Raw genomic sequence first — 70927 nt, 5'->3', positions numbered from 1 at the left:
CTCTCAGCCCCTCATTGATGCAGTGAGTTGCTGTAAGTTGATGCGTGGTGGCCCTGGGGACAACATCAGGAGCCATGACCAGGAGCTCAGAGCAGCCCAGCCAAACCCTGCAACATCTTGGAGGGCAAGTGATATGTCAATCACTGAGGCCATGGGACAGGCAAACTGCATCTCTCAAAAGCAAAAATCACATTTTCCCAGCCTGTGGGGAAACCATGCATGATCTGACTTAAAGCTCAAACCCAAAACCAATCTCAATGAGAAAAAAATTGGGTTTTTCCTCCAGTCCATCTTCATAAGAGGTACACAAGGACTTCAGGCAACAGCATCAAGATGCATTGCTTCCCCTTGAGAAACTTAGGGTCCAGCCCCACCACTGCATGTCCTGCAGCCAGGAGAGGCTGCGAGCAGAGGTGCAAGTCCCAGATCCACACATGGTTGCATTACAGCACCCTAAAATCAGCTGCAGGCACCTGGACAGGAGTCCTCACCCTGCTCAGGGTGCTCCACATGGGAAGGGATGCATGAAGCACTCTGCAACCATCAGGGGCTCATTAGCTCCCCAGTAACCCCATAATTCCTACCACATACAAAACCCTCCAGCTTTAACCCATGATTCGGGCTTTATCCAATAGGATATTTAGTCCCTTTAATAATTTGTGGTCTGCAATATTCCCCCCCACCCCATGCAAGAGAAGATACAGGCTCTTCGGCCAGGCAGAAGACAACTCCACATGCCCCAGGTCCCATCGCAAGGCAGATGTACCGTCATAATAAAATTGCACATCATCAGGCAGCGGTTCATAGAGGGGGGCGAAGTAGGGGCCTCGGTGCTCCAGCTGTGTCCACTTTACCCCGTCTTCTTTCTTCTCCTCTTCCCACCTGGGACAGATACACAGGGGCCCATGAGAGCATCCCCCAGGACTGGGACCTTCTCCCAGGGTTACACTAGAGGATGCTCTGTGAGCAGCAAGGGTTACCATAAAACTCAGGTGAAATCCTGTTGTCTCTGCTACTGCCTCAGTTTCCCCATGCTTTTAAACAAGGAAGACTGCAATGCAACCCAGGGAAAGGTGTCTTGGGGAAGGGGACATGCTCGGTTCAGTGACATGGAGGAACATAGGGGCAAAGCAAAAGGATGGATGGGTCAGCCAAATCCACAGGGACAGGGACAGAGACCCCCATCACTGAGCCACAAAGGTTGCTCAGTTCTCAAAGAGGCTGCAAGGGCTAAAACATTCCCCACTTCCCTCCCCAGACCTCATCGCTTTTTTTTTTTTTAAAAAGCACACAAAAAAGGCTCATGTGCATAATCCAGAGGGGCTCACACCGTACCATGTTTATGGCTAGGAGACCACCACCCCATACTACTTATACCTATGACCTTAAGGTAAATAAAACCTTAAAGCACCTCTCCCCCCTGCAGACCAAACAGGATTTTTAAAGTCCCTGCAAGCCTTCACTGTGAAATGATGATTTAAAAAAATAAAATAAATAAATAAAATAAATAATCAAAACACCCACCCTTAAGAGCAGAGGAATAACATTAAAAGAGATAACCCAGATCAGGGGCAGAAGCAGCCTGTTGGATGACAGTGCATGGGACAGGCAGAGGATCTGCACCCTGCAGCTCAGCACCATCCAGGCACCTGCACATTAACCCCAACATCTCTGGGAAAACAAGGATTGCTGGGAAAACACAGCAAGATTTCACGCCAGGGAAGAATAAACCCCATGCTTCTTGCTTAGCGGCGCCCCGGAAGTATTTCCGACCTTTCTCCTCCCCACGGGAAGCGGGGTGGAATAAATCAATCACATCAAACAGTGCATTGTGCCAGGAAAACACAGGAAAAAAAAGATATTAAAGAAAAATCAGCAAGCTACAGAAAACTTGGCTGAAAACATCTCAGAGGCAGGCAGCTGCAAGGCTGATTAGTGGGGTGCTGCAAGGGCTCTGTCTCTCCTCCCCAACCCATGTGAGCCCCCATCCCGGCAAAGCATCGCCCGCACTCACCTGCTGCAGCCCCCCGAGCCTGGCCGGAGGCAAATGGGGGTGAGCCGGGGTTGACAGACCCTGCGGCCAAGCAGCGAGGAGGCAAGACCCCGGTACATGCCACTGACCACCCACAGAGACAGCGAGGCTGGTGGATGCCCAGGTCACCCCGAGCATCCTGCCCTGGCACCCCACTACCCACCGGGGCATGGTGGTGATGGCGCCCGAGGCATCGCCATGAGAAGCCACCGCTGTGTCCAAGCAGTCCCGGTTGTGGCACTCCCCACGTGCCAAGGCAGTGCAGCCTTATGGGAAATGTAGTCCCGCACGTGTTTTGGGGCAAAACCGCTGCAAATCTAGCTGATGCGACGACGTATCGGCCTCTCGCCTCCGTCCCACTTTTTATGCCACCCTGTGCCCCACAAGAGCTGTCCCAAACATCCAGGCACCCATGGGCATCCCTGTCTGGGATAACACCCTAGCAGCTCCCCAGGTTTGCAACAGACTCCAAAGCATCCAGCCCCCTAAACACTCCTTCTCTGCCCCAGATATTGGGGTGCTCCGGGAGAGAGTGACACCAAGTGGCTAAAGCCACCACTCCCTGGCACCTCAAAAAAATACAGCATCCACCAGCCTCAATCATACACCCTTTCCCAATGCTCTGCTGCTAAAAAGCTTGCCTAGGTCATCCAAAAACTGCTGTGAAAGGGCAAAATGCAGCCCCTTTGTATCCTCTACAACTCCCTGATATGGGTCCTGCTGTCCTGGGAGCTGTTTTATTACAGGGGATTGTGCAAATCACCTCCTTCCACCAGCCACGAGCAGCTCCCTTCCCTGGCTGGGCATCAAAGCCATTTCAGAAGGAATACATATTGTATATACTGTTAAAAGAATTAAAACTGTTATACAAATACTATTTTATATTCAGGACCTCCCATTATCTCTCAGCCCCTTCCTCCTGCCAGGAGTGCAGAGTTCAAGGCTTAAGAAAATACAGCAGAGCAGCTAAAAATAGTAGTAAAGAATTTTCCACAGTTTTACCCCAAGAAATAAAATTAAAACCGCAGTTGCATTAGTGTTAAACCTGCACACAGGCCAAAGGCACACAGGGCACCTACCATTTCCACTTGTTCTCTGCCTCTTCCTTCTTTTCTTCCTCTTTCTCCTCCTTTTTAGCCTTTTTGTTGTTCTTTTCTTCTCCTTCTTCCTTAGATTTCCTTTTCCGGGTTTTCCCCAGGGTCTCCTCCCCTTCACTCTTCTCTTTGCCCTTCTTCCCCTTCTCTTTTGTTTCCTCCTTTGGCTTTTTCTCCTTGATTTTCCGCTTTTTCTCTTTCCCTGGCACATCTCCCTTCCCTGCCTCATCCTCCTCCTGCCCAATCTCTGCACTCTGGATCTCCCTCCTTCCTTCATCCCCCTCCTCTTCCTCCTCCTTTACCCCTTTTCCATCTTCACTTTCCTTTCCCACCCCATCTCTCTCCAGTCCCTCTCCCACTCCTTTCTCTCCTTCCTCATCTGTCTTCTCCAGCACTTGCTCCTCTTCCAATATTTTTTCCTTCTTTATTTTCTTCTTCCCCATCTTCTCCACCCCCTCTGTTTTCACCTTCTTGCGCTTCTCTGCTTTCCCCTTCTGCTTTTGCCTCCCATCACCCCATCCATGGGTGCTGCTGCTCCCTCCCTTGGCTCTACCTTCTCCCACTGCCTGATTTCTGCCCCCATCAGCACCCTCCTCCTCCTCCATGCCCTCCATCACATCCCCAGGACTTTCCTCAAATTCATCCTTCTTGCTCCCTCCTTTTCTCAGCAATCCCTTTTCCTGCTGCTTCCTGTACTCTTGCTTCTTCTCTCTCTCTTCTTTCCTTTTTGGGTATCGGGCATCCCCTCGCTGCTGTAGGACAGGGGGGTCCAGCTTCTTCTCCTCACCCTCCCTCATAGTGGTGATCCCCACATCCATCTCCAAAGCCCCAGGCTCTCCAGAAAGGGATGCAGCCCCACCAGCAACACCATCACTTGGCTTTGGGACCTGTGGGAAACAGCCAGAAGGGAAGAAAAGTTGAAGCTGGGCAAGGAGTGCGATTATACCAAAGCCCAGGCACCTGGAGAAGGTGCTAAGGGATGTGCCCCATGTAGGATTGGGTCCAGGGGTTGACAGTCCCCCCTGGGTTTCCTACCCCAACTCCAGCTTTGGTTGCTGAGAGCCACCGTCCTGCCATGGGTCCTGCTCTCCAAGGTTTGCTCTGCAACCTACAAGAAAAGGCAAGCCACTTCTCACCACATTGGTGAGCAGCAGCCTCCGCCTCTTCCATGCAAAATTAGGGGATTGCTCCTAAAACAATCCCCTTGTTTCCCTTCGAGCATGGCAGCACCCTGGGTGCTGCTGCAAACGGAGATATCCCAAAGCAGCAGTTACCAGCCCCCAGGAACAGGATGGCCCCAGGTTGCAGCTTATGGGATGAGGAAGCTCAAATGGAGCAGGACTACAAGGTCTCCAGATGAAATGAGGGAAACCCCAAGGAAATGTCCCCAGAGACAACTCTGCCCACAGAAGGGGACAAGTTTGCAAAGTTTGGCAGCACCAACAGAAAGCAGGACAGAGATGGCAGCAGGCTGAGCATCGTGGACACGTTGGAAGATGCGACCTTGTGATGGGACACATCTCCTGGGACTGTGGGGACAGTTCCCCCGCTCTTCTCTCTAAAGGAGAGAGCCTGAGCATTGGCACAATGGTGAAGGACACAGCCTCATCATCACAACAAGCTGCAGGACCAGAAGCGTCCAGATCTGTGACTTCCACCGTCAGGAATATGGGTGGGGAACACAGGAATGTTTCCTTGGTCAGCAAAGAGGTTGGGGAGCTCTGTAGGATATGCAAATGTTATAAAGTACCAACCTCCTATAAAATACTTTCTCCCAAGGCTTCTCCAAGCCAGGCAGGGAGTTGGGAACATCTTCAAGTTACTCATGTTCCAAAAAAGCAAAGCAAGAGATGAATGAGGGAGTAGCAAGCACAGCCTAAACCAAGCCCTACATCTTGTAGGTTGAGCCTACATCTCAACAGGGTTGAAGTGATGGTGTCCCTTTGCCCACAGGGAAAATTGGGGCTGTTCCTGCTTGGTCATTGCCACCTCCCAACTGAGTGAGATGCCCACCAGGCCACAGAGCATCACATTCCCAGCTTGTGATCAGCACCACCACCAAAAAACCCAACTTATCCGGGCCAGCAGGTGAAAAGCAACCAGAGCTACATTCCTCCAAGACCATGCCAGGCAAGCTTGGAGCTGAGCTCAGGCCCTCACAGTAGCCCATGGGTCAGACCCATTGCCTGCCTTTCCCCCCATCCTGACACCCCTCAGCAGGACCAGTTTGAAAGCATGACCAGCTGCCCTGATGCCACCCAGGAAGGAGCTGGGAAGCCAGGTTTCTCCTCCCAATGAGGATGGTGATGGCTCTCCTGCACATCCACATAAGCACAGAGAAGAGCTGCAATTTCTGCTTTTAGCCAAAACATCCCACAGACATGGTTTCTGCAAGGGAAAGTGAGATTTTTGGCCCCTTTCTAAAAGTTCATTTAGGCTGATGCTACATGACCAGGCTGTGGGACATCAGAGTGACCCAGGGCTCCGGAAAGCCTTTGAGCCTGCTTGGGATGGAGACAAGAAGTTCCCCAAAAAAAAAAATTAGGGACTGGATGCTTTTTCCACACAGCCAGAACACATGTTACACAATCTCCACTAAACTCATTAGGGCAAACGGCCCGGCAAAACACGCTTAGCCCCTCCAATCTCATTAGCAGTCAAGCAGATTCATGACTCAGAAGGCAAAGTCCTGCCACTTTTTGGGATCGGCTCCTTTCCCAGAAGGTCTTATTAGAGGCCTCTCACCGGACATGAAAGCCCCTGCCTCTAAGAGACAGAGCAGATTAGCCTGCTAAGGGCCAGCTTTATGAATTCAGCTTCCTATCTCTGCCCAGATCTAGTATGGGGTGAAGAAAAGAAACACCCTTTTCCCAGGCTTTGCGAGGCTGGTTGTCCCCACTAGCATTTCCCCACCGCCTACCTCCGTATTTATGTAGGTATGTGCATCTGAGCAATTGTGCCCTGCTGACTCAAGCATCCTTGGGGAGGTTGGATGGAGCCAGGAGCCTCCCTCGCCACCCTCAAATCCCAGGATGAGGCCTCAAATTCCACTTGTGATGGTTTTGGCAAGCTTTAAGGTCACTGAAGACACCAGGAAATGGCCAAGCTGCCCAGTGAAGGCATCAGCAGCAGGGTTTTCTCAGTGATACAGGAGGCAAAACCAGGGCTGTGCAACGCCATGGCAAGAAGAGAAAGGACAGATTTCCAGTTATCAGGGCAAAAAGCATTCAGAAAGTGGGCCAACTTACCTTGAGGAGTCTTTCAGCCCTACTGATGGCCCTTGGTGGAGGATTGATTCAGGCTCCTCCTGAAAGATATTAACAGTGTTGGTCTGGGAGAGGTTAGCTGACATGGGTACCCCAACAGCAGCATCACCCCCAAGCAATCACCCAATCCCTGCAATGGCAGCCAGCCAGGCTACAGTACCCCTGTCCCACTGACATCACCTTCCCCTTCCTCAGCCACCTTGGCTAGAAACCAGGAGCCCAAAACAGCAGGCTTTTCCAAGCATGAGAACTTTGAGGTTTTATGAGGTTAGGAAATCCCTGTCTTAGTTCCAACAACACTGAAAAGGTATTTTATAAAACAAATACATGAAAACGATCACCCCTTCCTCAACCACCTGTTCATTAGATGTGTCCAACAGTCCAGAACAGCAGGAGGGATGGGAGGGCTCCAAAACAAAGCTGCATCAAATGACAGCTTGCGTGCATCCACGCCAGCTTGGGCCTTAGAAGATTAAATGACCCTTGTAGCAGATGGCAAAAGGGAAAGAAAGGTGGGGGGCAAAGCAGCAGGGTGGAAAATACAACATGGGTGAACAGAGGGCAAGGAAGAGAAGGGCAAGCAGAAGGAAAAAGCAAAACAGGGAAAATGGGGACAGGACCTATAACAAAGTGATCTCAGAGGGGTCTCAAACAGAGCCCTAAGAGCTGACCCATGGAGGCCACCAGAGATATTATCACACTGTTTGCACACTTGTTTTTAAAGCTGAAGCCAGGTTCTGCTGCTCCTGGGCATGCAAGGCTACGTCTAACCATGCAGAACCCTGAAACCCATCCCAGCTTCACCTGACGCTTGCCAAGCATCAAGGCTCTTGTTATAAATTCTGACTTCCCCAAGTTTCTCGTTTGAAGGCTTTCAAGGGAGGCCAAAACCACACAGGGATTTTTCTTGAAAGCTGCTGCTGAAAAGCTGCTAGGTTAACTCATTAAGGGGGAAAAAAAACCCTGAGTTAATTATAGGTTGGTTATGACAATATACGCTTTCGTTCCCTGGGAATACGCCTGCTCTCAAATTCACAATCCTTCAGCTGCTGTCAGAAATCAGGTTGGTAAATTCAGGAGCAGACAGCCACCACCTTTCAAAGAAAGTCCTGCATGCAAATGCCTGGCACTTGCATCAGGAATGGCAGCAACACCAGGACACCGACCGCAGGCACCCTTGGGGGTTTTCCAAGGCTGCAGCTTCACTTGCATCCACCTAAGAGTTTGCTGACATTTCAGATCCTGTTTGCAAGAGGGATGGAGACTCACCATGGGGAAGAGAAAAAGAACCTCTTCTGGTTTTACATGCCAAGAGGACAACGACAATGTGTTAATGTGGGCAAAGCAAAACGTGGGGGGGGAACTCGGCCAGGATCTATGCTCTCCAGCATCATCCAAGTAGAGCAGTGAAGACTGAAAGCCTCAGAACGGGATGTTGTCAGGATGAGACCACCCCCAACCTCATGCTTGGGAAGTGATGGAGTCACCCATGTCCTGGTGCTCCCCATTAGTGCCAGTTCACGCTCTTGGTTCAACACCAAAATGTGACTGGTTCAACCCCAATGCCACATGCATCTGAGCTTCAGGCTAGTCACTCTAATTTAATTCCAGATGCTCAAAGGATCCCTTTTAGGGGCTTGCACACAACCACAAGTTGTAGAGCACCATCCTCACAGCTCTCTTGAGAGCAAACCACACGAGCGCTCCTTAATTCTTCGGCCCAGAGACCACCACATACCAACGCAGACACATCTCCTTCCTCTCCTTGGATCCCATCCCGCAGGCTCGAGCGGAGACCTTGCCTTTCTGCAGCCTCTTGCTTTAGAGAGCTTCTCGGCCAAAAAGGAGACAGAGAAGGAACACAAGTTTTTCCTGATTAAAAAAACCTTTTTGATAATTAAAGCAGCCCAAAGAGAGCAGAGTTGGACATGGCGATCCCATGCACGACTGGGGTGAACCCTGATGCCATCTCCTCCCTAGCTGCCACCATCAGCCCCTCCATCCAGCTGAGGAGTTACCTGCTGATGATGTTTTCCTGCAGTGGTTTTGCCTTGTCCTTGGGTGATTTCTTCTTCTTCCCTTTTACCACAGGGGGCTGCACATCAGGACAGAGCAAGGTAAGAGAGAAGGAAGTTCATGCAGTGGGTTTGATGCCCACAAACCACTGGGGACAGTTACAGGGGTCACCCCAATACCCAGGCATGGAGAGGGCTGGCTGGTACCTGCACCGTGCATGGCGTTTCCTCCAGCTCCTTCTTCATAGCCTTTCCCCTGGGTGCCTTTGGCTTCTCCTGCCCCTTCCCCGACTCACTCTTTCGCTTCCTGAGGACAAGAGCAAATTCATCCCATCAAGGCCAAGCAGGCAATGCCTGCAGCAAACCCCTTGGTGGTAGAAATAAGCCATAGCATGATGTCACACTGCCTAAACCTTCTGTCCAGCAGCACCAAAAAAGGCCTCCCTAAAGGAAATTTGGAGGAATTTCCCTGCTGACCATTTCAGGGCTGAGCTGCCCTACAGAGCCAGCCACAGCAAGCGTGATAATGTAATGCTGGAGGCCCCCCAAAATCCCCTGCCACACCCCATGGTACCCACCGGCTGCTGCTGGTCTTTGCCCCATCAGCCCTTGAGACCCCCATGGCTCAGCCATCCACCAGCTCTTCGAGATGCGATACGGGGTTAAGGCAGCGTCCCTGAGGATGGTTACTGCAACAAGATGGAGACAATGCACGGCTGGTAGCACCCCAGTTTTTGCTGTCAGAGGAAACCCCAATAGATGCTTGCTCCACAGCTCAACCCTGAAGTTTGCAGATACCCACAGGATTAAGCTCAGCTTTAACAAAGACCCAAGTAGAGCATCAAACGGAAGAGTCTTGAGCTCAGTTGGGGGTGGTAAAAATAAAGTTGCTGCTAAAATAAAAGGAAAGCCCCCCAAATAACATAGGAATTCACAGGTCCATATAGGTAGATAGGGGTTGTGTGCTGGGTTGGATTCACACCCTTAGCGCAGCCCAGGGAATGCAGCACACACTGTCTGGGTCCTAATTACACCCAGAAAGCCACCCCAATGGAAAATAATAAAACACAGCAAAGAGACAAGAGCAAAATTGAGATATTGACTCCCCTCACCAAAGCAGGCACCTGGGCCACCGTCACCCAGCTATCACCTCTCCTCATGGCCCAAGCAGCCAGATCCCCCGCAAATCACTGCTCCCCCTGGAACCATAAGGCCTCAGAGGATGCAAGGAATAAAGATCAAATTCAAACAACACCAAGGTGGTCCCCACCCATGAGGGGGGGACCCCCTCACTATTCCCCATTCACTATTGAGGAAAAGAGGGGACTGTTCAAGGAGACAAGACAAGCTACAAAGCACCACGAGACATCTTGCAAATTTTTCAAGGAGTAGAAAAGACATTGAAAACCTCCGTGTTTTACCAGCCTTTGCCAAGCCGTGAGCACTTGCAGCTGCCGGTGGGACCACGCTCGCTCAGCCCAGGGTGAACATGCTCCCTCAAAGCCACCCAGGCTGGAGAAGACCTCACCCTTTACCCAGCTGCCTCCCTAAGGACAATGCCCCCCTGCAGCCAGCTTATTTAAAGACTCCCTCAGCCCTGATTGGAGGCTCCCAGCCCAAGATGCACCCTGGGAAATGAAGTTTTAGCCTAAAAACTGAATTTGAGGAGAACCCCTAGCCAACATCTCCTTGGCAAGGGGGACATTCTAGGGGGAAAGCACTTTGCATCACTCAGGTGGGGGACAAACACATTGCTTTAAAAACAGCTTAGGGGAATCTTCCTTCCAGGAAATATCCCCTCTGCAATTAGATTATTAATTTAGTCCCAAAACTTAGTCATTCTCAGCTGCTTCTTACCCATCAGAGCCCCACAGTTGGATTTAGAGAGGTCTTTGCGTCCAGACGCTGGGCACAGAAGCCAGATCCTGCAAGGTGCTGCATGCTGTGGCCCACAACCCTCATCGTGAAGCACTTGCCCACCCCACTCCTCCCCAGCCCTATTCATGCAGGTGAGTCTATTGCTTTCACCTGCCCACATTGTCATCAAGAACCTCAACGCAGCTGAGCCTCAAAACGGTTCTCAATCATCCTCAACCTGCTGCAAGCAGCGCTGCTGGGAAGGGGCCGGTGCAAAGGGGCCACGGGGGCTTTACACAGCGTGAGGAAACACGAGCTTTCCTCAAAAATTCTGAGTTTGGGGGAAAAAAAAGGCATTGCCCCACACCGAGATCCCTGGCCGGGGCAAATAGCGGAGCCACGCATTCCCCTGGGAAGGTGCCGCCTGGTTCGCGGCCGGGAGCGGAAACCCTCGGAGGCAGGGCTGGCTCCGGGAAAGCCTCTTTGATCCCCGTTGCGCCACCCAGGGAAAAGGCATCCAAGCCACCTTTCTTGCTGGATGAGTAAAAGTTGTCAAGGGATGGGAGCCGGCCCCGGGGAAGGGAGCAGGAGAGGATGACTTCATGCCGTGGCTTGTTTGCTCTCGGCCGCCTTCTGCCAAGCCAGGGACCGGCGTATGTTTGATTTTCTTCCACTTTCACCCTGGGTCCAGTACAGATTTATTCAGTGCTGATGCTTGGTGAAGGTTTCTCTCAAGCTCTCCACACCAGCTGGGATGTCCATGCTGGGAAACGATGGGGTTTGCAGGGAGGGTGAGCTGGGAGAAACCTCTCCCTAGCCTAGACCAGCTCCAGTTTACTTATGCATCCTACCCGAGCACGACCTGGCTTAAACCTCTTAATAATAAGATAGGTTTTATATATTTTTATATATTCTCCCTTTGCAGATGCTCTTCTCCATGGGGGAGATGGGAGCAGCATGGCTCCATCCAGGGCTCTGCAGTAGGGAAACATGGACCACAAAGAGGGTCTGGCTCATCCTCGGGGAAAGCCAGACTGCAAATGGAATGGGGTCCCTGCACGGTTTGGTGACACCGTGGATTAAATAGTAATTTTGCTTTTCTAGGCCAGCGGCTCTTTTCAAATTGGGAAATCCAAGAGGGAGAGAAAAGTCCTAACATACTCCCTTCCCCGGGATCACATGCAATTCTCGAAGCCCCAACAAGGAAAAATAGGCTAGGAAAGGTGGAAATGTTTTAATATATTCAGGCACTTATAAAATAAATTCATGCACTGTAAAAGGTTTAATGTATGCCGGGCTAATTTTTTTCCCCTCATTAAACAGCTGCATCTGCACGATGTTCCCTGTGCCCTATTGACATGAACAGGATTCATCATGCACAAGCAGGCAGTCTCATTAACTTCATTCTAGAAACGAAGCCAGGGCCCAGTAAAGACTAAGGGACATTTTCGTGATGACACACGCCGGTGACAACCCAGCTCAGCATCCCCATGCATGTTCGTGTTCCATGTGCATCTTGTGAATTGGATTTTTCCAACCCCTGGACACTTTTCCATAAAATTTTGCTGGCTTTGACGCTGTTGCCTGGTCCGGCTCTGATTTTATGAGTGTCCTTGAGAGTAAAACCCCACTATGGCTTAACAAGACAGCTCAGAGTGGGGAAAGTGGGGCAGGATTTGCCTGTATCTGACTGGAAAAAGTAAGAAAGTGGGGTTTATTTTATTTCTTTCTTTATTTTTCTATTTCATTTTGTATTATTTTGCATTTTGTACAGGGCTGTAGAGGAGCAGCATCTAATGGCTATAGAAGGGGAAGGGCACGGCAGACCCAGGTGTTGCAGAATTGCTCCGGCAGCTGTGCGAGATGCAGTGTCACCATCCAGATGTTGGGGTGGTTTTTTTTGGGGGGGGATATGATGCGGCCAAGAGGGGATACAGAGGGGCGCGCCTGGGGTGCAGCATTGGAGCAGAAGGCAGCTGGAGCTGGCTGAGCAGGGGCTGCACGGTGGGTGCTGCCTTATTGCACCCACCACCACCACCACAGCAGCCCAGATGTTGCCGGGGGGGGGGAGTGGAGGGTTGTAGGGGCTGAAGGGGGGGGGGGCGCCCAGATGTGGCTGGAAAGGGGGAGGGGGGCGCCTGGCTGGAGCTGGGGTGGTCCAGATGTGGCTGGGGGCGGAGCGGACGCGCACCCAGATGTGGTACGGGGGGGGCACGCGCAGTTGTGGCCGTGAAAGGGGCGGGGCCTCGCCGGGACCCCGCCCCGCCCGTGACGTCCTCGGCGTTCTAATTCCCACCGTTGCCACGGGCGACAGCTCCCCCCGCCCCTCCCCTCCCCGAGCCGCTCCGTTCCTCTCCCCCCGCCTCTTCCTGTCCCGCGCCCCCATTGGGCAGCGCCGCCGCCGATCCGCGCCGTTCCTCTTTCCCATTGGACGCAGCCGCCCTCCGCCCCGCCCTACCACCCTGCTTATGCCCCGCGCCGCGACGGGGCCGGCGCTGCGTTCGCTCCTGGTCGGCAGCGCCCGGCGGCGGGGCCGTGCGGGGGCACCGAGGGGTGAGCGGGGGGGGCCCCGGGGCTTCATTCGTCTGGGGTTTGCCCTGGCCGGGGTGGGAGTAGGTTTGTAGGGCCGTGGGGTTTGCCCCGACCCCCCCCTCAGCTGGGGTAGCTCTGCAAGGGGGGGCCTGGGGGGGCTTTCCCCCCATTTGGGGTGGTTCTGCAAGGGGGTCTGAGGGGGTTTGCACCCCCTCAGCTGGGGTAGCTCTTGTGAGGGGGTCTGGGGGGGTTCTCCCCCCTCCCTCTGGCTGGGGTAGCCCCTCAAAGGGGATTTGGGGGGGGTTGCACCCCCTCAGCTGGGGTAGTTCTTGTAGGGGGGTCTGAGGGGGTTCTCCTCCCCCTTCTGACTGGGGTAGCCCCTCAAAGGGGATTTGGGGGGGGTTGCACCCCCTCAGCTGGGGTAGTTCTTGTAGGGGGGTCTGAGGGGGTTCTCCTCCCCCTTCTGACTGGGGTAGCCCCTCGAAGGGGATTTGGGGGGGGTTGCACCCCCTCAGCTGGGGTAGCTCCTGTGGGGGGGTTCTCCCCCCCTCCCTCTGACTGGGGTAGCCCCTCAAAGGGGATTTAGGGGGGTTGCACCCCCTCAGCTGGGGTAGCTCTTGAGGGGGGGTTCTCCCCCCCTCCCTCTAGCTAGGGTAGCCCCTCAAAGGGGATTTGGGGGGGGTTGCACCCCCTCATCCAGGGTAGCTCTTGCAAGGGGGTCTGGGGGGGTTTGCCCCCCGGCTGGGGTAGCTGTGCAAGGTGGGGGGGGGCAGGCTGTGGGCTTGCATCTAGCCAGATGTTAGGTGCCTGGGGGTCTGCAGCATCAGAGAGCAGGGGCTAGCAGGGGTTTAAGCCCCCAGCCAGGACAGGGCTGGGCTCTGACCCCCCCCCCGGGGGCTAGCAGGGTGTGGGGCTAGGCCAGGAGGACCAGAGCAGCCCAAGGAGGGGACACTGAGCCCCAGAGCAACCCCGTGGGGTCAAGCGGGAGCCCCTGGCTGCGGGCCCACCTCCCCGTCAGCCCGTGGATGATGCCCCCCGAGGAGGAGAGCCCGGTGGGGGACGGGGACAGTGGCCACGTCCTCCTGCAAGCCCTGAAGAGTGGCAGCACCCGGAAGGTGAGGCACAGCGGTGGGGTGTCGTGGGTGGGAGCGGGATGGCAAAGCACCCAGCTGATGCTCTGTGGGGCTGGGTATCCCTGTTCGGTCCATGGGGATGGTGGTCTGCATGGGTGGGGGTGCGGGTCCGTCCTGGCCATCAAACCATGCTGGGGGTGTCAGGGCATGGCAGGGGGCTGGGTAGGGACGGTCTTGGTGTGTCATGTGGGGTAGAAATGGGTCCGGTCGCATCCATAGGCAGCCCTACACGACTGGCTCATAGTTCTCTTAAACTCTGCTCCTCTATCACGTCTTCCTCCGCTGGCTCCATGTGCAAGCTTCCGAGTGACTTCTTTTAACCAAATTCTCCTATATTTTGGCTCTTTCTCCTTCCTGCCCGTAGGAAGATCATTCAGCCAAGTGCTCCCTGTCCCTCCCGCCTTGCCATCAGAGGTACCGGGCAGAGCATTGCTTGCTGGCACGCTTCTCCCCCGGGAGATGCCCACAAGGAAAGTCGGTGCACTGGCAGCCTGGCTATGCGTGCAAGATGGGGCCGATAGCTCCGCTGGCGTCACTTGTTTAATTAATAACAGCGGGGTGAAACCAACGGGGATTGTCCTCGGGCTGCCACCACCAACCCCGTGGCTCGACTTTCCCCGCCGTCCCTTGGGTGTCAATGCATGCTTCTGGGGCCGGGGAGGCTTTAAAGAGTGCCTCTCGGTGTGAGAAAAGATGGGTAAACATTAGTTTTTGGGGCTGTTGAAGTGCGTCTCCGTTAGGTCTGTCCCCTGGGAGCCAGCTTTCTAAACCTGCAGTGAATTCACCCTGTAATCTGATCTCTTCTTGCAAGTATATAATTTTCAAAACTTGTTCTTCAGCAGAGAGCTGCATTTTTGCAGCCCTTTGGCAAAAAAACCCCACACACCTAAAAACCAGAAAAAAACCCCAACCAACAACCAAAACCCAGCCAGGCTCTAAAGTTGGTTGTTTTTTTTCTGAGCGAGGTTTGAGATTGCAGCCTCGGCTGAACAAGGATCAGTCTGATCTTGAGTTACTTGAGCCTGGCCTCTCTGACTGCAGCTAAAGAGGCTGCAACCTTAAACCAGGTTGGAGTTTACCCAGGGCCGTGTCTAAATAGCAGGTGCTGCTTGTACGGGAAGATTAGCAGGAGAGTTTTTTTTCCCCACTTTATTCTGCATATGGATGCATCATTTCCCTTGCACGAGCTGTTTGGGTCTGTCGGACGGTAGCACAGAAGAGAATAACATAGGAAAATATTGCGAAGCTTTGGGGGAAAACTGGCAGGGGATATGTAGCATCTGTCATAACATGATTAGTTTTTTTAATTAAAAAACCAAAACACCTGATTAGATTTCCTATTAATGAGATCAGGTTTTTATTTAAAAAAACCTGTCAATATAGCATCTTCTGGGTGTTTTTTTTTTCACCCTGACAGCATCGGGGCTGCCGCATGTTTGCTCCCTTGCTGGGGATCCTGAACGCAGCTGCGATGGTAACTTTTTTTTTGCCAGGGTTCACGTACCGGGGCTGAAGACTTAATACATCTGTTTCCTGCTGGCGCCGTGCCCCGGCTCTTATGATGCCCTATGCCTCCCCCAGCTCCCTGGAGCAGTTTCACACTCCTAAAATTCAAGTTCTGGATGCAGGTTTTGCTGTCTAAAAACCCCAATCCCCCATATTTTTATTCCCACACACACACTATTTTTTTTTCTTACTGAGTGCATTAGCCAACAGTGAGGGCACTTCTTTGGTAAATTTAAAACCTTAATCCTCCACTCATTTGTTAAAAAGCTGTGTGATGTAACTATATTCTCAATAAAAGGTTTTAAAGGTTTTAGCTGGTAATGTCTCCCACAGAAAAACAGCTTTCAGCTGGAGTGCTTCATGAGATTAGTTTCATGATAGGGACTTTTTCTATAAAAATAGATGTTCAGGGAGCAAAAACATTTGTTGTGACCTACTGGTTGTCTTCTAGTAACAGTCCATGTTACTTTCTGAAATGCCCTTGGCCGGGAGGAGAGGGGAATTATCAATAATCTTTTGAAAAAGAGATTTTTAAAGCCCGCTTTTATGTGCGGAGTGGTTCTCGGGCTTTTGTTTTGCTCTCTATCCCATAGGCTAACGCGGCTAAACCAGGGTCACTTGGCCACTTGTCCTGTGCTGGCCTGCCTGCCTCAAACTCTGGGTTACGAAGAGGAATAATACCAGCTGACAGCTCTGACTCTATCAAAATAGCTTTTAGACCAGCACGGTTGTGGAAATAAAACAGGTGCTGAGAGCTTGATGCTCCAGTTACTCTATTTCTACAACAAGTTTTCCAGCTGCTGGATCGTCTGTGCACTTGGAAACATCCCTTTTTTTGGGGACAAAACTCTGTGTTAGAAAATATTATTGCTCCTGAGAGTGGATGAAAATAAGTACCTGCCTTTTTTTTTAGTGGGAGATGTTGTAAGCATTTACTGGGTAAAACCGGCAGGGCTGAGGTTGTCCCTAGAGACCGTGTGCTCAACGCAAAGGGTTGGGGTCATGGATCAAGGGTACCTCTGTTAATGGCAGTGGTAGCTTTTGTGTCAGTCCTTTCTAGAGCTGTGGAAATCGTTGTCATCTTTGGCCGTTCCTTGTCTCTGCGCAGGTATTTTGCTCTAGCTCTTAGTACAGAGCAAATGTTCATATTCTGAAGTGTGCCTTGATGCAAGCTGGGTGAATCACAGAGCAAATGCAGTTTGGACTTGACCGATTCTCATGGAGTTGCCCACCTCTACCTGAATTAAGCTTGGTGGTTGGCGCTTGACCCTCCCAAGCACTGATTTTTCGGCTCTTCGTTCACCATCCCTGCTGGGGTTGAAGGCTTCCTGGGCACAAGCCATCTGGTTTCCTTGTGCTTTAGCACCTTGTGCTTCGTGTGCCGTTTTCTTTGATTGCATCGTGAGGGCAGACTGGTAGTGCTGGAAAGGTTGGTTGGTCACTTATGTGGTGGTGGAGGTGAATGCTGTAGGAGCTCACCACCTGGGACTCACTAAGCAGACAGCTCTGAAGACTAGGGACCTTTAGGGTTAGCAACAAACCCAATCCAGCACTGGCACAGCTTTGGCATTGCCCATGAATCCCGGTCCTACCTAAAGAAATTCCCCCTCTGGATGAGAGGACAGTTTTCAGATGGGATGACTCATGATGTCCAAAGGTTGCTGTGGCTCTGTCTGGAACGTGGCCTTCATGGTTATCAGGTGTCAAACCGAGATATCTCAGGCTTGGTTTGTAGCCTTGCTTGGCTTTGCCTTTGGCTCCAAAGGTTTTTTATATTATTTATTTTATTCTGACTGCCAGTTCTCTGTGTGTGTGTATGTGTAGAAGGGGGACCTGGGGTGGCTTTTGTGGGAACTGCTGGGGTAGGAGGAGATGAGGTGGAGGCGAGTCACAGGGAGCCAGGCTCCAGCAGAGCTCCTGACGTTTTGTCTGAGGGGTGTATATATGCCCTGAGCAACTAACCTCAGCAACTGGCTGGTGTGAGGAGGGAACAAGGCTGCACTGGAGAGGTCAAGTGAGTGAAATCCCAACGGGTTGTCCAACAGAAGAGATGAAAGATGTCGTCTTCCTTCCCTGGGGAAGGGTTCATAGTAACACTCTTGATGCCTTTTGACTCCCTCGCTTAAAAAAACAAGCAATAAGCTGTGTATTCTCTGGGAGGGATAAATTATAAAATTAAAACAAAATAATCCTTAAGGCTTTAAGGAACATATGCAGCAGTCTGGGATAATGGAAATGTTGAAGGCAGTTGAGGCTTCAGGGGATGTAGCAGATGAGCATCGTTGGTCCCTTTGCTAAATGTGCTGGGCTAAGCTTAACATATTCATGGTATCCACCATCTCCTGACTTGGTCTGAGCAGTGGAAGCTGAGATGGGCCTAATCCTGCTGTTAGTTCTCAGCTATGTCCCTGAGCTCTGGTTGTCCGATATCACCCACATCGCTCTGTGTTGTCTAACACGGGGTACCAGGACTGCGGTGCAGATGTGCTGCTGCCCATTTGTAGTACATGACCTTAACAACAAATTTTAGGGCAGATAATTTGTTTTCCATGATACCAGGTGATTCCCTCATTGGAAAAAAGAGAGAATTGTGGGTAAAAATGCCTGACTTCTCTGAAGTAGCAGCTCATCCCTTATAGATTGCATTGCCTGGCACCAAGGGTCTCTGTATGTTTGTATACCCACATGGCAGTGATACAGGGCTGGCTGGTGCCCTGCTCCCCTTGCAGCTTTCTCCTTGAACTTCCCTGTCCTCGGGACTGTGAAGGTTGTCCTCTCAGTGGCAGGGCTGGCTCTATAGCCTAGGTCAGCACCAGATGACAACTCATCTCATCACTGCTGTATTATGGATGTCTCCAGTCTATGTGCAAATTAAACTCCTTTAGTTTCTCCTGCTATTCTGTGGGCACTCTCCAGCTGCTCTAATTGGCAGTAATCCTGGTGGTGACTGTTCCGTGGCGAAAGCCGGTCTTGGATATGGCACGGCTTGGTCCATGTTTTAGCAGGCAGGCTGTGGAGCACCTCCTGCTACCCAGCCAAGCTCTGCAGGTAGCTGGGAGCTTTTGCTGTGATACCTGTTGGGGCTATAACTTAACTCCCAGTTGCAGACCCCTTCCTCATGTCTCTGAAGAGATTCATGCCTGACTTTTACCAGCACGCTCCTGATCTGTGCCTGTTCCTCTGGACAGGGGATACAGAAGCCTCTTAAGCAACTGGATCTGCATCTCCGTTTCTCGATTGCTTATAACTTTAACAGCACATCCTAGGATCGTGTTTTTCCCTTATCACAGGTGTCACGGTAACAGCTCACAATTGTTCTTTGATCGCTTCGTATGCTTAAGTTTTGCTTTTGCTCAGTTGCCAGAAGCAACTGAGCTCCTGTTCTTCTAACAGAAACGAAACAGCAGAAAATAGTCCCTTTGTATGTGGCTTTGCCCTTTGGACTTGGTGGCATCTATGTCCTCCTACAGGTGATTAGTTTTTATGTCATTAGTGCTGGGAAATCTGGGAGGTGGTGGCCTTGTTTTGGCACCAGGGTCACAAATAATGTTCTAGGTGTGCCTCATCACCCAAGACATCTCCTTGTGTTTACTGGAGATGTGAGGTGCAAAGTACAATTGGTGATCACTTCTAAACAAACATTCCCTAAGGACTTGCTTATGCAAGGAAACCTAACCACCTAATTGCCCTATTTAACATCCCAGATGGGTGCTCTTGAACTGGAAGAGGTGTTGGGGAGTTAACACCACCATTACATCATTGTATATGTTCCCTTCAAAGATAGGGTTTGAGTTGGCAGAAACCTTGACGTCCCTCAAAGGGGATGTGTTTGTCTTGGCTTCCTCTGGAAGGGGTCTTCTGGCCTATTCCCTTTTCTCCCTTATGTGGAGGCATTGGCTGAGTGCTTTCTGTAATGCTGTCATCTTTCCACGCTGAGGGTTGAATGCAATGTTATTTGGCAGAGGTCTTCTGAGCATAAAATTGAGCCTTGCTACAATAATGTGGGCTCTAATCCTGCTTTGTCAGAGGCAATAAACTTCAGAGCTGGACACAACTCGTGTTAACTTAATGACCCACACCTCATTCATTTTCATGGCTTTCTTAACATATGCTGTACTCTGTGTACATACAAGCCGTGCTGTTCATTGGCTGCTACATGATTTATGGCCTCTTCCAGTAAGAGTTATGTGCTGACTTCTCCTTTGTAAAAGCTTTAGACTAGAAAGGCTATGAAATCTCGTGTTCAACCTGGCCACTTCTTAAGCACCAAACTTTACTGTTCTATTGATGTCCCTAGGTGCACCCCAAAGCCCAAGAAGCTGGTTGAAATAACATATCTTTCTTACTGACCTTAAAGGAGGGTTGACCTCAAGAGCTTGTACAAAGAAGAATTAAGCAAGGAAAATCCCTTTTATAACCTAACAGTGGGTTCAGGTGGTTTTTTTTTTCCCTATGCACCCCTTATGTAAGGCATGCTTAAATACCTCACCTCTTACTTTAGAAACTCTGTGCTGTAGTTTTTAGCTTTTGGTTGAGACTTGGAGAGTATGCACACAGGTGAAGCATTGGCTTCCTTTGAATGCAAGCTGTTGGAGGATGGGCGTGCTCTGATCTTGATTCTCATCTCCTCTATTTACATTTAGATTTAAATATGGCCTTTTTTGCTTGTGATGATGTTTCCTTTCATATGTAAGTTAACCTGATCTAAGCATCTTATTGTGGAGCTAAATTTCCTTCTTGCTCCAATACTTGTGAAACAATGTCATTTCTGCAGTGCTCCAGGAGCAGCTGCAGACTAGGCTTGGTCACTCCCCATGGTGGCCTTGGCATAATGCTTATACTGGTCCATGCCAGCCATGGATGATGCTTTGGGAACAACAGCAGGTCCTCTCGAGGCAAGATGTGCTGCAATCCCATGGGTTACTGCAGTTACCCAACCTCATAAAGGGTGAGGTGGAAAGCAAGGTGCAAGGAGATCACACGAAGTCCCTAAGGGCAGCAAGTCTCAAGATCCTAACTTGACATCCTCACAAGGCTTTGGTATTACATCAAGTGCTCCAATACCTGACTTTCCGGTACCTTTTTGCTGTTGGCTTAGGAACCTGGATGGTAATTGATAACTATCTCATTAAATCCGACTGAGAAGACATCCCCGTGTTCAGAAGGGGGATAAAACCTCACAGCTCTACAAATGGCTTAGTGTCTCTTGGAGGGAGAAGTCTAGGCAAATCCAAATGCCATGATGGCCTGGTTGTTGTTGAACTGTGTCTGGTCCCCAGCTGCATCACGGCTTGCAAGTGTTCCTGGAGGGCAGCTCGTTTGTGCCCTTGTGGAAAGGTGAAGAAGTGATTAACGATTATCAGTGCTGCTCTGTTTGCACGCTTGAGAGGGTTCTTGTTCATCAGCTTTGACACTGTGGTGACTCAGACTTTTGCCTCTTGGTGTTGTCTCAAGCCGGGCATGGGAGAAGTGGGGAGCTGTCAAGTCAGTTAGCTAAACCCCTTAATTGCTTTTGCAGGGAAGAGGTTTTAACACTGTCTTTGAATATCTTGTAGAGCCATCCTAGTGTCTTCTCATGCCACTCTGCATCTCACTTCTTTTCTTACTTATTTTCTTCTTGCTTTGCCTCCAGACAAGGAGGCGTTCATGGACCTTCTCTGTGGTTTTGGATAGTCCTTCCACTTATGTCTCTTCCATCATCTCTCACCTGCAGTTCCTCTGGCCTCCTGCCCATGTATTCAGGTAGTCTTTGCTCTTCTTCCCCCTGAAAAAAATCTTAAAATCTTCTGACCACTTTCAAGCAAATCTGTGCAAGAAGTGGAGAGGTCTCAAAGGTGGTGAAAACTCCTGTAGGAAGAGCTGGAGGCAGAGAAGAGGTGCTTTCTACCTCCAACAGTTGCTACCTGGGCTGTTGAGTTTTGGATGGATTTTTATGGCTCTGGAAACAGAGAAGGGGGGGCCTGGATCCTGCTTGCTTGCATGTATTTGGATATATTTGCATATGCATCTGGCTTGCACTTCTCCAGAGCTGACAAGCGCACACAGCTCTTATCTGTAAACCTGAAGGGCTGTTGAAATTTTAATAAGCATCACCTTCTCTTTATGGCTCCTTTCCCCCTCCTTAGCTTTAACTTCCATATCTAGGTTAATGTCTTGCACTATATGAAGAAACATCATTGAAGGCACAATGTTTGTAATCAGCCTTTAAGTAATAAAAGAAATACTTGTGCAATATCTTGGACTACATCTGCATGAGTAACTACTTTCTAGATAAGAGTTTGGTGCTGTCTCCTTTGCTTTGGGAGCTTCTGGGTGCTCAGATTTGAGTAGTGCCTGCATGGTTGGGTTGGGTTTTTTTCCAAGGGCGACCTTCAGCGATGACCCAGCTCCTTCTTGCTGGAGAAAACCTGGCACGGTCCCTTGTTGGTCTCCATGATGTCAGATTCCTCATCCTTTTTCTTATAATTTCTGTAATTTTCCCTGGGGAGCCAACAATGTGTGCAGGGTGGGTGGGTTCCCCTAGGGCAAATCCAGAAGCGGCACTTCTGGATCAGCATTGCCTGTATTTGCTTCTGAGTGTCTCAAGCACGTTTGTGCAGCTGTTGGGGTGTTTTCCTTAACATCCCCCTTAATTGCTTTTCCAGAATAATCAGTCTCATGCTTCCAGCTTATTCCTTCAGTAATTTCAACAAATTCATGGATTACTGTAAAGCACTAAGCCTGCAGATTTATGGACCAGATGGAGTGACTCTGATTCCTCAGTCTCCAATGTACCAATTAAGAGCTCAATTCTTTCACTTAAACGAAAATGCCAATGTTAATCCCAGACCCTTTTCAAAGGGGGCACCACTTAGTGGATTTCAAATTTGAGAAATTAATTTTCAGAAAGGCAAAGTCCATGAAAATGCAAGATTTCCCATTCCCTAATTACTAATCAAAGCTGGTCTTATACTTTTTTGAGCAAGGATTTCTTTTTTTCCTTTCCTACATCCCTGGAAAATCAAATAATTTGTTAGAAGTAAATTGTCCCAGAGTAACGCTGCGACCTACAGTGTCTTCTGGAGAGGTAACCAAGCATTGCCCTGGCTTGTTAGATTGGAGGCTGTTGCAACCCATCCTGGAGGATGAGGTGAGACCTGGTGAAGCCCACCGAGATCTCTACATGGAAGAAAGTAGCTGAGAAAGTGTTTTGGACAGGACAAGAGCAGGCACTGTTGGAGCTCAGTAGAGTCTCTTGGGTGGCAAAACCCCTTCTTGATGTGGAGGCAAGGGGTCCATCAGCAGTGGTGGAGGGAAAGCAGTGGCGAGCAGGGTAAGACTGATGTGCATAGCAAATGGAGGTTTTCTAGGGGTAGCAAGAGGGTAAAATAGTGGCTTTGAGGAATTTCTTTCAGTGCTACAGTGGATCTTAATATGGTCATGGAGGGATCTGCACATGCTTTCAGTGATGTATCAAAAGCAAGCTCGGAGGTCTTCATCCTCTTAAACTGCCTAGCCTTGTGCCCTCCCAAACAGGTTTTTTTTTTTTATCCAGGGGTCTTTTTAGGGCCTCATTTCATCCATCTGAACCTCTCCTCACGTAATGGAAGTAATCTTTGCTTGGGCAGAGCTTGTATGGCCTCGGACTCAGAGTCCCTCCACCCAGCAGCCCCTCTGCCTGGAGCATCCCATAATAACCTCTTGCCCCCATGACACGGAGGGATATTGCAGTCTGTTATTTCCTGAAGTCAGAGATTAAACATGTTTCCCTGTGTCTGCAGAAAGTCCTAGCCAAAGCCAAGGAAGGAGGCAGGGATGGAATTAATTTACTGCTTTGTGCGATTCATTTCTCCACCCCCATGAACTCTTGACTTACTGCCTGCACTCGATCCCTTATAGCCGGCAGGAGATGGGAGCACTTATAGACACAGGGTCACATCTGTTCCTGAGCTCGAGGGTTATATTGAGCTCATCTGCAGCCCCCTGGGTCTTGTCCGGTGTCCGGATGGTGAGACCCTGGAAAGGAGATGCTGAGTTCCTGTTCGTGGTTGCATTTGGGAAGCCTTTTCCAAATGGCTTAGAAAAGAAATTGCTGTAAGCAATGTGTGGTATTAGAAAATAAAACTTTAATTTCAAGTGCAATGCTGGGCTCTGAAAGTGCCCTTTTTCATCCCAAAATGGTGGGTTGTTGGGGTTTTTTTTGTGAGACCCTGCCCCTCTCTCTCAGCAGGGCTGCGACCCCTTTGCCCAGACCCAACGCAGCAAACTGCAGCATCGCCGGGCGCGCATTAACCAGCAGATCAACAAGGAGATGCGGATGCGAGCGGGGGCAGAAAACCTCTTCAGGTGAGTCCTGATCCCCGGAGCATCCCTCTGGCCCAGGGATTTGGCTGGGGCTGGAAATATGACCTTGATGTCTAGGAGGCAGCTGATGCTGCCCATGGCTACGGTTGAGTTTTGCTCATTCTTCCCTTGACTTCATAGTATTCATCCTAAAATGCCTGCCCTCCAATCAGTGCAATGCTGATGCTATGCATTTTAATGAAAAATTATCGTTTTAATTTCCTGGAAGACTGGTACAAAGCAGGGTATGAGCAGCGGAAATAATGGGAATAAATGTTTACTTGGGATTGAGGTTGGACTGCAGAGTTCCTGCCTGATAATCCCAGCAAGTGCATCAAATCCAGCTTTAGTTCCAAAAATCCCCATCCCAATGGTTCTTCCAGAGCAGAATCTGAAAATTCAGGTATATCTTTGCAGATGGACGCAGCCCAGTGGCTCTTCACCCTGTTGGGAAGATGCATTTATGGGATGGTGCAAAAGTTGGCACCTTTCCGCGGCTTTCAGACTGCAGCTGGTCCAGCACATGAATGCCTTCCCCTGTAGGGTGTTCATGCAATCACGATGCAATCGCATGATTTTTTGCAGTTATCTTTTTTTAACACAAGGATCACCTTTTTTTTTGTTGCTCTTACATGCATCTCATGTTCCTGTAGGATATTGTAGCGCGTGTGCGAGGTGGGAAGGTCTGTTAATAAAATACCATAAGGCTGCCCTAAAATAGTTTTTTTTGGGCATATTTTGCCAGTTTGTTGATTTTTTTTTTTTTCCTAATAAAATTAGATTGACTTTTCACTTCTGAACTTGGCTGATTTAAGGTCAGTGGCATATGCACCTGGAAGAAGGGAGTAATAGATGCTCCAACAAACTATAGGAAGAAATTATATTTTACTGGTGGTCGAGGACAGCGGGGCTTCCTGGGGGAGGTGAGGTTACAGCCCCCATACCCTACTGCTTCAACCAGGCTGCCATGTCCTATCTAATTAAAAAAAGGCCATGAAATCCCAACATGTGCCGCTCCACGCGACTCCCCTTTATTATGAAAAAAAATAAAAACAGGGGAAAATGTGCTGGCTCAGCAGAAACCTGCCTGGCCGTGGTTTTGGTGCAAACAGCAGCAATCAGAGCCCCGTGCAGGGGAGTGAGCAAAAATGTGATGCAAAACACATCTTAATTACTTGGCCAGGGAAATGCACTGATGGGGCTGTATTTCTTTTTTTTCCTTTTTTTTTTTTTGCTGGATCAGCAGTTTGAATGTCCTTTCGTAGCAGCCACTTTTTCTCCCTCCCACGAGTCCACTTTGCAGCTGAGTAATTATGTGGGTTTCTGGGCACTACGGTGCTCAGAGCTTATGAAACGTGGGAAATCTGGGGCGAAAAAGAGAAAAAACAAGCTTGTGCCTGAAATGAAAGGCTGAGGGGGGGGATTATGTTGTAAGTCTAAAGGTTATTGCTTAAAAATTATAGGCTTGAGTTGTAGGGAGAAACTTCCTTTGCATCTCTATCGCAGTGCTAAATGCAAACAAAAAAAGCTGTGGGTTGCCCAGCCTGGAGCAGAGTTTGCAGCTGAACTTGCTGGTTTCTTTGCCTCTGGGAAAAAAAAAAAAAATCCAAGCCCACATCTCTCAATGCTTTAAAAAAATAATCTCCTGAACTGTTCTGTTCAGCATATCTGTCTCCTTTCCTGGAGAGGTTGCCGTGAATGGTGTGTTGGAAAAAATGCATGTGGTGTTTGCTCAGTGGTGTTAAGAGGGTTTGTTTGCTGGATAAATAAATGGGCAGAGACAGCAGAAAGCTTTTCCTTTCTTGTTCAAATACTGGGGCTGAGCGAAGCAATCAGGGGAGATAAAGGTGTCGCCAATAAGCCACTTTCTTAAAAAGAAATAAAATAAAAAAAAATAAAATAACCAGAAATCTTTGTTTGGTGTTAGCTAAGCAAACAGCTGATAACTTCACCGCGGAGGCTGATGGAGACACGTAGGCTCTGTGTGCTCATACGGAGATCGGCGCTTGCCCTGGATGGGGAGCACGAAGTGCCTCAGCACAGGTTTGCTCATGGAAATGATCGAGTGCTCCCCTAAATTACCTCTCTGAGAATTACTGTGCTCTTAATTGCTGCATGTGGCACTTGCAGAGTGCAAACTGAAGTGCCCTGAAGCAACATCGGGCTTTAAAAGCTTAACCTGGTGACAAGTCCGGGAAACACTTGCACATGCGTGCAAAATCCTGCAGAGCAAAATCAGGCTTTGCGGGGCGATATGTCCTTTTTGCCGCAGAGCAGGGGTGAATACACTGAAATATATCGTGTGTATATGCAAATGTTACCCTGGTGTTGCTGGGTTGCAAATCAGCTATTGGTAATATAAGAAATTAAAAAAAATAACTGTTGCCAGCTGGGAGCAAGAAGGGGAAACTCTCTTTAATTCATATTGGAAGAAAATTGTAGTGACAGCAGTGATTCACCTGTGTTCTGGAGGTGTTGTGATGCATGGAGGACTAAAATAGTGACTAAATACTGGTTTATATGGAAAGAGGGTGATTACTGCACTGACACTGTATGGGGAATTGCTGAAATGCTGAAGGATGTTTAAATGGAAGTGGCTGCAGAGATCTTTGGACCTGCTGTGGTTTTGCTTTGTTTAGAATAAAAAAAAAAATGCATTGGTCGTGGGCAATCCCAGCAAAGGAGAGTCAGGGCAGGAGATGCTAAAGAACGAGCATCTTAAAAGAAAACAAGCCTAACTCCTTCTACTGCCCTGAGCCAGGTCAGGGCAAGGCCCCTGGAAGATGCTAGCCACAAAAAACACCAGGCAAAGGCAACACGCTCTGCAAAAGCTGGGGGAGAGCAGTGCCCTGGCTGAGCAGACCTCGTGTACGTGTTGTTTTTCCTGGAGCCCGGTGTGATTTAGCACGAGCAGCCAGAGCCCCTTTCAGCCGATGACTGTGTGCTGTCAGCTCTGGGTTATCTCTCCCCGCTTTCTTTCGGAGCAGATAAGAAGGTTATAATCAGCCTGGGAGCTTGTCTTGCTGGGAGCAGGCAGCTGAAATCAATCCTTGGTGTTTACATCTCCTGACGTGCACGAGCGGGGAAGGGAGGGCAGGGTCCAGCTTTAATAATGGGCGAGCACAGCAAGCCCCTTCACTTGCAGAAGGGTTGTTTGCACCCAAACATAAGGTTTTTTTTCCTCCTCAAACCCAACCATAAAGCACTTTTTATTTGGTGTGGGTGAGAACCTTGAGTGCTCATAGCCAAATCTGAAGCTGCACTGGAGGTGGGAGCATGGATGGGCAAGGGGAAGGTTGTTCTGAGGCAGAAATAGCAGGTACATCTGAGCAGGGTGCAACACTGTAATGAGTTTTGTCTGGCCTCAACCTCCACAGCACAGTGCTCTGGATGCTCTGGCTTCCCCAGTCCTGAAAGGCTGAGAGGGTTGGGGCTGTTCAGCCTGGAGGAGAGAAGGTTCGGAGGAGACCTTCTTGCGGTCTTTCAATATAGAAAGGGGGCTTATAAGACAGATGGGGACAGACTTTTTAATAGGGCCTGTAGTGACAGGACAAGGGGCAATGGTTTTAAATTAAGAGGGGAGATTCAGACTAGATACAAGGAAGAAATTTTTTATGATGAGGGTGGTGAAACTCTGGCCCAGGTTGCCCAGAGAGGTGGTAGATGCCCCATCCCTGGAAACATTCAGGGTGAGGTTGGACAGGGCTCTGAGCAACCTCATCTGGTTGGAGATGTCCCTGCTCATGGCAGGGGGGTTGGACTAGATGACCTTCAAAGTTCCCTTCCAACCCAAACCATTTGCTGATCATGTGCAGAGCAAGAGGCATGGTTCCGCAAGAAGGTTCGGATGGATGCACATAGTATTGCACCGCTGGGTACCTTAATCTCTATTTATCAGTGCAACCAAGTGTTGATAAATAAAGACATTGATGAAATGGGGGAGGTTTCATCTGCACGGTGTTGTCTTGCAGGGCCACCAGTAACCACAAGGTCAAAGAGACGGTCGCCCTGGAGCTGAGCTATGTGAACTCCAACCTGCAGCTGCTGAAGGAGGAGCTGGAGGAGCTTAACAGCAGCGTGGACGTCTACCAGAATGACAGGTATGCAGGCAGGCAGCTGCCTGCAGTGTGGGAAGAGCAGCTTGCTCAGTTGGGATTTTATTATTATTATTATTATTATTTCACTTTTCCTTTTTTTGGGAGCAAGGCAGCCTCTCGCCTTGTCCCCGTGCTCTGGGCAGGGTTTCGCCCTCTGGCAGGGAGCACGAGGTGGTGGCTGGAGAATAGGGGAGGACTTGGGCATGGGCCACGTTTGCTGGAAACAGTTTTTCATCCTGGGAACATCCATGTTTCATCCATAGAGCTGCAAGGAGAGCAAACTCAACAGCTTGTCCTAGCAGGTACTTAGGAGGCATTTGGGGATGGATGGTGCGTTCTCTGCACACCGATGTCCCAAAGCAGGAGGAATAAGTCAGGAACAACCATCTCCACTTGCATCATCCCCCTTTCCTGAGCATCCCACTAGGGCATGAGTTTTTCTCCAGCAGGTGAAATAAGGTATTTAGCAGAAGAAATTATAAGTGTGGCTGCTCAGGTGTCTAACCTCCTGTTCCGTCTGTTCCCAGAGCAGATTACTCACTGATTTCCTTTCTCATCGAGGGTATTAGGTTATTTTTCTCTCTTTCCGAGGTTAGACCTTTTGTTAATTGAAATGCTGTGTCGCTTTGAAATGCCTACCCAGCCACCTCAGGTTTGACTCACCGGAGCGGTAATCCTAGCACGCTCGCCAGCAGCAAACAAACGTGCCGGGGCGGCTCGGCAGTGCCATTTCGCTGGGTGAGAGAAGCAGAAATCCCCGAGGCAGAACAGACCGGGGACGCTGCAGCAATGTGGGAGCCACTGCTGCTCCTTCCCTTCCCGAGACGGATGGGTGGATGGTGTTTGATGACACCAAGCTGAGTGGTGCGGTTGACACGCCTGAGGGACGGGATGCGGTTCAGAGAGACCTGCACAAGCTCAAGAAGTGGGCCCATGCAAACCTCATGAGGCTCAACAAGGCCAAGTGCAAGGTCCCGCACCTCAGTTGGGGCAGATTGAGGGGTGAATGGATTGAGAGCAGCCCTGCAGAGAAGGACTTGAGGATACTGGTGGATGAAAAGCTGGGCATGAGCTGGCAATGTGCACTCATAGCCCAGAAGACTAACTGTATCCTGGGCTATGTCCAGAGCAGTGTGGCCAGCGGGTCGAGGGAGGGGATTCTGCCCCTCTGCTCCGCTCTGGTGAGACCCCCCGGAGCACTGCGTCCAGCTCTGGGGTCCCCAGCACAAGGCAGACACAGACCTGGTGGAGCGGGGCCAGAGGAGGGACACGAAGATGATGAGGGGGCTGGAACAGCTCTGCTGTGGAGGAAGGGTGAGAGAGTTGGGGATGTTCAGCCTGGAGAAGAGAAGGCTCCGGGGAGACCTTCTTGTGGCCTTTCAATATAGAAAGGGGGCTTCTAAGAAAGATGGAGAGAGACTTTTTACCAGGACAAGGGGCAACAGTTTTAATCTGAAAGAGCGTAGGTTTACATGGGACGTAAGGAAGAAATTCTTTACAATGAGGGTGGTGAGACACTGGACCAGGTTGCCCAGAGAGGTGGTGGATGCTCCATCCCTGGAAACATTCCAGGTCAGGTTGTACGGGGCTCTGAGCAACCTGATCTGGTTGAAGATGTCCCTGCTTACGGCAGGGGGGTTGGACTGGATGACCTTCAAAGGTCCCTTCCAACCCAAACTATTCCATGATTCTACGATTCTATGTCCATCTATGTGCTTTTCCCTGCACATGGTCCTCCTCGGGGAAGGATTGCTGTGCTGCTGGGGACAGAGGGGTGTGCAAAGCCCAGAACATCAGTGACTCCATCCTGCAGGTTGCTACAATGCTATTAAATGTAGGACCAGGATGATCTGGGTGCAGGATTGTGTTAGGGTCATGGGGTCTTCTATGGGGAGGAAGCCAAGGGAGCCCATAGCTCCACCACCCTTGGGTGTTTGCTGCACTCAGAGGGTCTGTTGCAGTCTCTGAATGTAATCCTGGATGTTGGTCCTTCTTCTGTGCTAGAAGTAGGGATGCGTGCACAATCTCCCGTGTGGCATGCATCCTCCCCAAGTTCTTCCTTACCAGGGATGCTTAGCTTTTCCAACCCGCCGCTTGTTTGCCCTGGTTTAAAAAGAAAACAGCAGCAGCAGCAACTCCAAAACCCTGCCCAGGCCAAACAAAAGCCCCTTTGTTTGCTCTAGGCATTGGATTCAAGCGGAAATCTTGTTAGGGAATGAGCAATAATGGCTTTTCTGCACTAATTATAGCTCTTGAAGCTGTTTATTCAGTATGAACAGATGAAAATGTGGGTGCAACCTCCCTGCCCCGCTCACCAGGTTTTTGCAACTTTCTTTGCCTCTTTTCCTCCCTGGACTAATGAGTGATGTGCTAAGAAGTTTTCAGCGGTTTCTGGAGGTAATGAGAGGCGGCTGTTGTGCAAACCTGCGCTGGCGAGGGCTTTATCCTGCCTGACCCACCTCCCATCTCGCTCTCTGCCAAACTTTCTTGTCTCTTTAAAGCAGTCCCCTGGGTGGCCAAGCATCCGGGGATGCGGTAACATGGCTCAGTGCCGGGGTTGGGGACACCCCCGAGGGACAGATGGGTATCGGGGAAAGCATTTGTGGAGCCGATGTGAGCTGCAGCTACCACGGTGGGTTCCCGTTCCCCATCTCTATATACAGGAGCTGGACAATGGGTCCAGCTTTGGGGCTCTTTGCAGGGCTGTAATTTTCTGCATGCTCCAACTTCTGCTGCTTATACAGACCATTCCTTTACTTCTTGCCAGCAGAAAATCAAAATAGCCACTAAATCCCCCAAAAGGTGGTCCTTCCTGGCTGTCATCGTGCAGCGCGTCTTCCTCGGTGCTGCACAACTACCCTGTTTTTAATGTTGAAACACAAACCACTCCCCAGCTGGGTGTTCCCAGAGTCGTTGTCATCTTCAGCGTTTTACAATATCGAATGGGCTCTGTGATAAGAGCTATTATTAGACAACTGCTTTTAATAGAGGGAGAAAATTTCAATATCAGGCCCAGCGCTGCAGCCCCAGCAAGTCCTTATCAGTGCCGAAGCCCAGATTAACATGTAGGAGTGGGTGAATCCGTGACCTGTGCTTGCATCATACCCGGTTCCCAAAGGCTGGTAATTAAAGCAGCTTCATTACTGGAGTCTGTTTTGTTGCTATTGTACTTGTTATGGAGAGAAAACCAGAAGCTGGAGGAATAAGGGCGATGGATTCACGTTATTTTCCATGCACCGCTCCTCTCGCCCTGCTGTTCCCAACATCATGTTGGGAAGAGCATCCTTCTGCTGTGTGGAGTCAGGTCCTCTTCTTGCTTTACCCTTTAATAGGAGCCGTAAAGAGCTGCTTCATTTTAGTCCCTGACACACAGGGTCTCTCCAAGGCTTTTAAACCAACCACCAAATAGGTTGCTGTCTTCTTCCAGCGAATCCATCAGCGTCCCCATGATCCCTTTGGGCCTGAAGGAGACGAAGGAGCTGGATTTGCTGGTACCGCTGAAGGTGAGCATCGGGGTTTTGGACACTCGATGTGATGCAAGACGATGGAGGGGAGTGACCGTGCACTTTGGGTACAATTGGGCGCTGTAGAGGAGATGCTGCAGCAGCTGCAAAACATTTTCTGTTTTGGAACAGCTGCAAAAAAATAGATTTATGGGGAGGAGCGGGACTTAAATCATGGCAAAGTGGGAGATGTGGGACTGGAGATGCTGGAGAGCAAGAGCTGGGCAGGGGAGGAGATGGTTTTCCCTGCTGCAGGTTTCCTTGAGGGGAGTGCTGGCAAGTTGCTTATACAGGATTGCCCACAGTCACCCTTTAAATCATGAAAATCTGTTTTGAAGGGTGACTCAGGGTTTTCTTTTCTCTTGTTTCTCCATCCAGGATCTCATCAGTGAACACTATGGAGAGGAGGGCATCTTGTTTGAAAAGGAAATCAAAGAGTTCATGGAGCTACGGCAGGTCAGTGTCCCTTGAGTTGCAAAGTCTTGCTTTGACTTGTCCAGAATCGCTTGTTGGAGATGCTGCGTTTTGTTCTGGGGTCCCCTCATCCTCCCTCCAAACTGCACCCTTATTCTTGTGTCTCAGGGTGCAGGATTCCCACGCTAGAGCACGCTGGCTTCGGTTCATAGGATACTAAATATTACAGACCATTCAGCAATTGTTTTCTTTCCCTGTCCTTTAACGCCCTGCTAACCTAGAACTGAACAGCAATAAAAGTTATGCTGCAATCCATTACTGGTTTATGAATATTAGTTCACCCCCGGCAAGGCTAAAACGACTGCTCTCTCTCCAGCTAGTGCTTGGAGAAGAAGAAATTAAAGCAATCCCATAAAGGTGAATTTTCTCCTCTCCTATGAAACAGCTTTCATAAGTAACTTCAAGTTTTGCCTTGCCATGAAGCTTTGATCTGGGAGAGCGGAAAGTGAGAGCCTCGCTCAAGCCCTTGTGAAGGGCCTGATCCTGCTTTTCAGGCTGTTCGAGGGGAGCCCTGCAAAGCCAGAAGCTGGGAAAAGCCCCATGCTTAAAACGAGGCGTTAGGAGAACTCTGACCCTCCTCCCTGTGTCAGGTCAAAAGCTCAAGGGCTTTTTTTATTAAGAGAAAAAAATCCTATTTCTTCCCTAGCATTTATCTCAGCAGACTTTGCTGAGAGTTTCTCTCTTAAAAAAACCATTAATCCCAGCTTGGTTTAGGCAAGTGTTGCCATCAGCACAGCTCCCAGGCTGCTGGCTCCGGATTTGGGTGCTCCAGCACCAAATTGGTGCCTCCCTGACCTTTCCCGTGGCTGAACCTGTGCCGGGGGTCTGCCTCCCGCTGCTGCACAGCCTCTTGTCCGCTATTGATCTAATCCTATTGATCGTATTGATCTGATCCTATTGATCTAATAACTCAGGTGGAGTTTCTTCCCCTGGGCTGGTCAGCGTGTGCAGCTCCATATATCCGACATTTCCTTCCTGATGCCCCCCTCTCTTCCCACCCACGTGTCTCCTCTCCCATCCCCACAGGCAATGCGCACCCCAAGCCGTAACGAAGCCGGGCTCGAGCTCTTGATGGAGTATTACAACCAGCTCTACTTCCTCGACAGCCGTTTCTTCCCTCCCACCAAAAGCCTGGGTGTCTTCTTCCACTGGTTGGTGCAGCTTTCCCCATCCCACCCGGAGCATCGCGAGTGGGGAAGGAGCCGGGGCCAAGCCTCCACGATGGGTCTGCTGCCTCAGCAGCAAAGCCGGGGCTGGTGGATGCGGAGAGCTGGGTTTTCCCCTTGCTCTGGGCTTGATGTTGCCCTGGGTGGGTTGTTTAGGAGGGGCAGGGGGAAGTGTGCACCCCACAGGGATGAGCCATGATAGCAGCAGTGGCTATGAGCCCACGCAGAGCATTGAAAGCCCTCTAGGCTCCTCCTGCATCCATGGGCAAGGACCCGGGGATGGGCAGCTGTTGACTCTTCCCTTCCCCAGGTACGACTCCCTGACAGGGGTCCCGTCCCACCAGCGAGCGCTGGCCTTCGAGAAGGGCAGCGTGCTTTTCAACATCGGAGCCCTGCACACCCAGATCGGAGCGCGGCAGGACCGTGCATCCCTGCCAGGGCTCAACCAGGCCATCGATGCCTTTCAGAAAGCGGCCGGTACGTGGGTTCGCTGCTTCCTTGGCTCCCCATGGGCATGCAGGCGGCATTTTCCATGGGATGGGAATAATCCTCATGAGTGCAAGAAGGGGAGGGAGCAGTTGTGCAAACAAGGAAGGGGACAGGGCATTTCCAATGGACCATGAACCAAACGTGAGTTGGCACCACGGTGCTTCTGTGGGTTATGAAGAGGAGCTGGGATGACCCAACAGCTACGCAAAGGGCGCTCTTTTGCTGCACGGCAGTAGGGATGTCCCAGCTGGGGAGAGGAGAAATGCTGATCCATCTGTGAGTAGCTGGGAAAAAATGGGACCCTGGGACTGTGATCACTCAGGGCTTTGGAGAAGAAAGCTGTGGGCGCAAGGATGGTTTAGATAGTAAGGGAGGGACCCCCGACCTTTTTACTGACCAGTTATGGTGAGGTGTTTGATGTGTGAGCTGGGTTGGCAGCTCTTCTCCTCCGGCACCACTGGTGGGGAAACCTTTGTGGTCCGAAAGTCTGAGCCTCCTGCTTACAAGCCCGGTGGCTACCAGGAGCTTCTCCCTCATGCAGGTGCCTTTAACTACTTGAAGGAAAACTTCTCCAATGCTCCTAGCCTGGATATGAGCGCCGCCTCCTTGAACATGCTGGTGCGGCTGATGGTTGCCCAGGTCCAGGAGTGTGTCTTTGAGAAGATGACCTTGCTACGCCCCCAGCATGACTTCCTCACCCGGCTGCAGCTCGCCCAGGAGGCGGCAAGGGTGAGCACCTCGGGGAGGAGAGGACTTGGTGGGTCTATCACCACTGGAGAGGTTCCTTCTGTGGTCGGCAGAACCCCCCAGGAGAGGACAGCCTGCTGTCACTGTCTCCTGATGGATGTCAACCCATGGCTTAGCAGCTTGTCTCTTGACATCCCACAGGTAGAAGACGTCTACTCGTTGGTGCACCAGACGATGACCCAGGCCCACGTGAAAGATTACGTTCCCTTCTCTTGGACCACCATGGTCCACGTCAAGTCGGAGCATTTCAAAGCCCTCTCCCACTACTTTGCTGCCATTGCTCTCTGTGACTGCCCCGGTGAGTGTTACAGCTCTGAGGCAGCTGCCTGCTTAGCCAAGTGCTGGCTCCATGTGGTAGCCTGGTGTTTGGGAGGGATTGCAAAAAAAAAAAAAGAGGTGAAGGGAGACATGCACAGGGTGGATGGATACAAAATCTGAAGTTTTGGGGATGCTCCGAGCTGCTGATCTCGCTTATTGACTCAGCGATTCATACACAGGACAGATTTGCCCCATGTTTCTGGTTTGCACAGTGCTTGCAAAGTCCTTCTAAGAAGGTGAGCAAAAAGGTGCTGTAGGGATGTCACCTGCTGTCCCCTTTGGGGCTGGGTGGGTAAATAGGGGTAATAAGTGCCTGCTGACCATGCGTGTGCTAGTGTCCTCAGTGGGGCATCCTCTGAGACACCCAGACCTTGCAGCGGGCCAGCCAGGGGCTTCAAAAAATAAAAATAAACCCCAAAAAACCCCCGGGATATCCCTGGACAAACTGGTCTGGGCTACTGGAATTTTTAATTGCCAGCCTTGTGGCCGGCTGCCCTGGACATCGCAGGGTGGTGGGGTGCTGGCAGCAGGGTACACGTGGCTCCGTGGAGACAGTTGGAGTGGGGACGTGGGATGCGACCCGTGATCTCCATCTGCGCCATCATCGACACCCATGCAAGCGATTTCGGGTCGGGCAGAGGATCCGAGGGCGGGCAGCCGATGCACACTGTGACCTGTGGTGCCGACCCATCACTTGGTGGGGTGGCTGAGGACAGGCTGGGGCACTTCTTGAGGGATGGCTGCTGAAAGCAGTGCCGTGCTGGTGACGGCGATAGCTGCCAGACTGTCCCAGCATCCTCCCCCGCTCTGGAGCCTGCCCAAAATCTTGCTGCCAGGCTTGTGCCGTGTGGGCGTTGCAGAAGCAGGATTGAGCAAGAAGAACTGCTGGGGCAGAGACAGGAGAGGGTGGGGTGTCATGGGGCTGGAACGGCTTGAAGACAGAAGTGGCAGAGGACGGGGATGGGGCCAGGGGGTACAAGGGACAGGGCAAACCTTTCCCCTAAAATTTTGAGGCTGTTTGCCTTCCCTTAGGTGCTGAGGGAAACACAAATCTGCAGGAGATCCCTAATTTGGGTGTTTGGGGATTTTTTTTGCTCCATCCAGAACATGCTGTTGAGATCTCACATGCCTGCTCGCTGCCTCTCCCTGACCCCCTTGTTCAGAATAACAAATCTTTTGCTCCTGTAACCGGCTGGCAATAAACTCCTTACGCTGCAGTTTAATCCCTTGGGGATGATGGCACAGAGAGTGTTGGCACTGGGAGAGCCAGCCCTGGTGCTGCTGGTTCCCAGCCTGCTAGGTGCTGATACTGGGGTGCTCACTAGTCTTTGGGATCTTCCATTTGGACCAGCAAGTCCACAGGGCTCCCTGGAACCCTCTAGGTTGCTTTTTAATCACACCCTGTGCCCAGGGAGGGAGGCTGCGATGCAATCCTGAGCTCCCCGTGAGCCAAAGGGGATTAGGAACAGCTTTGGATGGAAATAAGTGTGTAAAAATCATGCGTGCAGAGCCCAGCATGGTGCTTGTAGCTCCTTTGCAAGCTGTATCCATCTCAGCCCGCTCCATCGAAGGACTCTTGGTTGCACTGCAAGCTCTCTGCCCATGCAGGGGGTCCCAGGCACAGCAAGGAGGGCTCAGCTCCCAAATTACACTTTAACCTGCCCTGCTCTTGTGCTTTAGTTGTTGTCTGACTTGGCTCCCTGGCGCTCCAGGTGGGGAAAACCCAGGGCTCTTTATTTCCAGTCCTGTTTCCAGACTGGAGCAAAGGAGAGAAGGAGGCAAAAGAGCCGGATACTTGTGTTGCATACAGGACAAATTCTGCGCTTAGCTTCAAAGCCTGGTGCAGCCCTGAATGTGATAACTCATCCCTTTCCCCATCAGTGATGTCTTGGTGGTTGTTGCAGGCTGTGGTTGGGTGAGAGGAAGCTGCTGCTGAAGTTACCAGGGCCACATGAGCATGGATGTGGCTTCCTGGTCCCCTTGTCCCCACCACCATGGGGGTCCAGGAGGCCGAGCAGCACCCTGACTTCTCTCTAAACCCATCCCCGCCCAATTTTTTCACACAGTGGCATCCGACACTGAACTGCCGGAGCAGGAGAAGGCTTTTATCCAGTTCCACGTCACCATGCCAGAGGGACCGTCACTCCGTGTCCTGTTGCAGGACCCCGAGGAGAGGAGGAAGCTGGGTAAGCGCATCCATCAGGGCAAAGCCCCCGGTTCTTGCGATGAAACCTCGATGCATGGGCAGTGAGCCTCATTGTAACCCTACCCATGTAGTCATGGTCTCCACGAAGGTGTGTGATGAGCTGTTGGGAGGGGTCTCTCCATGCAAAGACACCGTTTTTGGGGCTTTCTTTGAAAGGAGTGTCTCCTGGGAAGGCAGAAAAGCATCACGGTTCCCTATTAGAGTGTTGAGGACCAACTCAGGGTGTTTACGGCGACCTGTCCAATCGAGTTTGACACTAAAACCTCAGGCACCGAGGCATCCTGAGCCAGGTAACGTCACCCAACGCAGCATGGAGAAATCCGTAGGGACACACAGATCCTGGAAGCTCCTTGGCTTGGACTTGCCGCTGACTTGGCTTGATGTCAAGAAGACACAGCAGATGCCAGGGGGTGGCTTTTTTAGCTGCGTCAGAAGGCTTGGGAGACGAGAGCTTCCTCCCATGCAGATTTTCAGCTTCAGGGGAAAAACAGAGCATTGCTTATTCAGCTGAAGTCGTGTTTTGGCAGCCCCTCCCCAACAAGGCTGCAACGAGAGCAAACTCAGTGCCCTGGTTTTGGGGTGTCATCTCCTGTTTGCCTCCCCCACGAGCTGCCTCCTGGTGCTCTTTCCCCTCGTTGCACACGTGTGAAAGGAGACAGGTCCCACTAGGAATGAGTTTGTCACGTCGCTGGCCCCAGCAAAGTCATCCCAGCTGCTCAGCCGGATTTCACTGCTGGGGATGAATGAACCCCAAAACCAGAGCATTATGGTAACATCACCCAGACACCCTCAGCTGCTGTCATCTGGTTCCCCGATTTGCATCAGCCCAGCTTCCAGCTCTGTCTGCACTTCTTGGGGGGAAATGGGCTTTGTTCAACATTTGCTGGTGAAAAATGAACATGCAGACGCCAGCCTCAGCTCTGGTTTTGGTTTACAGGAAGGGAAGAAACTTGCAGCATTAAAACCATCTCCCTGAAAGGATTTTTTTCCCCCTTCCCTTGTCTCCTAGTCTTATAACATTATGTTTTATCAGACAAGGTATATTCCACCATCTTCAATAGAGTGGAACCAAAAGCTTGCACAACTTCCATGCTCAACCTCTATTCCCAGTGACGTCTTGAAAATAGCAGGAGTTGATGATATTCAATAAAACGTATTTGTTTTTCTTGCCCGTGAATGGGGCTGGCTGTGGGTGCTTTGATAAAATATGATTGATTGCATTTGATACAATTATTTCGGAGAGTCTCTTCCTCTCAGGTTTCCATCCAGCCTCAATATATTTCCTTGATTGAGACTTCTCGTAGGGGAAAGCAGAGGTCTTCAGGCCACTGCCTGTGATCCTCATAAGTCTGGAGCAAACTCCAACCATCTCCCTGGGTTATGTTGCCACCATGTGTCCTAAAACTAGAAATGCTACAGGCACACGTGTTTCTATGATACGTGTGTGTGTATATATATATCTATCTATCTCTTTTTTTGGTAGTTTAGCATTGCATTACGGGTATCTTGGTTGCAGTTTCTTGCAAAAAGGATGTTTGCATCGATATTCGTGGGTCATCGTGATTCCATCTCTTCTGGCCATTTTTCAGCTCCTCCATTTTCACGAGGGTGGAAACACATTGAAGGCAAGTTGAGAGGAGCAGAGCAAGGGCTGATACTGAAGAGGGTGGAAGGCAGGACCTGCAGGGCAAGGAGAAGGCTTTGCTTAGCCTAGAAAGAGAGGGAGATGTGTTGCATCATCTTGAAGCTAAAAGGCTGTCACCAGGAGAACGGGGCTCGATTGTCCTCCATGTCCCCCCCCAGGGGACGCAAGGCGATGGAGAGAAGTTAATTTGTGGAGGAGATTGAGGTTAAGCATTAAGAGGGACTTTGGGGGCGGCGCAACGTGGTGGCGGCTCCTTCGCCGGCAGTTTTTGGGAACATCTGCCAGCTCTGCCTCCGGTGCCGGGGGAGTGAAGTAGGTCACCCTTCAAGGTCCCTTCCCAGCCCTACATCGGGGGCTCGAGCTGACGGCTGGGACCTACTCCATTTAACGCACGTTGAACGCCTGGCAGGCTGCGAACGTGACTGGGCTGTCCCTGAGTCACGTCGGGTGACACAGCCGCGGAGGCTGCTGTCATCCGTGGGCAGCCGAGCGAGCGGAGAGGGAACGGCGGCGGGGCTGCTCTGTTCCGCTCAGGCTACCATCTCTCTGCTCCCTTGCAGGCAAAGCTCATCTGAAGAAAGCCATCATGAAGCACGAGGAAGCCATGAGGATTCACGGCTTGTGCAAGATCCTGCGGAAGATGGATATCCTCCAGGAGGTCCTCTCCTTCGCCCACAAACGCTCACTGAGCAAATACTCGGAAATCGACCACGAGGAGGACTTCTTTGAAACAGGAGATGCCCCGGACATTCACCGTAAGTGGGGTTTTTTTGGGGGTGCAGCTGCAGAGGGGATTTGTGGCAGGTTACATGGGGTGGACAAACTCCATGGTGTGTTTGTGTCATGTCACTGTGGACCAGAGCTCCCTGCACAGTGGTGGAGCATCATGGGTGGGAGTGGGGGCTCCAGGCTGCATGTCTGGTAGCTGCCTGAGCAGGTCCCAACTCTTATGGGTTACACTATCCTTTCTCGGGGAGCACGATGTAGAGGCAGCAGCTGCCACAACTACCTGACCCCGGCGTATGTGCTTTTCTCTCCCTACCACTAGCCAAAACGCACCAGAAACCAGAAATAAAATCCCCCAACTTCTCCCAGGTGAAGGTGACTGACCTCTTCCACAGGCTGGTACGTACGGCTATGGGATGGAGATTGCTCCAAGGGAGCAGAAATCTTCTCCTCCTCCCATGCATGCTCTGCTTTCCTGGCTTCCTTCCTCCCCGCAGCCTCTTCTCCCTCTCCCAGTGCAGCCACTGCGCTCACAGGCGGCTTTCCAAGGAGGATGAGCCGCCGCCTCGCAGGCAGTGACCCATGCAGGAGGAGGGGTGGGAGGGCGCAGATCTGCCTCTGCAAGACCTAAATGGGTCACGAAGCTCCTCTGGTGCATGGGGGAGTGGGCACAGGCATTTTGGGTGGGCTTTACCCAAGAAGGACTGAAGGGACCCTTTAGTGGAAGCTTTTTGGGGGAGCAGAGCAGGATGGTGCCAGCTGGGAGGCATCAGGAAAATCCCATCGGACCTTTATCCCTACCCCCTTTAGGCTTACAGGGTCTCGGGGAGCAGGGCTGAGCTTCGGGGGTACTGTGGGACCTGGCTGCGCTGTCTCCATCCCCCCAGGCACCCCAAGGGCTGTGTAGCACCCCAGGGAGAGGTTGGGCATCTCTGCTTTTGGACAGCCCCAGGGCAGGCAGGTATATCCTGCTCCTGTGGGAATAGAAAAGTAGGAAAAAAACAGGAAAATAGGAAAGATTTGGGGGGGATCTGACCCTGAAAAGGTGATCCATCTTGCCATCTTGCACCCTGCTGCTGGACCACCCCAGCCGGCCTGCATCCCCCAGAGCCAGGCAGCGGCAAGAAACCTCAACCCCCATCTTCCCTCCTTGGGCGATGGGTTTAATTTCCTGAAGGGGGGAATTAGAGAGCCAGCTCTGCCCACCGGAGCTTTCCGTTTCATTTGCTCCAGAATTATAATATCTATAAACTGATGCCAGCTCGCTGCCTGTGCTGAGACCTCCTCCTCCTGCCTTGCAGGAGCGGGGCAGTGCCAGGAGGATGTCCAGACCTAAGCTCTGGGCAGAGGGTTGGACCAGAGTCCTTCCCAGCCCTCATGAGACTGCTGCTGCTCTTAAAGCCAGCATCTGACAAGGGCTTTTAAGCACCTCTAGCTTTATAGGGCATAAATCTGCATTTTTGGGTGTGCAGGCAGGATAAAACACCAGGCAGGCTCAAAATGACATCCTTAAAGAAATGCAAAAGGCAGGCTTTCTTGCTCTGCCTCCTCCCCATCAGTGGGTGCTTTGCAAGGTTGCACGCCTCCAGGGAGTTGTTCTTGCACCGAAAGGTGCTTTCCATGTTTCTACCTTACCCCAGGGGCCCCTTTCGGTTTTCTCGGCCAAAAACAAGTGGTACCCAGCGCGGAGAGTCCACCTGATGAGAGGAGAGAACGGTTTTGGGTTCACGCTACGAGGAGACTCCCCCGTCCTAATTGCTGGTGTCATCCCGGGGGGCTGCGCTGCCGTGAGTACCCCAGGCTCTTGCTGTCCCCATGGGGATGCTGGAAGTGAGGTGTTAGGGGTTGCTTTGAGGGGTACCAGGTGGTTTTAGGTCTTAACACTCAGTTGGTAATAGCATTGGTGTGCTTAGGTGGAGAGTCATCCCTTCCGGATCTCAGTCTAGGGCTTGCAGATGGGTGTCATGAAAGAATTGAGATTTTTTTTTCATTTTTAGGAGACACCTAAGGAAAAAATATGGAGGTTAGTTCAGTTTTTAACTGCTAGCAGCCTCTCTTTGGCGAGCACCCAGCTCCCTTCTCCCCCATTTGGGGATGTGACAGTGGATGGAACAAGATGGAAAGTCTGAAACGCCAGTTATCACAGTGAAAACTCACTGTATGGGCTTTCTGATGTGTCGGGGGCAACCTTGTTTTCCAGCAGAAGCTTGCTGGAGCACCTTGGTGGGACACCCAAAAGATCTCCCCTCTTCCTCAGCACTGTTCAGCATCAACCCTGCCATCCAGAGCCCAGCATCTCTGTAACAACGTTCTCCTTAGCAGCAGAATCACAACCCTTTTTGGGAGACTAAAAGTCTTCTGAAAGACCATACACAGTCGATATCTGGACCACAGTTGTGTCCCCTGGGCTACTAACATTCATTGCACTGCTGGGGTGGGCTTGGTCTCCAGATAGACACCAAAATGCGAGTGTCCCTGTGTGGATAAGTTTCTAAATCTCCATTGCAGCTGGTCTGGCATGTCCTGGCTGGGTTGTTCTTAGCTCTGATGCTGTCCCCACGGCCTCGAGCTGCACGTGCTTTCCTTCAAGCATGTCAAGAGCCTTGTTAATGCCTTGATGGATGAAGGGTATGCAAAGAACCTTGCTGAGCCTGCTCTGTTTTCTCAAGAATCAAGGCTCGCAGGCAGTATTTTTTATATTTACTTTTTTTTCCTGGAGACCTGCAGCATTTAACCTTTATGGAAGAGTCAGAGCTGGATGCACTTTTTGCAAGGCTCCAAAAAGTCATGGGGCTGGGGGTTTATAGCATGCAGGACATCAAGCGTGGCCATTGCCAGCAGCTGCAAAAGCGGTCCTTAGTCTGTAGAGCATCCCACTTTCACATGCAGGCTGCAAAGCAGATATAAAATCTTTAGGATGATGAAGGCATCGGCTGCCTTGTGCTGTCAGTGGAGGGTGGACCCCAACCCTCCCTGTGGCCCGTGTCTCCACAGGATTGGGACCTGTGCGGTGGAAAGCAAGCAGACTTTGTGCAGTAGCATTCACGAGCTCAAACACGTGCATCTTCTTTCTTCCCCCGCAGGAAGCCGGGCTGAAGGAGGGAGACTACATCATCTCGGTGAACGGCAAGGACTGCAAGTGGTCCAAGCACGCCGAGGTGGTGCAGCTGCTGAAGAGCACCGGGGAGGAGGGAGTGGAGATCAGCGTGATAACCCTGCAGGGCTCGGAGGGACCGAAAGCCGTAAGTCACATCTCAAGCCATAAGTCACATCCCAAGCCTTAGGTGGGAAACTGCAGGTCTTGTGGGGAGAGAGCGGCTGTGGTCTCCTTAAACGAGGCTCTGTGCCATCTCCAGCGTGGCAAGTTTGTTTGCAGCTGGCTTAGTGAATGTGAAGCAGGATTTCCAGGGATGGAAAGCTTTGCTCTTTCACTGTTAGCCTCAAGCCAGGCACCGAAGCAGGTGGCTCCATGGGGAAAAGAGGTTCCCCAGTGTCCTGTTCCCAGGATGAAGGTGCAGGGTTGAAGCCAGGCACTGCATTTGCAGCCTGGGTGCTGCCCTGGCTTCACACCCTTCTCCACTCCCCTTCCCCAACAGGCAGAGAAGAAGGCAGCAGTGATGTCCTCGGGCAGCGGGCTGCTGAAGAGCAACAAGGAGAACAGCCGAAAGAGCCTGATGAACAGCAAGAGCGCCAGCACGCTGCTGGTCTGGAGCAAGAAGAGCAAGCGGAGCAAGAAGAGCACCTACAGCGTCCCCTTCACCGCGGTGGGAGACAACGAGGCCATGTACTGAAGCGGCCACCTGGCTAGGTCGTGTCCTGCGAGCTCTGGGGCTGGCAGCCCGTCAACCCTCGCAAGCACCAGTGGCCTGTCCGGCCTGCGCTGGTGTCAGTGCTGCAAGGACCCCCCCTCCCCGGGGACATGCCGCTGGTCGGATCCTCTCCAAAGAGGCGATGCACAGCACCGGACTCCTCCATCTCCCAGCTCCTGCGTTAAATGATCCTCAGCTAAACAATATGGGGAAACATTGATTTATTCTTAATTTTTAGATTTTTTTTTTTGCTCTTAAGGGGTCGGGGGGAGCTGTGCTTTGGTATAAAGCAGGGACTGGTTTGTATCTTCTGCTCAGTGCGAGGAGCAGCCAAACCAAGCCCCAGCCATTAAAGCAAAAGCTGAAACCTTCTTTAGTGTCTCCTAGGCTTTCTCTGCAAGGTAGAAGACGGCACCGCTGCTGCCGCTCGCCAAGAGCTGCCAGCGGAGCAGAATTGTTCAGCAGCTCCAGCTGGAGGTCGCCTTCAACTCCCCTTTTTCGGGAGACAGTGTGGGCATCAGTGACTCGTGGTGATCCCATCATGGGCTCTGGCACAGACCTGCCCAGGCAGCATTGGGCTGTGCATCTCTGCCGCGGTACCAGTTAGGGATGTCCCAGTGAAATGGGTTGAAGTTAGGATGGGTTTGACCATTTTGTTTTAGTGCTTTTTGTATTTTTTTTTTTAATGGACACCTAGGTTGGCCCAGCAAATACAGCCCAGCTGCACAGCCGCCTTCTTTGGAAGAAAAGGGAAAGACTTGACATGCATTTGTTGTCTCACTTTTTTTAATCAGTAGAGGTGGATTGCCCTAAATATGTGAGTAGATTAATAGCTAAGAGCCTTGGGTTTTTTTCTTGGTATGAGATTAAAATTCCGGGAAGATAGCTCCTCCAGATTATTAAACTACTAAATTTGTGCTAGTATTGGATCTTGCACACGTTGCTAATACCCTAACACTGTACTGTCAGCATTTGTACCAGAGCTGGGCTGATGGATACATACATCTTGGTAATTGTACTGGAAAAGCTGGGAGACTCCGAATATGCGCTTAGATATATTGGCAAAATTTTATCAATCCCATTTATGCCTTGTGCATTATTTTTCTGAAGGCTAAAGAGCTGTCTGGTCTTCAGTGCTTGGATGATCTTGGTAGGTATAAAATACCCTTCAGAGATGCAATTGTATTTTTGTACTTTTTAAGTCGTGACAAATTTGTAGCGGTAGTTTAATGAAGTGAACGCGCACTGGCAGCAGGATATCGTCACGAGAGCATCCCCCTGGGGTTGTACTGTGACTTCTTCTACGTGGCTCAATGCCCATGTGCCAAGCTTTTGGCCCCAGTTTTATTTAAGGAGAACTAAAGGAGGGCTTCTAGCTCTGCATTATTGACCGAGAGGCCTCTCCATAGACCGAGACATCATCAGACCAGATTACGGATCCGGCTGCCACCACGAGGCCATCTGGTGCAGTCAGCTTTTCTACGTAATCTTGCCAGCTGCTTGGCGCGGGTGTGGGAAGGAAGGGGGTAGGTTCATAGAAAAGGCCACCTTGCCGTTAAAGCATCCCGGCAGCATCTTCCCCCCCAATCCTAAACGTCAGATGTCTCCGAGCTGGAGATGTATTTATTTAGAAGCGTGCACAAGCGGCAAGCCTGCGCGTCGCGTTTCTACCCGCACCACCCAACTCCTGCGTTGGTGGAGGGGTTGTGTTTTGTGCGAGTTGGGTAATTTCCCTAACATTTTTGTTTTGTTTTTTAATTTGTACATGGACTCTCACCTTTTATGGATTAAAAAGCACTGATTCAAAAACAGTTTATAGCGCGCATCTCTGTTGTGAATCACAGGTGGACTGGGTGCACCAGCCGTGGAGGGGAACAAGCCGTGGTTGGGCTTCCGAATGGGTCAGTTTTGGGACATTTCTACATAAATCTGGAACTCTTGAGCTTGGGAGAGATCATTTGGCTCTAGTATGACCTGATCCAAGGTAAACCAAGCTCCTAAGCCTCCGGATTGGTCCAACAGCTCTTGGTGAGCCATTGTCTCCATCTCCAGCATGGTGTAATGGGAGCTGGTGGCTTTGTCGCATGAGTTATTTCATGGAAGTAACATGGGAGGTGGGGAGCAGGGCTCAGGCTGGATCCCATGGGGGCTTTTCTTCTGTAAAAAAAAAAGGAAACTGTTCAAGAAAGCCATCTTTGCTTCACACAGCATGTTTTGATCTGCTGGTTTTGGGTTGCCAAGGGAGGTTTGGAAACCCTTGTTGGAAACCCTTGTTTTTGGAAGACCACATCAATGGGAATGAAGGCATCACTCATGCTGGAGGAGCTCATGGGTAGGTTTTAAACAGCAAAGCCTTGCTGTAGGACTCCCACTACCACCACCATTTTCCCTTGGGGTGTTTCATTGGACCCCCACCTCCCCACCACCCCGGGAGGTTGACCAAGCCCATGGTTCTGGGGCTGGACCGTGGGTCCTGGCAGCCAGACCAGTCCCTCGCTCAGGGAGTGTGCACCCCACTGGAGGTTAAAGGACAGAGTAACTCCTCTTCAGAGACACAGAGGTGGGTTCCAACCCCCTTAGATGGGAATGAGCCAGGGTCAGTGCTTTCAACATTGGGTTAATATATAAAAGGGTGGTGGGGAGCCTCTTTTTCTCCCATCTACCAAGCCAGGGTTAAAACAACATTGACTTTTTTTTGACATATTTTTGTAATTTAAGGTATTTCTCCTTTCATCAGACCTCCTGTACCCAGCACCAACCTCAAAGCCCTATCAAGGTTTTTTTTAAGCCACCCACAGTAAGTTGTTCTGGTGCAGTAGATCCCTTTTCCCACCTACATTCAGCGGATGTGGGAAACTCGTGACTCCATAGCCGGGATCGCCTCCCCCTCTGATGATGTGTTTTCAGATGAGATGTGTGCTCCATCAGTAAAAGCCTGGTGCTGCCTGCCTTCTTGCTGGATCTCTCCATGCTTGTCTTTTCCATCTGGACCTGGAAGTTAAGGGGTCCTGTAGGATCCTGGTGGTGGAGGACAACAGGGGTAGAAAGCGCAAGAACCCTTGCAGAAATAGCTTTACAGTAACGAAGAACTTGAGGTCTCTCCAACCTCTGTCCCTGTGGAGAGGAGCTCCCGGTGGGCTCAGGAACTGAGGCCGTGTGCAACGCTCCTTGCTCTGGGCATCCTGGGCTGGTACCAGTTAATGCAACTTGTAGGAGCATCTTATGACCAGAGAGGAGGTGCAAAGAGGGTTTATGTTTATCCCTTGTTGATTTGTAGGGCCCTTGAGACAGAAAACAGTGGTGCTCACCATCCTGGAAAACCCCATCAGGGAGAGCCCAGCAAACCCATAGGGGTTCAGCCTAGTTTCCTGCCTTTGAGGTTGAATCTTCCTCCTCTTGGAGCTTCACGCTCAATAATAAAAATCTCCCGGCCCATATATCAGCACTTCCAGCGTGGTGGGAAGGTGTTTTGATTTTCCTCTCCATTAAGTGCACAACGGCTCTCTTAATAGAAGAGGAGAAGGTATCTGCAGCGTCGGGAGCTGCGGCCGTGCTCCTGCCTCCTCGCTTCACGGCTCGTTGGCACTGTAACCCATAATGGCTCCGCTGGAGCTGTCACCGGCTACAAATTAATGCTCCTGCTTGACCCTGGGGACAACAGAAGGAAATCAGCTACTGGGCTGATGGCCCCCAGCCCCGGCATGGTTTGGTGCTGGGACACTGCCCCTGTGCAAGGTGCTTGCTCCACTGAATTTGCAATTTGTTAGTGGAATCAGGCCCTTGAGCAGCACCTGGTGCTGCTTTCAAATGGTCCTGGGCCAGGAGCAGAACAGTGGGATTGTCTCGGGAGAAGGATGGGGCAGAGCAGGCTTTCTCCAGCTCCCAGGAATGGGAGCGATCCTGTGCCCACTTGGTCCCTTGTCCAGTGCTCACTCCATTCCTTGGAAGGTGTCATCCTCAGCCCCACGTCCCATCTTGGCCCTCCCGAGCACCTATGTGCTTGGTGCAGCGCAGGGTGCCCACTGCCACCCTCCTTTCCAGCCTGAGCCCACTGGAGGGCAGCAGCACCCTGTCCGATGCACCCACTCATCGCAGCACCAGCACCCTGCATCTGCCCAGCGAGGCTGGCACCCCTTGACCCATGCTGCCACCCAAGGGTGAGTAGAGGTGTCCCCGGGGTGTTTTGGAGACCAATGCATTGCAAAGCATGGCATAAAAAGTAGTTTTAAATCATATATCCGGCAAGGTCCTTAGGGGGGAAGTGTGCAAGAAATAAAGCCAAGCGTTGCGTTGCAGCATCATCTGGGGTACAGCACCCTGAGCTCACAGCAAGCTCTATCCACCCCGTAAAGGAAGGGGTGAAAATTTGCTGGGAGCACTGGGAGCACCCATCCTGCTCCTACAAGCTGGCCCTTGGGCCCCACAGGGGCTGCAATGGGGTGGTTGTTCCCCTGGGCTGATCCTAAAAGCTTTGCCAAGGTGCTCTTTGAGATTTGCAAGGTGCTCTATTGGCCCTGGCTCCCCAGAAGCTCGGAGAAGCTAAAGCCCTCCTGCGTGGCAGCAAACAGTGCTGGGAGGCTCATCAGACATGAGGCCACAAGAGAGGGGCTGTGCCGGAGGGGTGTGAAGCTACGAGGGCAGCAGAGTTGGGTGGGTCAAGGCTGGGCTTCAGGTCAAGGTGCTGGGGGCTGCAGGGGAGAAACCAGCAGGTTCAGGAGCTGGTGGAGATGTAAGTTGGCAGCGTTGCACTAGAGGGCAGAGTTGGTACATGCTGAGTCCTGCTCCCCGAAGTTCGGCCACCCCTTCGTCACCCCAAGCCACCCCAGCACAGGGTGGGATGGTGCTTGAGTCCCGAATCATCACATACCCCCATGCATGTAGCTCCATGCACATGACTGTGCAAACCGATCTGCATGCTCGCACCCAAATCAGCTCTTGCTCTAGTGATTGCCTCGATGCTGCCCAACAGCAAGTCTTCTTGCTGGTGGAGGAGGGAAGGTGATCTGCCACGAGCAGGGACCTGCCAGGCACCTGCCTGTCCCCAGGGCCTGTCATCCTCAGCTGCTTCCTACCAGGGACAAAAGTGGTGGCTGAGGTTGGTCCCTGGGGAGTGCTCAGCTGCCTTCCCATGCATGGGAGCAATGGGAAGTGTGGGAGTGGGTTAGACCTGGCCCAGGGTGGACCTGGTTTGGCAGCGGGGCAGGGGTGGAAAGGGGACCTCCTTTGATCCCTTGTGCCCTGTTTTCTGTGGGGAATGAGTGTTTCTGAAGGGTCTGCACTCTGTAGTCCAAAGGAGGATGGGGGAGGATGCTGGTCCTCTACTGGATTCATCCCCAGAACATGTCCTGAGGCGTTATGGGTCACTTTTTCTAAGCTAGTAGCTTTCGCACAACCCCCCCTTCCTTGTTTTAGTCTGCAAAATTTTTACCCTAGACCGAGTACAAAGCTGCCTCGCTTCAGGATTTGCATCCCCATATGAAGAGCTGCCTCTGACCATTTCTTTGCAATAGCAGCAACATGAGACGGGCAAGTTTCCACTGCAGTACAAACTCCACTGGCATAGGAGACTGAGGCCAGACCAGGGATGTGGGGCTTTCACATGCTGCAGGATGCACTGGGAGAACAGTCTGGGTCTACACCAAGCAATGAGGTCAAGACAGACATGCTATGGGGCAAGGAGATCATGCTGTGATGAAGGAAGGTCATGTTATGGAGCAAGGTGGACATGCTATGGGGCAAGGAGGTCATATTGTGATGAAGGAGGGTCATGCTGTGGGGCAAGAGGCTCATGCTAGGAGGCAAGTGTGTTATGCTATGGAGCAAGGGGGCCATGCTATTGGGCAAGGACCTCATGCTATAGCACAAGGGGGTAACACTATTGAGCAAGAGGGTCATGCTGTGGGTCAAGGACATTGTGCTATGGAGCAAGAGGGTCATACTATGGAGCAAGGTAGACATGCTACGGGTCAAGAGGGTCATGCTATGGGGCAATGGGGGTCATGCTATGGAGCAAGGGGGTCATGCTGTGAGGAAAGGGGGCTTTCAGGGTCCCAGTACTCAGTGGGGATCCCTCATGGCTCGGACCAAGCCCAGCTAGTGTGACCTCCCTCTCCATGGCTGGATGCAGCGGCTGGGCCAGGCAGGGATGTGCCCTTGCATTGAGCCAAGCCAGCAGCCTGCATGACCCTCCGGGAGCTGTGGCTCCCACTCAGCTCCTGGGGACCAGGGGCAAATAAACCCTGCAGCATATGGAGGGGTGCTTCTCTGCAGCACCCAAGGGGCAATAAATGCAAAGCAGTGCTGTGGGGTTCATCTCCCTTCTCTGCCTCTTCCCTCTTTCTCTCCTGCCATGGAGTGACTCCTGCAATGCCCCCAGACTCTCCCAACAAGCTCATCCTATTTTTTTTCTCATCTCCGGAGCGGTCTCCTCTTTTTCCCTGCACTCACGAAGGGCCTCCATTGCCAGGGCCGGGTCTTTAATGGGAAGGACAAAACTGAGCCGTTCGGAAATGTCTCCTGAATCTTTAATAAAGCAAACATTGCCTGGGCCATAAACATATGATGACAGCAACAGAGGCTCTCAAGCTTATTGCCTGGCTGCTAGTTCTTTACTTAACTCTGCCATAATGGCTTTAATAGCCCGGGAGGGAGCTGAGGTGAAAGTCCTATTAAAAAATGTATTTCCGAATTTAATTGAGGCTCCATCTGTGGGGAAAGACAGAGGAGAGGTCGCTCCACAAGAGAGCTATGAAAAAAAAAAGAGCTCTCTCCACCTTCCCCAGCTCCTGCCCTGCCTGGTTAGTGCCCAGCAGCAAATCCCACCCCAGCTGGTGGCCCTGGGGATGTGAGACCTTCAGAAGGTTCCCTCCCTAGGAGACGCCACCAGCCCCTTGGGACTGTCCCTTGCATGGGAGGGGAGCATCCCCATTTGTAATGCATCCCCTCTGGCTTTGCAGAGGTGTCCCCTTTACAATCGGCCAGGACAAGCAGCTATGGTCCACAAAGCCCATCAGCATGTGCCAGCGGCACCACCATCCATAATGGGCAGCATCGGCTGCCCGCGCTCCATGGTGGCCTCGTCGGAGGTATGGCCTGGGCGATTGATCTGACTGTCTCCCCACCCATCTGACCTGCACGTGGCCCTCCAGTCACCCATCAGTCTGTCCAGCTATTGCCATAGGTTCCTAGACACCTGGTCCCACAGACATAGACACACATACACATCAGCATCATCAATCTATTTGCCTCAGCCCCATCAATATCCATTCATCCACCCATCCATCCATCCATCTATTCATTTACCTCTATCAGTCTATCTACCTACCTATTTACTCATCTATCTATCCATCCATCTACCCATCCATCAGCCTGTCTATCCATCTATCTATCTCTCCATCCACCTATCCATTCATCTAACTACCATCCCATCTATCCACCTATCTACCCATCCATCTATCCATCTATCTACCTACCTATCAGTCTATCTATATATCTATCCACCTCTCTATCCTTCCATTGATTCATCTGTCCATCCATCTAGCTCTCCATCTATCCTGTGATCCAGCACTAAGCTTTTCTCCTTCCAGGGAAGCTTTGTGCATTGAGAGCTTCGCAGCTCTTTATAGAAGTCACCGGGGATGAGCCCAACACTCCAGGCTGGGAGACATCCCCATGTCCTGGATCACCACTGTTTTGGAGCTAGATGCCCTGTGATAGGGTTATTTCTCCCTGGAGAGGTGTCTGTTGGAAGGTGGATGAATAAGGGGACAAACAGACAAGAAGGCAGATGGATGGCAGGTAGGGAAAGGAGGAACGAAAGAGGAAAGGAGTTGGGATCAGGCTGGGAGACATCCCTGTCTGCTCGAACCATGGCAGCACGTGGACTCGCAAACAGCCACTCTAATTAGTGATGAAGAAGAGGCGTTGGGAGAGGAGGAATTCACTCCTTCCTCCACCCCTCCCACATCCCCTCCTGGCGAGCATCACCCTGAGTCAGCAGATCTGCCGAGGTCACGCCACCCGCTCTATTAATTGGATTAATAAAGATGTACGTCATTGAGGTAATTACCCACTAATTGGGGATGACAAGGTTGTCAGGGTTTGTCCCTCGAAGGGACAATTTCCCGTCCCCGGCCCTCCCCTTTCCCAACACGCACTGAGTCAATCGCATTAATTAAAAATCAGAGAGTCCGTAACCTTGCTCTGCCAAGCCCCGGGGAAATTGCTGCCTTCAGAGCCATGAGGCAGGGCAGGGTGGTGGCATATGCCACCTCCGGCCACCAGCTCAGCCAAGGAGCACGGTCCAGGCTGCCGGCACCCAGGAAGCAAGTTGGCGGGGTCTCAAAGGTCCGTTCTGCCTCCCTGCGTCCCTCATTACCCCCTTGACGATGCTGCAAGGTGCCAAGAGGAGACACATGGATGCTGCAGCCAGGGTCAATGAGTACATTGATGTGCAGCACCTCTCATGCCATAATATCCAGAAAAATAAGATCCTCAACTTTTTGAAAGAAAACCAAACTGCAACCCCCCATAACATGCAGGTAACTCATTCAGACAAGGAAATGCTCACTGGAAATATTTTGTTAAAAAAATTTTCCCCGAGCAAAGATCTCAGCCTGATGATATCCCAGTGATGAAGCATTTCCATTCTGTCAAAACTTTCCCTCCCCTTTTCCTGGAGCAAATCCCTGCTGTCAGCTGCTGGCTGTGAATCGTCTCTGCCTCTCCCTGGATTCCTGTCTTGCTGGGGATGTCCAGTGTATGTCCAAGCCCGTTCTCCTGCATGACCAGGATGCCCCAGGACAGCCCAGTCCTGAGCCCTGCACAGCTGGATGCTGAATCCTGCAAGCTGCATTCTGTGCCCTGATGCTCTGCACAGCTGGATGCTGAGCTGTGCTAGGCTGGTGGTGTGTCCTACACAAGGATGAGGAGCCTTGCACAGCTGGATATGACTCTGGCACGGCTGGATGCTGAGCTCTGCACATCTGGATGTTGTGAGGCCTGATTGTGAGCTGTGCATGTGCTGGTGCTGAGTCTTACACAGGTGTGAGGAGCCTGGTGCAGCTGGATAGTGAATCCAGCACATCTGGATGCTGAGCTCTGCACATCTGGATGCTGCTCAGCCTGGTGCTGAGCTCTGTGTGGGCTGGTGCCGAGTCCTATACAGGAATCAGGAGCCTTGCACAGGTGGATACTGAATCCTGCACAGCTGGATACTGAGCTCTGCATAGGGAGCTGGAGCCTCACACAGCTGGATACCAAATCCAGCACAGCTGAATGCTGAGCCCTGCACATCTGGATGCTGCACAGCCTGGGAGGGAGTCAGGTGCAACGAGATTGTGCAGCCTCAACACCACTGCAGCCTTGAAGTGCTGAGCTTCGGGGCTCAGATAACAAACTTGGGTTTAACAGAGAGGCAGGGGAGATTGTTCCCATGGCAGGACCACAGAAATCAAAAAGGCCAAGGCGCTTCGCGGGGAATCAGTCCTGCCAAACTGAACATGATTGCCACAGTTTTCTTTTTACTGTTAACAAGGCAACAAAAATTAGCAGCAGAGGGAAAGCGATGGCTGCAGCAAGGCTGTAGTGGGATGTGAGCAAAACCAGTGAGTCACTGCCTGGCAAAGCTCAAAAATTATTAGCAGGTGACAGGACTGGGAGGGTTGGTGGGTTCAGTGCCTGTCCCCAAATTGGGAACAGCTGGGCAGGCTGGGAGGGTGCTTCTGGGCTCTGTGAAAAACAGGGAGGAGGGTTACGTGGCTTGCAAGGACCCTGGAGCGGTACGTTGCTTCGACTCAGTTTAGCCCTGCATGAAAATTTGGCTTTTCCCATGTCTAGTTGTCTTGGCCATCCGGATGAGGCCCCCAAATCTCTCATGTTGTTGCTTCTATGGAGCAGTCTGGTTGACAGAGAGGGGAAACTGAGGCACGTGGGGTCATCTGGCTGGGCTGGGTCTGCTGCTGCCCCTTATCTTCTCTAATCACCAGGTTAAGGGCTGGGAGGTAGCGCTTCCTCAGCTGCTTATGCGATATAACCAAATCATTTAATCCTTGCTGAGCCGAAACCAGCCTCCCTGCCCAGGCCCCGTATTGTGGAGAACACAGATATATTAAAGTGCATATTAAATTGCTTGAACAGCCATTAAAAATTGCCATACATGTGTAATGCTACTATGCTAATGTTTCTACAGAGACTTGAACTTCTTAATTACCCCATTTGGGGTGTGTTTACTTTCTCCTGACTTTTTTTTTGGTCTTTTATTTAAATCAGATTGAGGCCAACATGATTATTTCTGTGATTTAAGAGAAAAGTGTAGCTGGAGGTGGCATCTTCACTGTGGCCTTTTCCCTTCTGTATTCACAGTGAAAGGCTGCAGGTATTGTGCTGTGCTGATGTTACCTCCACCAAAACTCAACAGAAAGGGATGGAAAAGGAGGCTGGGAAAGTCAATAAGCTGAATTTCTATCCTGGTACCAGGACAGGTATAACAGATGATGCATCAGAAGATTTGAAAGGTTTCTGATCACCCCCCCACCAAGGATCTGGCCTTTCAAAGGGGACTGGGCTCTCCTTTCCGTGTTTCCCTCCGCAGAAAGAAAGGCAAACAATGAAAACATGATTAGAGTGAAGAGATTAGCACAGGCTCAGGAAGCCTTCGAGCAAAGGCTCACCCCCAAAGGATGCACCAGCGTGCCCTGGCGAAAAGGCAAATAGTGAAGAACCAGCAGTGTTGTTTTCCCCAAATCCCTCTGGGGACACCTGCAGAGGATGAGGCGGACAGAGGAATGTCACGGGGCCATTATGGCCCCAGTCTCTGCTTTTTAACCCAAGAGCTGCTTTTTGAGAGCTCTGGTGTAAGTGGGGCAGGAGACGCCGAGCCGAGGCCAGCGGGTGCGGAAGGAGAGTGATTACCCGAGCGATAAATCAGCAGCGCGCGGCTGATGATATAATAATGGTGATATGATGTCATCTCAATCCTGCCCATTGATTTTTTCTTTCTTTTTTTTTTCCTTTCCTCTCGGTGAACTGGCTTTTCCCATCCATTACCCTGCCCAAGCCCACGCCGATGCTGTTGCTGCGGCTCTTTATTTCCAGAGATATTGATTGAGCCCCAACACTGTGCTACGATGGCAAAGAGCAATGCTTGCGTGGGTGCAGCACCCTGGGGGACCCCCACCAGGGACACCCTTGCTGAGGCACCAGGATGCTCCCTGTGAGCTGTCAGAGCAGCCCAGTTAGTCTCTTAAACCTCACCTGCAGGGAACAGGAGAGTCTTTGCTCACGGCTGAGCTGGGACTTTGTGCAATCCTGGTCCATGAGCTGTAATCTTTCTTTTGTCCTGTCCTTGCTCTTCCTTCCCTTCTGCTGCTCCAGCTGAGAAAGAAACTGCTCCCAGCCCTGGCAGGCAGCATCTGAATGCATGTCTAGGGTGAGAGGAGACGGGAAAAGGTTTCAGCTCAGCTGAAACCGATGGAAATGAATCAGCCCATCCCCTTGGTGGAGACATTTATAATATCCTCAAGCCCTGGCTGGGGGTTTGGCCATCCACGATTTAGCAGAACCTGACTTATTTCATGTTTCTCCTGGCTGTGGCTGCAGGTTTCAGCCCTGCTGTCAACCCTCTCTATTCCTTTGAGTGAACATCCCCATCCACATCTAGGTCAACCTCCATGCTGCACTGACATCCATAGCTGCTGCCCCATGCCATGAGGACAACCCAAGACCAGGCTTGGCTGGAGCCACACCACCTTCCCCATCACCTTGCAGCATCCTCCCAAGGAGGATTTTCCCTGTCCCAGCATCCAGGCTTCAGCGGGAAAAATACCAGGCAAGCCGGCTCCTCTGGAGCAGATGGGTTTCCATCAGAAATGCAAGGACAAGCATTAATCCTCGGGCTCTGTGGATTCGGGCTCTACCAAGCAGAGGCATGGGCTCAAGGCAGGGACCAGCTCCCCAGCGTGATCCCCGACCTGTCACCTTGCCCCAGCCCCACTGCCTCTCTCCACCACCCCACAGTCTGTCTCCCCAGCCCTCTGCCAGCCTCAGGGATGGAGGGCAGAGCTGACCCCCCAGATCAGGCTCCCCAAGGGGACAAGGGACAAGACCTAACTGGGATAATACCCAGTAGAGTTTAAAATTAAAAACCTGGAATTAAAAATATGGATGTGAAGATGCTTTCTGACTTGTTTAAAAGCACTGAAACCACATGCTAAACCCTGGGGAGCCCATGGGGTGAACCCCACCAGGATGTCCCTGCTCCCGGGGACCCCAGCTCCTCCTGTCCCTGTTCCCAGGCTTTCTGTCCCCAGGGAAAGGCTCTGGATACCAAGCTCACCTGGGGAACTGAAAAGTGGTGAGCAAGGAGCAGCTGATGGATCGGCCGAGCTGCTGCCAGCAATTTCATGCAGGGTAAATCCATTTATCACCCCAGCACGAGGAGGGGAGCCACCAGCAGCACAAGCCGCCAGCAGATGAGCACATCCGTCACCGGCGGGCAGGGGGGATGCCAGAGCCTCCCCTGTACCAGAAAACCCTGGGCAATATCCCGGTTCCCAGCGGGAGGCACTTATTTGGGGACAGGGCTTCAGCGAGGGATTGCAGCATGTGATGCCCCTGAGCTTCCCTCCTCCTTCCTGCCTCGGGACATGACCGAGGCTGACGATGGGGATGCAGATGGGATTTCACATGAGCCAGTACCACAGCGGATGCAATCAAGAGCGGTGCAAATCGGTGGGCTGGGGAGGGACGGGGGTGTCACACTGCAGATGGGATCCACCGGTGGCTCAAGGACTCCTGGGCTGCCCACGGGCTTTGGGGCTGGTGTACCTAAGGGAGCACCCAGGGCTGAGCAAGGTCTTTTGAGACTTGTCTCTCCCTCGTGGGTCACAGGCACATTGCTGGTGGCAAGGTGCTGCACAGGACTCTGCAACCTGTAGCATCTTCTTGTCCTGGCAGTGGTTTCTCAGCCCCTTTCCTCCCTGGAGCTCACCCAGACCCCACTAAAAAAAAATAATAGCAACACACAGAGCGCTGGGACACACCTCCTTGCCCCTCCATGTGTTGTCCTCTGCTGTTCCCTCGCACTCTGTTGCTGCAGTGGGCTCCTATTTCCATACCTCCCTGGATAGCCTCCAAGGGAAAGGTTCGGAGCCAGACAGGCACAGGATGAACACGCTGGAGCCCCCAGCAGCATCTGAGCAAATTCCAGGCAGCATCTGAGCAAATTCCTCTCCAGCTCTGTGTGTGTGTTCGTGTGCGTGCACAGTGCATGCTTGCAACATGCCATGAGCAGAGCTCTGCTCCAGATGTGCATGTGGGGCTGCCATCCACCTCCGAGCGTGCAAATGCGCTCTATTTGCGTGCACGTGGGAAGACGCTGTGTGTGCAAATCCATATGCAGATGCTCTTGTGCAGCCTGCGGGCCCCTTGTGGGGCATTTTTGGGGGTGCACGGGTGCCCCACGTGCCGGTGGGGTGCAGGGTGTTATGGCATGTGCTCCTTTAAGAGGAAGCCGTGTTTCGCGGAGTTAGCACTTTGTAGCACGTAATGTTAAGGCTGCAGTGGGAATTGCTCTCTGATATTGAACAGGTAAATAAAGCACGGCTTGGAAAAAGCCTCTAGAAATGGGCTGCGTTTGAGGCAGCCTTCCCTGGGGTGTCCTTAACCCTATGTCCTAAGATCACGGGTGGGGGACTGCCAGCCCCACAGCAGGGAGGCCAGAGCAGCCCTCAATCCTCTTAACCCTTTCCTCATCCCCCTGCATCCTGAGAGCATAAAGTGCCCATGCAAGACTCAGACCAGAGAGTGCAAGACCAGAGCGGTCCAGCTCAAGAGGGTGGTGATGACCTGGAATGGCCCTAGAGACCTGCACACCCTTGGACCTCCCCGTATGCCCCCCACGGGACTGCTTTGCTTTGGAGGCAGCTTCAGAGGGGGCAAATTCAGGATTTCAGAGACCAGAGGCATCTGCAGAGCACAGCCAGCACAGCTCCGTGTCCTGCGGCACCACCACCAAGGGCCAGTGGTGTGAACCCCTTTCTGCAACCAAGGTGCAGGGTAGGGATGAACCCCATTTCCCAGAGCATCCGGTAGCAGAAGGGGGTCTTTTTCGGGGGAACCCAGCTGGAAATGAACCCCGGCATCCTGCCCCCTCCCTGTTAGCAACCCCACTCATGTTATCCTCCATCGGAGCCTTCCTCCCGGGGTCTTTACCTTGTGCCCATCCCTGCTTAACTCAGGGCTCATTAGCAAAAACCAGGAAGGATTTTTGTGGCATGACCAGATTTGTATGGATTTAAGCCAGAAGAAATTGGATGGTGTCCCCCCCAACGTCACCATACATGTGCTCATATTCCTGCAACCCCAAAAATCCACAGCCAGAGAGGTCCCGGTCCCCTGCCCCAATCCTGTTTTTATGGACTAGCAATGCATTCATCCCCACACTCGTCCCTTTCCAATTTGATGCCCCCCGCTCTTTTCTCCACGATCCTACCTGGTTGTAAAACGGTTACGTCTCTGCTGAAAGGGATTCGCAGACGATAGAGTAGATCAGTTTTTTCACCTCCCCTCGGGGATCCATTTGCTGTAAGGTAGATGGTTGTTACCACACCAGGCGGCCCTTACTTGCGGCATTTGGACAGATTAACGGTGGGTTTCCTTCAGAAATATTAAATGAAAAGATTATTATTTTTTTTAAAAGAAAAAAGAGAGAAAGGGAAAGGGAGAAAAAGAGGAAAAGCCTCTGGAGCCTGCATAGACCTTCACCTGAAGAAGAAGGAGTTGGGAAATGGTGTTTGATACTTATGAAAAATTTGAGAAAAAGTGGTGTTTGGATGGTCTTCTTTAAAAGCCCAAATCCCACTGACCCCTTCAAAATATTATTTAGGTATGTTTGTTAAAAATGAACCAACTTGTTTCCTCTGGTTGCTTTTTCATTTATCAAAAACTTGGAAGTTGAGGCTTTGCATTTTCATTTTCTCATTGAAAACATGGAGAATTTCAATAAAAATAAACACGAATGAGAGAAAACACCACTTGCAGTAAAAACAGATTTTCATGCTCTGTATTACTGAATTTACAAACTAATTCACTAGTGCAAAGAGGGTGCAAAAAGTGGCTGATCTGATTCATTCTGGGGTTTTTGAGGCTGAAATCAGAGGGTTTTGCCCTATTTATGATTGCACAGTCACTTTGCATGGAGGGTGAGAGGCATGCACATACTTGTGCATATTCATCCTTGCAGAGCTGAGAGCTTACACAGGTTGATGCAGAAGTGATGCTGCCCTGCGGCAATGAGTTTTGTGAATTCACTCTGGGTTTTTCCATCCTAAACCCCAGGGAAGTGATGCACCCGTAAGTCCAGAAAAGAGCGAGCACCTTCTACTCACGTGAGCTTGCTGCTCTCCCTGCCAACACGCAGTTGCAAGTGCAACCAGCTCAGCAGAATGGGCACAAACCCCCCAGGGCTGCCGGTGGTGGGTGGGAGGTGGAGGTACATGGGGGTGTGATGCCTCCACTTACCCCAAAAGCATGGGTGCCTACGAGAGAGCTGTCCCGCACACATCCTCATGCATGGGAACCCCGTGTATGTTTGCAGATGCCATATGTGCATGGGCAGCCTTCAGGAAGGCTGGTGTTTCCTGAATCCTTGGGACCTGAGCAATAGCCATCCTCTCCTCTAGATGGAAAGCCCGGGTGCCCAGTGGTCCCAGCTTGTCCACTTGGCACCCCATGCTGTTTACCAGCCGTTCTCCATCACCCCAGCCCCTCACCTGGTTCCAGCTGAGCAGCTTCACAGCAAGGCTCATCCCAGACGCTCCTGTCCCAAAGAGACACAGGCCTCCTCGGCCACTGGGGAGCCAAGCTGGTGATGGGAGAAAGACAACGCCACAACCTAAAACAACCTGGTTTTGAGAGGAAAATATGTTTGCTGTCCCTAGGGTGATGCACATCAAGGTGGGGTTACTGTAAGGGGCTGGAGCCATGGGGAGGGTTGCCTCTGGGCTTGGCCTCAGCGATACATTGCTTAGTGGAGTCGGATAAGGACTCCACAAGCACCGGGGCTGGTCAATACACCTCACTGCAATCAATGGGCAAGCGGCAGTAATTACATTTCCAAGATCAAATGGGTATATAAATGTTTTATCTGGGTAAACGTGTTGTTGGGTGTGTTGGTTTGTTGGGTTTTTTTTTCCCTTTTGTTTCTCCTTTCTGCACATGCTGTGGGCATCTGAATGGATCCCATTGACCTGGACCAAACCGCTCTGCTATGGAACAGAAGAGCCTCGTCTTGATGTCTAGGGACCCCCACCCCAAAATCCCACTGCTCTTCACATGCTGTGGGGGCACTCAGCTGTGTGCTCTCACCTGGCCTCCCTGCAGCCCTGGCTGCAATGCACAGCAGAGACGTGGGCAAACAGGCAGGCGAAGGGCATGCCTACACCGATGTATCTGCCAGGATTGCAGCTTCACTCTGGCGTGCCTGGGCTGGCTCTAACCTTGCTGACCAACTGCCTTCCTACCATCTCCCAGTCTCTCTGAAGGCTCTGGCAAAGGGGCTATGTCTATTTTTGCACCAGTCCAGGGCAGCTGGACACAGCCTACACTGATACACTTGGCTGCGATGTAGACACATCCCGAAGAACCTGATGCACCTCAGCCACTGACCGTGACACCCACTCCTCCAGCTCCACCAAGCCCCATGGGAGGTTCTTGGCCTCCATCCTGCCCTGCAAACTCCCTCGCTGGCTGCTGGATCCCCTAATTTGTGGGCCAGCAGTACGCGGGCATTTGCATCCCCATATTGCTCAGCACCTGGACATGTCCCCCAGCAGCCATACGGGGAAGCATCCTCCCCAGCTACCACCTCTCCCTTCCCCTGCCAACACCAGGCTGTTTTGCACATCAAAGCAGAAGAAACCTGAGCAGCCTCTGAGGACACAACATAACCACCTGGATCTGATTCACCATGGAGATGAGCCCCCAAAGCATTTCCTTTCGGATCCTTCAACCCTTTTCTGACACCACCAACCTCCAGGCTGTGAAGTGCCAGCAGTAAAGAACTGTAGGTCAAGGAGCTGGTTTCTTCCAGCACCAAGCAAAGACCTTTACACAGCTCAGGGAGTGGCTGACCCCATCCCTGCTGCTCCCCATGTCTTCCTTTTTCTTATCCCTGGCTTCCTGTACTCGCTCGTGGGCTGCTGCAAGATGAAGGCATCTGGGAGGTGATTCTGGTGGGGTGCAAGGAGCAAAGCCCCTCCAGACCACATGAAACCTCTTTAGAGGCAGAAGGATAGAGAAGCTGTGAATATCACTTCTGGTGTCCAAGGAGACCAGGAAATGTTTTTCCAGGATTTTTCAGTGGGAAAAAATCAAAAGTCCTGTTTTGGCTGCATTTGAGTCTAGAAAGGAGGCTGGAATTTGGGCTGGTTTCAATATTTAGAACGTCCTGTCTCATTCTCCTGTTGGACTGTCTTTGTCTTTGGTGACATCACAACACCAGAGCTTTAGTGCTCAGCAGAACAAGGGCAAATCTTCCTGTCAAAGATAGCAGCGCTGCCTGGGAGCAAGCCACTGCCTTTTTCTCCCCCATCTGCTCAGGCACCAGGCTGGGACTCTGGTCATCCATGTGTGATGCTCCCTGGTGCCTCAGAGTCCCTGCATGGTGGGTCTCTCTCCACTTTTGGAAGAGCACTGGGAGTCCCTGGAGCAGGGACCGTTCCCATGCAGGGCTGGCCTCAGTAGTCCTGCTTTAGGGGCATGGTAAAGGGTGTCCTGAACCTCTCACTCCCTGACCAAGGTGCTCCTCAGCAGGAATGCAAATGGTCTGATGGACACTTGCAGAGGGGACACTCACAGAGGGGACATTCGCTCAGTACCCACCTATGCCAGATTTACTCCTATAGCAGATTCAGGGATGAGTCCACCCCAAACTTCTTGCACTTCTTGGTTGCCCTCTTCCTTCCACTCCATCCCTGCCACACGCTGGCCACACTACGCTGCGTGTGGCATCCTGGTGTCCCAGCCCCATGTGGCCTCTGCAGGAGCATCGTCCTTGAGACGTCCCCCAGAAGCTGCTGAGGAGCCAGTTCCCAAACTGCTGACTTGGTGTGTTGGCTGCGCTCACGCACGGAGGCATTTTGGGGCCAGCTTCCCCACCTGGGTCCTGGAGCTGAAATCCAACACCAGGTTGACCCTTGGAAGGAGGCTGACCGTCCTGTCCCTGCCAGGGAGGAGTTTTGCTGCAGAGAGCCGGGATGCTGCTCCCAGAGCTCCTGTCTGTCGTGTGATCAGGCCAGGCTTTCAAATTTTCCCACCCATTTTTCAGACCCACTTGTACAAAGCAAGAGCAGAATGACCCTCATTCTGCACAAAACCCCTTAAGCGTTGATGGGGTTTAACTGACACTGCCCTCAGTGCATCTGCCAAGAGCATGACTGTCTCCTTGTCCAAGCACTGGAACTAGAAGAAAGACCCGTAGGGCCAGTAGAGATGGACATATATTTCCCTCTGCTCTTTGTCCAAGGTGAGTCAACTGTTTCATGCACAGGGCTGAGAACGGTCCTCTCATTGCATGTAACAGACTCCAGAACATCCTGTCTACAAGCCCAGGAGCAGCCTGCAGACTCCTTATGGGACTGCTGTGCATGGAGGGAAGAGGCCTTGCCATGGCAAGGGGTATGTTTTACCCAGGGCAGAAGTAAAACAAGGCTCCCATGCGCTTCTCCATGGGACATGTTCTTGCAGCATCTCTAGGCTCAGGAGTGGGAGGAGGAGGAGAGAGGGAAGATCCAGCACACCCTGTGCTACACCTGACCCCACAAGAGATGGGGAACTTAATGGGAGGACAATTTCAGGGCAGATGCAGCCATGTTGCCTCTCCTGACAAGACAAGACAAGACAGGAGAAGTTGAGCCAAGTGACCTGAGCTGCCCCATCCATCCCTCCACCCCTCTACGACTTCCCAAGGTGGACACCAGTGGATCAGAGTCACCCCTTGATTTTCCTCCTGCTCCCTACACCCACCAGACCTGCCCTTAGCAGACAGCATGCACCCGAGGACAGTGAAGGAGTTGGTGGCCAGTGTCGTGGGGACACCCTGCATTTCAAGTGCCCCAGTGCACCAGGATAAGACCCTTGCAGGGCTTCCTCCAACTTGTGTACCACCAACAGCCTTGCCCCATCAGCAAAGCCATCCCCTTCAGGCTGGTGACAGTGTTAGATCACCAGAAACACCCTGACCAACATAACCACTCAACTGCTGCACCCTTTCCCATATGCCCCATTCTTCTCTCTGTCCTGTGGGTTTTCTTAAACACCATGAACCTGCTATTTGCCTAATTCAGCCATAACTTATTGAACAAGGCTACTAATTATGTTTCCTTCTCCTTCCTGCAGATGTTTGCTGCCTCTGCCAGTGAATTCTCTCTGCGGAGGAACGATTGAAAGTGGAGACTGACCAGCTCTCATCCCCACTGTCCTGCCGCAAGCCAGCGCAAAGATTTCTTCTTTCATAGGAAACTTTAAATGTCTTTGTCACAAAGACACACAAACTTTTGGTTTCCTCTTGCAGGAAACATTTCCACTGCCGGTTCTTCCTGGAGACCTGAAAAACTTCATCAAAAGCAGGCACTTGCCAAGGTAGCCTCCTTTTTTGTCAGCAAGAGGATTTGAATGGCAGTTTCCGAGCATCTCCACTTGAAGGGAGCATTGCAGCAGCACTTGTTTCTCTCTTGGCCACATCAAGAAGCCCCCAGTGAAGTGGGGTGCTAAGGAGGGGTGCGGTAAGAGACCAGCTCCGCTGAGCCGACAAACCGACCAGCACCAGGATTGCAGATGGTGCCGAGTCTTGGCAGCAACTTCTCCCAGGTAGCTCTGAGACTGGCACGAAGCAGATCCCCAGCTCCCACGCTGATGACCTAATTGCAAGGGCCCTCTTTGCTAACGAGAAGTGGGGAGCGGGGGAGAGAGGCAGGCTCTTTCCCAAGGCACCACAATCAGCATCATAATTCAGAGCATCGTGCCTGGCTCCTCTGCTCAAAATCACCACATATCCACCAAAGAGGCTAAATTTGAAGGGCTTACCAAAACCAGGACCATCATAACATCTCAGAGCCACAGGACAGCATGCTGCTGCCCCGATCTGTCTAAACCAGAAGAAATAAATGGCCCCAACCCACAACTGAATTAGGGCAGGCAAGGAGCAACCCAGAAAGAATGAAACCCCAGCAGCTGGCTTGATAACTTCACCCCTTAAGCAGTCAGTAAAAAGGGCCCCCACCCTCCAGGCTCCTTCCCTCTGTTCCTGCATTGAAATAATTAATTTTCACTTCTAAATTATTTTTTTTCCAGAGCCCAGAAGGTCAAAGTTTAGTACCTCCAAAAATAAAAAATAAAAATAATACTAGTAAAAAAAATTCCTCTCTCTGCTTTGCTGGCAGAAAACAGCAGGGGGTGAGGGGTAAGGGAAAAAAATCAATTTGAGCTTGGGTCAGCGGTGTGTGCGAGAGAGACCTTTGGAGCAATGGAGATTAATTTAGTAGGAGAGAGAAGGCAGAGTGGAAAAGCAAGGAGGGGGGAGAGGAGAGAGCCCAGCCCCACTCTAGGGGAGCCAGGGACAGATTCGGGATGTGCTTGCTCTCTCTTTAATAAGATCCCAGCGTGGCCCGGTGAAATTAATCACTGCTTCGTTAGTACACAGATGCAAAAGTGCCAAGTCAGTTGCTGCACTAGAGGAAAAAAAATGAGGAGCTGCCGGCATGCTGCTGTGTCCCAAAGCCACCGTCCTCAGGGATGGGAGACAAGCGCGCCTAGATATGGTCCCCCCTGTTTGTCTCTGCTGGAAAAGCTCCGGTCCCACATTGCAAATCTGATGGGGGGTCAAAGGGGCTTATTATCTCCAGCTGAAGGCTATGGAGATGATCCAGCAGAAGCAAGGGTGCAGCTCCTTGAGGACCTCACTAGAAACAAGCTAAAGCTGGGGCAGAGTTGGGGTAGCATCTCTGATGGATGATGGGGAGCCTGACTGGCTATGGAGCTGCTGGAAGCACCTTAGTGGCAGGAGGGATGGGTCTACTCGCTCATCTCCGCCTGTCAAAAGCATCATCCTGGATTATGCGTTGCTATAACTGGGGGAGGATAATAAGCGCCTAATCCAACGTCTGCCCAAGCCTTGGAACATCTCGGTGGAAGATGAGCTCCTCTGAAAATCTGTCCTGCTCACCTCCACTATCACAGCGGTGGCTTCTGTGACGTGGACATGTCCAGAGCTGCTTAAGAGCTTATGGAGCCCAGCTGGCTCATTAGAGGCACCTTCCAAGGCTTGGGATGGGAAATATGAATGTTTGAAGGGGTGGGGGGGTGGAGGGGGAATGAGGTGGGGCAAGAAAAAGGCAAAATTAATTTATCCCACAATCTTGCACCGCAATGGGATGCAGAAGGCCCAACCCATGCATGCTGGCAGTGAGTCATTCATGGATAGATTGATTCTGTCTGTAACAACTGCTGTAAAATATTCTGGGGTGAATTCAGATCATATTGACCCTGGCAAACCCAACCATCAAAGACAGTATTGACAATGATGAGTATTGCTATGGACAGCATCCCAGACTGACCAGGATGACTGCAGTGGTGGAGGGTGGCGGAGGGGAAAGGGCAAGCTTTGCTTTTCCTAAAGATGCTCCAAAATTGCCAGAAGCGCAAGAAACAAGCATGAGTGGGAAATACGATGTCGTGGAAAGGAAGCGAAGGTGAACTCAGGGCATCCTCCCACCACTTGGCAGGTGCTCAGAGACTGACCGATCCCAGGAGGGGGACGGAGGAGCAACCTCACTCACCAGGGCAGATTGGCAGGGATCTGGGGAGACTTCTCCTTCCTCTCCAGCCCAAGATATGACTGGCCCAGCCAAGAACCTCTTGGCCTCTGTGAGGACCTCACAAGCCATCACACAGCGTATCTTGCCTTCTGCCTGAGGCAGGCAGCTACTGAGAGCTGCATATTTTGGTTTCCATGAAGCCAGAGGGTTCAACACAGAGGGAAATACATGTGGTGCTGCAGATGAAATGTCCCCGGTGGATCTGACACTCCAGAAGGAAAACTGAAGCAGTCACTTGAAAGACCTAAATTCATGGGGCCAGCTAAACCAGCAACTGGAAGAGCCCTGTCCATCTTCAGGGCTCTTCAAAGCACCTCTCCTCTGTCATCAACCAACAGCCAAGGCTTGCCCAGATCTCTGTGTTTTACCAAACGGAGAGGGCAAAAGTGTTTGAAGAGAGAAGAAAACGCCCAGCAAGGAGAAACTATTGTCACAAAGCCCTTGTGTCTTGGCTCTATGCTGTTTCTCACAGGGAGAGATAAAGATATGCCCAACTTGGTGTTGTGCTGATGACATTAATGCTTGCTGCCCCAGCTTGAGACCAAAGGTGGGTCTGACTCCTCCAGGCTGTTGGTGACAGTCGGATCTCACACGGCTGGAGAAGAAAATATTGCTAACAAAGCTTTTGTCCAGCAGGATTAATGGCTTACCAAATGACCCCACACTTTCAGCATCCTTGCTCTGCCAATCATGCTAGCGGAAATGAATAAAGACTTTCTTATTGGTATTTAAAAGGCTTTTAGGAAAAAACAAACCAAAAACCAGCAACCCCCCCAAACCTTTTAATTGAGTCTGCAAAGTATTTAAATGCTTGACTGGTCAGCAATTGCTTACAAATTACTTCAGGAGCCACGGGGACCTCCCCGTGTGGGGCCAGTGTTGTCGAGCAGTTCTGCCTTGTGACACTCGCCGGATGCTCAGGCATGTACCTCATCATTGGAGGATGCTCATCCTGTCGAGGGTGCTTTGAGACCAGGGTCCAGCCCAAAAAGCAGAGCCAAGGTGGAAGATCAAGAGCTGAGCAAGCAGGATCCCTCATAACATGGGCACAGTAAGCGTGCCTCAGTTTCCCCATCTCTAAATTGGATAAAATGAATAATGAGGTGGACTGTAGAGGTGGGTCAGCTTAAGTATTAATATTTAAAAAAAGAAACCCACTGTTTTAAGTATCTTTTGCTCACACACATGCACATATATATATGTATATGTATTTCCTTCTCATATTTGAACACAGCTTGAAAGCAGCCAAGAAGGAGCTCACTTTGTGCTGAAGGACTTTGTTCACGGCTTCACTTAGTGAGAACACCAAGATGGATGAAAATCTAAAGGGGAAGATCACCTTTAAGAAAAAAAAAAAAAGAATGAAAAAAAAAGACCCAACTTGATTTGACTTTCATGAGACACCAGTTAAATTTTTTTTAAAGCTTCCACACAAAACGGCAAATCGTCTAAAATTAGATCTAGGGAATTATTTTATCTAAGTCTGTTTGATACCACGACTGTGTAATAGGGAACTTCTCGGCTTCCCAAACACGTTAGGAAGATGCTTTTGATTTCTTCCTTTTTCTCCTCCTCTTGTCTTGGCAAGCGCTCAACGTGTTGTTTAAAGAAAAATTAAGAGGTGCTCTCAGGTCTGGCTAAGCCTAACATATAGATTTTGTTTTAAAATAAAAGGTTGGACTGGTTTTGTTTTTTTTTTTTTTTGTTATGTGCTTTAACACAGCAGAAGAGCACTATAAAAGCAATCCCATCACCGATGCTGTTCCCAATGCTGATGCTCCCTGTCCACCTCTCCCGGCAGCATTTCTACCCAGCACAGCACAGCCGAGGGCAAGATGCCAGGCTCTGCCCAAAACGTATTGCAATCAGTGAATCCCCGAGTTCACAAAGACCAGGACAGAGAAGGAAAGGACCGTAAACTGAAGAGGATCCTACATTTGTTTGAGCTGCAAAGTCCTGGGGAAGGGGAGGGAGGCATCTGCCCTGCAGATGTTGAAGCCTGTGATGTTTCTACCCATATGAGGAGGGGGGCTGTGTGGCATGTCTAGGTTTGGGCTGCAGCACCTGCACCTCTCCAGGGTCTCCCCAGGCTTGAGGAAGTGGCAAAGCAGGGTGCTTGGGGTGGTGGGTATGTGTCTGCACCCATGGGTCGCATCGCAGTGGGGTAACTTGTTGTCAGGCTCCCGTTAAGGCTTTTCGTCACTGTGCAAGTCCCTGAAAGCGTCTTACATGCACGTGGGGTTGTGGAAGGGGGGAGATGCCACTACACGGGGCTGCAAACGTGGGACAGCCCCAGCTGGCTGGGGGACAAAGCATCACCACGGATCTGCCGCAGGTAGCTCCCCGTCACTGCAGACCCACTGCACAGAGCTCTGCAGGAAACAAATCCCCCACCAGCCCCCTCAGCTCTCTCTGACCACACGCAGGACTGCTTGTGAGGCTGGGACCTGGGTTTTGCGCAACGTCAGGCACAGCTGGGGTCTGATTTTAGCAGGGGACTTGCATGAGGCAAGAAATAATGCTGACAGGGTAATAGATTTTGGGGCCAGAGGGATACATTGAAGCTGACCTTCTGCACAGCACTGGCTGAGCAAGGTTGGCACATAGTGACCAGAAATACCCATCTACTCAGCTTCCTTGTGCTTCCAGAGGGCTTCTTACACAAAGAAAGACGGAGAAGTCAACAGAGTGAAAAATGGCAATCCTTTCATCTTGCGTGACTGACACTGGGTGGACCAACAGCATAATTTGGGGAGTCCGTTTTTTAAAGACAATTTTTAACCCAACCTTTTAAATACAGCTCTGAGAGCAGGGGACTTTGGGAAGAAAGTGAAGGTTTATTCTTTTTTCTTTTTTTTTCTTTTTTTTTCTTTTTTTTTTTCTTCTTTTTTTGGCATTCGAAGCTGCCATGGAATTAAGATCCACGAGATGTATTTGCCCATGATGCTGGATCTAAGCTCCTTACCTGTCAGCATTTCTAAATTAAAACCTGATCCACATCCGCCTGTAGTCCATGGAACTGCCCTGCAAGTGGCCACGGTTGTGTTACACGTGACGGGTCCGAGTGTGAGGACCCAGCAAAGTCCCAGCAGGGCGGGAGGAGACAGCATCACACCCCTGCCCGCCACGAAGGTCAGATGTTCAGGCTGCAGCTGCAACCATCTGCTTGCATCGTCATCACCTCCTGGAAAAGTCCACCTCTGTGTTCACCTTGCCAAACTCCACCACTACCATCCTGTAACAGCAGCAAGAACAAACTGGTTTCACCGCTGACCCATCTCTATGGAGCTTATCCTTGCTCACTGGCAGGCACACACTATTCTATCCATTGATAAAAACACCTTGTGCAAGTCCCAAGTGTGGTGTCTCCACCTCAAACACTGCTTTGCAACCTTCAGCTGGGCTTAGGGGTTGGCATCAGACTGGGCAAGGGTCTGTATCACCAGTTCAGCATTTCAGTTGGCAGCTAAGGCTGTGTTGCTCGGCTGGTGCCACCGACCAGCGTCCTGGGAATGGTGTGCTTAGCTCAGGAATTGCCACCAGCAATGCAGCGCCTGTAGACCAAGAGCATGCAGATGATGTGGCTTTTTTTCAGTGCTGTGGAAGGACATCTGGGGTCTGAACTTGACACAAAAGCTGTTTTGTTTGGTCTCCACCTTCCTGAACTAAGACTAAGCTTCAGATCTGGTGGATGGACAAGCCACACACAGCCTCTGAGTAAATGGTTTTTTCCCTTGAGGGAGTTGGAGACTGCATTTCCTTTGGCTGCAGAGACCATGAAATGGTGAAGTTCAGGATCCTGAGGGAAGGGAACAAGACAAAAAGCAGGATCACAGCCCTGGACATCTGGAGAGAAGACCTAGGACTGTTTGGAAGAATCCCATGGGATACAGCCTTGGAAAGAAGAAGGGTTCAGGAGACCTAGTTGCTTTTCAAGGATCATGTCCTCCAAGCAGTCCAGCCCGAAATTCAGGCAGTCAAACAAAAGTCAAGCTGGAAGTGTAGCACAGGCAGTGCAAAATAAAAATATAGCCAATCTGAAGTCAACCTGCTTACCCAAAACCATCTCCAGCAAAATCCATTCCCAACCCATCTCCCAGGGTGGAAAGCTCTGCTCAGAAAGTGCTCCCTCCACATCTTCTTGTTTTCCACTCCTCGTCCTGCCCTCATGCTCCGAGTCCCGTCGTAGAAGTCAACCCAACACAAACTCAGCACAGACATTGGGCAGCAGACATCTGTCACCAAAATCCCCTAGAAAAATTCCCTGGGGGGGAGGCTGGAACTGAGAAACCCCATGCAGAGGTACATGACAGCAAAGGTGACCAGCTAATAGAGCCGCTGTCCTGGAGACCTCTGTTAGATATCAGTGAAGCCGTTTACCAGCCAAGCCAAGGAAGCGTGCTCTGCAGCCTGTCATGTCATATTAATGGGCAGGATCATTTAAGCTTGGATAAAACCCACAACTTAATTTTTTTTTCTCTTTGGTGGTGGTGCTTGTCGCGGCTGCCTGTTCCAAATGATGAATGGTTCTGTTTCAGGCCGCTCCGCTTGTTTGAGCACTGTGGTGGTTTCAAGACTTCATGCAAAAGAGGAGCCCTGGCCATTTTTCACTCGGAGAGATGAGCGACACAGGAATAAATTTTCCTGCTTAAAATTTGCTGGGCCCAGGGTTTCTTGGTGAGGCAGCTTTGACAGCCTGTCACTTTGCTAGATGTTTGGTGCTTCGAGTATTCTGGATCCTTTTATTGCTTTTTAAAAGATTTAAAGGAAACAAAACCCTAGTGCATTATGACATTTAACAGGGTCGATATGTGTATCTGACTCTATCCAGGCATCACACCGAAACATGCTGGGTCCTGATCCCACCCTTGCTCAGCCCAACATAAATCAGGAGTGGATCAGTGGCAGGTGCAGGAATCCCAGGGCTGTAAAGCAAAGGGAGGTGAGATCAGAGTAGCACCAAATGCACAACTCACTTCTGGCTCGTAGACAAGTCAAGATTCAATGTTCTGCACTTTTTCATGACAGTGGGAGGAAGAGATTTTTCCAGGCCTGATAAAGAGTAGCAACACACATGCGAGACACATCCAATGCACAGAGCTGTGCTCTGATATGTCAGTGCACAACTGGGGCTGGATGCGTTTGATCCAGTGACCTCTGAGAATCTTCATAACTTGAGCAAAAGGCCAAGATACAACTGAGATCCCCCCTCAAGGGAAACGTCTTCATTTTGAGGCTGTAGATTCAGAGCCCTTCTTGTCTGACTTCACTTTGCCTAACACTTACATCCTTGGCCACACTGTGGTTCAGCTTCATGGGAAAAGTAGAATTCCCATGCCATTCCAGCCTGTGGTCAGGACATGCTGGGCAGTGGGAGCAGTTTATCCAACCACCCTCAGGCTGAGGGTGCCTTATTAGGCACGTTGTCTGCTTGGGAGACTAGGCACTCTGCAGAAGGAAGACACCTTTTCCATCTCTAAGACTGCTCAACATCCTGAAGCTACCATGACACACTACAGTACCGTGCATTTTCAATGACTTGCCCCTCTGCAGTGCCCTCTGCAGCATGTAGAAGATTGCATCACTCCATGGAGATCCAATAATGGAGGAGGAATGGTATGAACCATTCTTTCAAGGTCAGTACTGCTCTCTCTTAAGGTCTCACAGAATCACAGAATCACAGAATAACTAAGGTTGGAAAAGACCTGTAAGATCATCAAGTCCAACCATCAACTAACACCACCATGCCCATTAAACCGTGTCCCACAATGCCTCGTCCACATGTTCCTTGAACACCTCCAGGGATGGTGACTCCACCACTTCCCTGGGCAGCTTATTCCAGTGTCTCACCACTCTCTCAGGAAAGAAATTTTTCCTAATATCCAGCCTGAACCCCCCCCCGGCACAACTTGAGGCCATTTCCTCTTGCCTGTCACTCATCACTTGGGAGAAGAGGCCAACACCCACCTCTCCGCAACCTCCTTTCAGGCAGTTGTAGAGAGCGATGAGGTCTCCCCTCAGCCTCCTCTTCTCCAGACTGAACAACCCCAGCTCCCTCAGCCGCTCCTCACAAGACTTGTGCTCCAGACCCCTCACCAGCTTCGTCACCCTTCTCTGG

At 51.2% G+C, this 70927-nt stretch overlaps 1 protein-coding gene across 1 annotated transcript; it reads left to right on the top strand.

Annotated features, from left to right (window-relative positions):
- The first annotated feature begins 13821 nt into the window (after window positions 1-13821).
- RHPN1 (rhophilin Rho GTPase binding protein 1) lies at window positions 13822-42919 on the top strand. The gene is given in 17 exon segments (XM_059815547.1): window positions 13822-13911; window positions 14294-14332; window positions 14335-14487; window positions 23642-23760; window positions 27729-27857; window positions 31282-31357; window positions 31736-31813; window positions 32858-32982; window positions 33308-33474; window positions 34028-34215; window positions 34375-34531; window positions 36618-36737; window positions 38963-39157; window positions 39451-39527; window positions 40769-40915; window positions 42212-42370; window positions 42725-42919. Coding segments are annotated over 17 exon segments (2214 nt in total).
- Window positions 42920-70927: the final 28008 nt, after the last annotated feature.

The sequence above is a fragment of the Gavia stellata genome, chromosome 3 (genome assembly GCF_030936135.1).
Source record: "Gavia stellata isolate bGavSte3 chromosome 3, bGavSte3.hap2, whole genome shotgun sequence".
In the NCBI taxonomy this organism is placed as follows: Eukaryota; Metazoa; Chordata; class Aves; order Gaviiformes; family Gaviidae; genus Gavia; species Gavia stellata.
This window is presented reverse-complemented; position numbering and strand designations above follow the sequence as displayed.